The sequence below is a fragment of the Mesoplodon bidens genome (genome assembly GCF_964165515.1).
Source record: "Mesoplodon bidens genome assembly, chromosome: 3".
Lineage (NCBI taxonomy): Eukaryota > Metazoa > Chordata > Mammalia > Artiodactyla > Ziphiidae > Mesoplodon > Mesoplodon bidens.
Genome location: NC_138178.1, coordinates 63003503 through 63073104, shown reverse-complemented (window position 1 = coordinate 63073104; position 69602 = coordinate 63003503). Strand labels below are relative to the sequence as shown.

General features: G+C 54.5%; 2 protein-coding genes across 7 annotated transcripts; one reads left to right on the top strand and one right to left on the bottom strand.

Moving 5' to 3' along the window:
- Positions 1–23948: 23948 nt before the first annotated feature.
- STRA6 (signaling receptor and transporter of retinol STRA6) lies at positions 23949–52970 on the top strand (the record flags this gene model as incomplete). 5 transcript variants are annotated; one of them, XM_081229834.1, is made up of 19 exons in its annotated part: positions 23949–23993; positions 30586–30716; positions 35828–35894; positions 36198–36283; positions 37842–37981; positions 38577–38600; positions 38784–38950; positions 40306–40428; positions 42655–42722; positions 42889–42965; positions 43238–43299; positions 44238–44400; positions 48239–48314; positions 49351–49484; positions 50613–50730; positions 50820–50921; positions 51568–51731; positions 52000–52149; positions 52801–52970. In XM_081229834.1, 19 exons carry the CDS (start codon positions 23988–23990, stop codon positions 52968–52970), a joined length of 2028 nt encoding a protein of 675 aa, XP_081085960.1. The 5 variants fall into 5 exon arrangements, with proteins under 5 accessions (XP_081085960.1, XP_081085959.1, XP_081085958.1 ...); XM_081229833.1 differs by lacking the exon at positions 23949–23993 and adding an exon at positions 30409–30454 and having other exon boundaries at positions 30584–30716; XM_081229832.1 differs by lacking the exon at positions 23949–23993 and having other exon boundaries at positions 30601–30716; positions 37869–37981.
- Positions 52971–56010: 3040 nt separating this feature from the next.
- ISLR (immunoglobulin superfamily containing leucine rich repeat) lies at positions 56011–59154 on the bottom strand. 2 transcript variants are annotated; one of them, XM_081229828.1, is made up of 2 exons: positions 58888–59154; positions 56011–58062 (listed from the first exon to the last, which is right to left on the bottom strand). In XM_081229828.1, exon 2 carries the CDS (start codon positions 58052–58054, stop codon positions 56768–56770), a length of 1287 nt encoding a protein of 428 aa, XP_081085954.1. In that variant the 5' UTR covers positions 58055–58062; positions 58888–59154; the 3' UTR covers positions 56011–56767. The 2 variants fall into 2 exon arrangements, with proteins under 2 accessions (XP_081085954.1, XP_081085953.1); XM_081229827.1 differs by lacking the exon at positions 58888–59154 and adding an exon at positions 58260–58391.
- Positions 59155–69602: the final 10448 nt, after the last annotated feature.

The following is a 69602-nucleotide window of genomic DNA, read 5'->3' as shown; positions in this document are numbered from 1 at the left end:
TTCCTGCTCTGGGTACCCCAAACAGCCCATCAACCAAGATTCACCAGTGGTCCTGTGTGCCCAGTCACATGCTGACCACACTTCAGGAAAGGTGGAGACCCAGACACTGCCTGCAAGGAAGTTGCAGCTTGGTTGGAAAAACAGCTATTTCTGTTAGTGAACCTGCCGGCATCCTGCCTCTTTGGATGCTTATAGCCTTCTGTTTGTTTAATAGTAATAAACACAAAGTTCAGGAGAATGATTTCCTCTTGGAGGGTGTGTGGGAAGATGGGGGAGAGAACGGGAAATGTGGTATTGTAACGTTGTCCCCTTAGATTGGGTGGTCAGTTAAGAGGTGTTCATTATATTATTTTTTTATTTTTTATTTTTATTTTTATTTTTTTTGCGGTACGCGGGCCCCTCACCGCTGCGGCCTCTCCCGTTGCGGAGCACAGGCTCCGGACGTGCAGGCTCAGCGGCCATGGCTCACGGGCCCAGCCGCTCCGCAGCATGTGGGATCCTCCCAGACCGGGGCACGAACCCGTGTCCCCTGCATTGGCAGACGGACTCTCAACCACTGCGCCACCAGGGAAGCCCCATTATATTATTGAAAATAAATGATAAATAACTAAAAGGGCTATGTACGGTCAACAATTGTTCTAGAGTACGGACCAAAGATTATGACTGATCCAATTCTGAGCTCCACAAGAAATTATTACATAAATAACGACTCTTTTTTTTTTTTTTTTTTTTGAGCACTTACCACATGCCGGGCATGGTTCTGCCACCATGAGATGCAAGAATGAGGAGTGACTGGCCCTTGGCATGGGGGTGGGGTCTGCTCCATGGGGAGACGAGGTGTGAACTGGCCTCAAAGGATGATCAATACGGGGTGGGGTTGAGAGATGTCTGGAAGACCCCTGTGGCCTGCCCCATTCTTCTGCCAGCTGCTTTAGACACCATACGTAGGGTTCTTCCCATTTTCCTTGGTTTGGGGGCCAAGAGCAGGCCCACCCTGGCAGTAGAAAAGCTGAGGACTCACCTTTGATTAGAACTGAAAGGTCACCAGCCAAGGTCACCCAGATGGTTGGGGATGCACGCTGTGAGTCCCACTTCCAGGTTTCTACCCTCCCAGGCCTGGGCCGACACTGTCACAATGGAGCATGCGTGGAGAAGACCTCAGTGGGTGGTTCCGCAGCCTCCCTAGAGTGCCTCCCCCTTCCACACAGTCCCGAACGCTTTGGCAGCAAGTCGTGGTGGCGGGAGGGGACCAGAACTACTCCAGCGCCTACAGGGCTGGCTCAGTTCAGGGCCCTGCAGCAGGGCTGGGAGAGGCCAGCAGGTCTCTTAGGGAGCAAACACTAAGGAGGCACTTGGCTCTCAGGGCTATGTGAGTATTCCTGCCACCGCACCTCCTTAAATCCTGCACCCTAACTGCCTTGCCTGCCCAGCCCTGCAGCTCCCTACTGGCCTCTGAGCTTTCTACAGCTGCAGCTCTCAGCCCGTCGGCCTTCCTGCCTGGGAAGAAGATAATGCAATTGGGCACTGGTTCCAGGCCGTCTGGCTCCAGAGCCCTAGTGAGCCCTGAGCCCTGCACACTCAGCAGCCAACGGAAAGAGGGCCTTCCCACCGCCTCACTCGCTGGCTGCCCGGCTCCCTGGACCAAGGCCCCCTGGGACACTCACTCCTGTGCTACACTAACCTTCCCTCAAGAACTGCTTACTCCTCACCAGTGAGACGGCCATCAGCCTGGGGACTGGATGTGGCTCTCCTACCTAACTACCCCCCTCCCGCGCGCGCGCTGTTCTACCTGCCTCATTGCCCTTTCCCAGTAAGGGGAACTCCGCCTCCCCCAGCCAAGGGAAATGAACCTGCTCCCCAAATGTCCAGAAGACCTTCTGCTCCCCTGCCCAGGGCACCAGCCCCAAGCTTTGATGACTCAAGGAGATTCCACTGTTAGGGGAAGCAGGTAATGATTGATCTCACAGCTAATAAGTAACCCTACCCAACCCCTTCCCTCAGGAGAGAACACTTGGTGCTGCATCATTCGATAGGGCCAGGGGTTAAACACAGCCATTAGGGAGCCCACAGTCACTGCGCACTGGATCTGAGGCTGGCTCTTGGGGAAGGAGGGGTTCCTGCTTCTTCCGCTGGCTTTGCACTGGGCTTGCTGGGCAGCGGGGAAGAGCCTCCCCCTCCGCCTCCCCCATTCTTTCACCACCACTTCCCCACCCCCATCACTTTCTCTCCATTTCTTTTGGGCAGTTGAATTGGGCTTCTGGGAAAGGGAAGGTATAGATGAGGTGGAAATTTAGTGTGATTTTTGTAGTAAATAGCAGCCAATAGCTGTGTGATCTTGGTTCACATACTAACCCTCTCTGAGCTTTGGTTCCCTTCTTTATACAGTGGGGAAACCAGGCAGCCATGAGGACTGAAGGAGACAATGCAGGTCAAGCCCTTAGTGTTGATACTCATTTAAGTTCTCCAGAAATGTTCGCTCTTTTCCCTGCTAAACAACCTTGGACTTGGCAGGTTGTCCCCAGAAGAAATGGACCAGAAAAGTGAGAAATGTCTGCAGGTTGCAGTCTCCCCCCACCGCCTGAGCCTTCACCCCCACCTCAAATATCCCAGCCTCCCTCTTCTCTTCCCCAGACTCACTCTGTTCCCAGCTTCCAAGACCATGCCCACAGCCACCTTTCTCCAGGCAGCCCCCTCGCCAGAAATCTCTTCTCCCTTCCTATCTAAATCCAATTTATCCTCAGGGTCCAGCTCAAGACATTTCATCCAGGAAGCCTTCCTGACCCCCCTTCTCTCCTGCTCTGAACAGTCCTCTGTCCACGGTAACACCTGCCTGTGCCTGTGTTTGTGAGTTCACTCCCAATAGGAAATAAACCTGAGGTCAAGCGCCTGCCCCTCCCCGAGTTATTGGCATTGTCAGTCAAGGCAGTTCCTTTATTTTTTTAAATTTTTATTAAATTTTTTTTTTGCAGTACGCGGACCTCTCATTGTTGTGGCCTCTCCCGTTGCGGAGCACAGGCTCTGGACGCGCAGGCTCAGCGGCCATGGCTCACGGGCCCAGCCGCTCCGCGGCATGTGGGATCCTCCCGGACCGGGGCATGAACCCGTGTCCCCTGCATCGGCAGGCGGACTCTCAACCACTGCGCCACCAGGGAAGCCCAAGGCAGTTCCTTTAGAGGGTCTCTACGCTCCAAATGCCACTTCCCCTCAGCACCAGCAGTGTATACAGCAGATGCTCACTCATTGGCTGAAGGATGGCAGACTCCAGGAGGGCCCACTCCTCTGATTACAGTGATGAATCCACAGCCCGCTAGGTCAAGGTCATCAGGGGCTGCTCTGACCTCACATCAGCTGAGGCTCAACCTGGGAGTTTCTGCAGAGAGATGTGGGGGTGAGTAGGGGAGGACTGGCTCTGCCGTGTGCTTCAATTTCATTTCCCACTGGGGCCCCTGGGGGCCAGTTCACACCCTACCCCTTAAGGCACTGGGCAGAGTTTGAGCTTAAGTCACTGCAGCCAGAGCTCTGCTGGGGGCACCCGGAAGCCCCTCTCTCTGTGGTTCCCTCCAGCCTGTCCTCCTTCCTGCCCTTAGTCCCACCCACACCAAAGAAGCAGCCCAAGGACAGGGCCACCGGCTTCCTCTGAGAGTGTTCCAACTGGGGAGCAGGTGAGTGTGGCAGGAGGGTCCTCTCCCGTCACCTGTGGTGCTGGGCGGCTCCCATTTGAACCGTACATCCATTCTCCCTCTTCTCCACCCTGCGCTGTGCCCAGAAGGCTGACCCATGTGGCCACTTCAGTGGGTTCTGGTTGAGTTGGGTTTACGGGAGGGCCATCAGAGAGCTAGGAAGATCCTCCTGGCTGGTTCTCTGGGTTGGCTGGTCCCTCTCCCCAGGGCCACCCTGCCTGGCAGGCAGCACTCTCCATACAGCTGACCCTCCAGGTCATCGTTCCCCCTCTTGCCTGTTCAGGTCTAAGAGTCAGTGACGACTCTTCTCACTTACTAGCCCCCAGGGGACTACACTGTCCCTCTTGTTCTTCCTAAACATGACCCTCAACTTTGCAAATAGCCCCTCTAATAAATACCCCTCAAATGACCGAATTTGAATGCCTTCTTTTTCCTACAAGGCCATCAACTGATGCACCTGCTGCGTGAGCCCCTCTTTGTGGGCCTGAGCGCTCATCTGATAAATACCTTGGTATTGCCACCAGTCTCATCACCTCCACATCTTCACACCCTGCTAACGATGAGTGAGCTCTTACTTTGTGCCAGGCGCTGTGCCCAGAGTTTACCTCACTGTCTCATTTCATCCTCTCATTCACAGCCCCAGGACTTATTGTTTTTACTCCATGTTAAAGAAGAGGAAACAGATGCTCTGAGAAATGAAGGGACTTGTCCAAATTTTGAAGCAACAGAGTTAGGATTCGAATGCAGATCTGCTTGCTCCAAAGCCTGTGGTCATAACCACCAAAGCATATTGCTTTTTCCTTTACTCCCAGGGCAAGGGGTCACATCTCTCCATCCTTCACTCCTAAAACTGGGACAACACGTAAAAGGTCAAGTTCAGAGATGAGAACACCTGACCTCTTGAATGGGGCTAAAGAGCTGCTCTGTGACAGTGCTGTCCACAGACACCAATAGTCAAAGGAGAGAGAGGTGGAGCATCCTGGAGGCTCACTGGGCACGGCTGGGCCAGGTCCCTGTAAACCAGGGCAGAAGTTGGGGGTGTCCAGAGGAGGCCATTCTATCCAGCACAAATGGGTGGCAGTGTTGTTTGGTGGAGTCCTGGTGCTTGGGGGCTATGCCTGGGATCAAGCTCCCAGTTCCAGCTAAGCCTCTTCAATGCAGCTTGTCTGCTCTCTGGGTGGTGGATCCTGGAGGCACTGGGCGGCTGCCCTCTGACCTTCCTCTGGTGCCCTACTATGCAGAGGTGACCTGGATCTGCTCAGTCAGTGGCTGCTGGGCCTAATGCGTGTGCCTCCATCATGGCGTACTTGATAGTCCCAAACTTGTCACTGTGCCTCGTTTCTGTCCCTCAGGACTGACCGACCAGCCTGGCCCAGCACCATCACACTGGGCAGCAAAAAACACCATCAACCAGCTTGGAATCCGCCAAGCGAGGCTTTAACTGTGGCTCCTCCAGCTCCAGCAGCAAGCATTTGCACAAGTCCTTTGACCAGCTGGGGCCTCAATTCCTCATCTGCAAAGCAGCAAGGAATATCTACCTTGCAGGGGTGCGGTGAGGATCAGGTGAGAGAATGGATGCCTGGCACATGGCAGGTGGCCCAGAAAACCGAGCTTCCCCCATGTTTATGCCAGTTTGTGCCAATCTGGAGCCCCTGCGGCCCCAGCTGTGCAACGGGAGACTTGGGGGTGATTGTTATGGATATGCTGTTCTCCTTGTTGGCTGTCACCGCATCCCTTAGCTCAGCAGGCATGCTTATTGATCACGCATTGAAGGAGTCCTCTCAGCATTGGTAACCAGAGCTCTCGTTTGGGGCAGCCCAGGTCCCATCATCGCACCATGAATCACTTTGCTAAAGAAGCAACGTGGCTTTTGGGCATTTTTCTTTTGCAGAATCAATAACTCGTTAACAAAGGACTGAATAAAGGGGTAAGCAGGGAAGGCGACCTGCCATTCCCTTCCATCAGGAGGGGGCGGAAGAGGGACCCTGCCAAGGTCGAGGGGTCCACTCAGGGCAGAGAGGCCTTGGGGGGGCAGTAGGTTCAACCAGTTCCCTCACCCCAACTCTTCTGACCCGCAAGTCTGACCAAGTTCCTCCTCTGCTTTGATAAACACTTCAGTAGGCCCCACTGCTCTCAGGAGAGACGCTGACTCTCTCAGGAGCCTCATGGTCGGCTCGCCCCAGCCCCTCCAGCCTCATTGCTGTCGATCCCTGCCTCACACCCACGCTCCAGCCACACTACACGTCTGCAGTCCCCTGAAAGGGCTCTGGTCTCTCCAGCCTCCTGGCCTTCACCTAAGCTCTGCCTGGACTGTCCTCCCTCTACCAGCCTGAATAATTCATCGTGTTTCTTCAAGACACAAATGGAACAACCTCCAGCAAATCTTCCCTGAAACCTTCCCCCACTGCCTCCACTTCCACCCAGGGGCATCAGATCCATAGCCCCTGGGCCTCCCCCTGGCCTGGCTCATGACCCACTATTGACTTTTCGGGGAGAGGGTCTGTCTCCTCTGAGGGTAGAGACTGTGCCTGGTGGTGCCTTGTCCCCAAGGCCCAGGCTGTTGCCTGGTACAGAATTGGTGTCAGGTGGGTGCTCATTGAATGAGTGAGGGATGACGTTAGCATCAGATACTTTCCTCCTCCCTGCTAGTTCCCCAGATGCCCCCACTTCAGCCTGGGACAGTGATGCCTGCTCCCCAAATAGCCCTCTCTCTTCCAGAGAACAAGCCCTCAGGGGCCTTCTTCCCCTACTCGGGCATGAATATTTGGTGTGAACCTCATAAGAAGAGCTAACAATTAACAAGCGCTTGTTATGTACCAGGCACTATTCTATGCATTTTACATTTGTTAACTCGGTGCTCACAACTGCGTGTGACGTAGGTACAACTGTAACCCCCTTTTACAGATGGGAAAACAGAGACAGTACCAGGAGCTGAACAGCCAAGCTTAGACCCAGGCCATGTGGCTGTAGAACCTGCATTTGTCATCACAGCCCTCTCCCTTAATGAGGTGCTTGTGGGGAGTTTGGGGGTGGGGGGACAGCCCAGAGCACCCCACTCCCAGGATGGGGCCTCAGGGCCCACTCTGCAGCTGGAATGAGCCAGCAGGTCCGAGGAATTCCGGTTACAAGAAACTGCATATTCAGGCTTTACCTGCTGGGATCCCTTGATTCCCTCCCTCTCATTCCCTCCTCAGCACCAGCCCCTCGTCCACACCGGCCGCCCACCGTCTCTACCAGAGAGCAGAGCCTCTGGCCCTAATCTCATTTGTGGCCATGAAATCGCATTTGCAGCGTATTAATGCAGCATGGAGCTGGCCCAGCCCTGCCTGTCTTCCTGGAGGAGAGGAGCCTGGAAAGCATTCTTGTGGGGAGGCGCGTCCCGGAACACCCACCGACAAAAAGCAATTATGCTTTAAGAGGAAGATTAAAATAATATCCTCCGCAACAATCCCCACCCGAGGGCCTCAGCTCCACCCAGCCTCCACCACCTCCTGACAGTGATTCAAGGGAGGCTTCCTGCTGGGGGGCGGGGGTGGCAGACTCAGTTCTCTCTCTCTGAGGAAGATGTGCCCCCAAGGCCTGGCCCCTCACCTGCCCCCGCATTCACCACCCTTTACCTCCCTGAATTCCCCAAAGAAACTATGCCCTCTCAAGCCTCTGGGCCTTTGCCTAGGCTGTTCCCTCTGCCTGGAATGTAACCCCCCAACCCTTGTTTATCTGGCAGGCTGCCATTCACTCCGCATAATAATCATAGGTTAAGTTTTTGAGCATTTAGTGTGTTCTTTAAATTTACTACATATTCAATTCAACAATTCTGTCAGGGGACTATTGTCATTATTCTCATTTTATAGGTGAAGAAAGAGGGCCACAGAGAAGAAGTCCCATAGCTGGAAGGTGGCGGAGCAGGAATTTAAAGGAGAACATTCACCCTTTCGCCCAGGGTAAGCCCAGCTGCTTCCCCTCCTGTACCCATGAATGCAGTGGTCTCACTGTGGTGTCTTATCTCCCTGAGGACTCTGAGAGGCCAGGCCTGGAGGAGCATTGGGGTTTAACAAATAATTCTTGGGTGGGTCTCGACACACCTCCCTGCAGGGATAGAAGGGGTGCGGATGTGTGTCCCATTCCTGTCCCCGAAGCTGTATCCTTCCAGTGGTGCCTTCCAGTTTATCCGTATTGGAATTGGAATCTATTTGGAATCCCCTCTCCTCCAGGAAGGGCTCCTGGACTGCATGCGGTCAGGTTAGCATATCATTTAATCTTCATAATCACACTGCAAAGTAGGCATCATTATCCCCATATTACAGAGGAGAAAACAGAGGGTCAGAGAAGTGAAGTGACTTGATCAGGAACACTAAGTATGAGGCAGAGCAGGGATCTGAATTCATGCCTGAATCCAGCGTCGTCGATGTTTATCCACAGCATCTTCTTGGCAGTGACTCACTCTCACTCCTCAGATAGGGTGGGTAAGGGCTTAATTCTGTGCTGGGGCTATTTATGCAACACTTTTTTCTAAGTGGCATCAGCCAACTCCAGTAGGCCAGGGGGTTTGCCTGGGGACTCTGAGTCACTGACAGCCCCAACCCCATCCCCAGTCCTGCTCCCAAACCACCCGGCACAACAATGAGCAATTGCTGTTAGGGTCAGCTTAACACTGAGTAATCTGTCTGGGCTGGACTTGGTGTGAGATGGGGCCACCAGCAAGAAATCTGTTGCCCCAAATGCTTGCCCATGAGCCTGTCATGTTGCCTAGAAAGCCCACTGAAGAATGATCTCCCTGGGAAAGAACACTACAAGTCATTCCCTCCTCTGTGCTGATTACTGTATCAGAAAAAGCAAAATATATGGTGGGGACCTGGATTCTAGCCTGGCTTTGCTACTGAGTCAATAGGAAGCCATGAGTAAATGGTTTACTTCCCAAGGGCTCAGTTTCTTGCTCTAGAAAATGGACATTATCAAGGCTAAACTGCCCACCTCCCAAGACCCATGCAGTGCTCTAATGGGCTTTGTAGCCTGGCTCCAAGCAGCCTGGGCAAATGGTATAGCAAAGGGCTCAGAGCCTGGGAGCCTCCATTCCCTCGGCATCCCCTGCAACTCCTCATCCCACAAACATGCTCTCTCCACTCCATCCTTTCTCCCTGCTTACTGTTCCTTCACACACCTCATGCTCCCACACCTTTGCTTACCCTGTTCTCTCCGCTTGAAAACGACTCCCCTCAGTCCCTACTGGAATCGCACCCATTCTTTGAGGCAGGGATCAGATGTTCCCCATTTGTGAGGTGGGTTTTAATGAACCAAGCAATTTTCCACCCTCTTCCTCACCTGACCCTCACAACCTCCATGTCAGTGGGTACTGCTCTGCCCACTGTACAGATGAGGAACTTGAGGCCCAGGGAAGTAAGTGATTTGTTCAAAGTCATACAGCTCTTATACAACTGCAAAATGGAGTCCTAAATCAAGGTCTTTTGATTCCCAGTCAGAACTGGCTTTCCTACGGCAGACTGAGTCCTTGATGACCACCCAGCTCATGCCCATCGCTTCCTCCCCAAGCTCCAGCAGCCCTCACAGTGAGCTTTTTAAGTCATGGTCTTCCAACTCCTATTTCCTCTCCCCACCTAGCCTGGTGGCTCCCCAAGGGCTGGGAGATCAGCTACCTTGTTTACTGCTGGGGGAGTGGATGGATGAATGGTTGGATGGACAGATGATCACTGTGGGCCAAGGGAGGTTGGACCATTGGACCCAAGGGCAGGCTGTCAGATCCAGGTAGAGAAAGGATACCCCTGACTCATCCTCCATCCATCCTGCTGGCCTCAGCTGCGCCTGAGCCCAGGGACTCTGCAGAACCAGCCGGGGACCCAGGCTGGGGTGTCTCAGCTGACGGGCCAACCCCTCACCAGGGCCATGGCAGGCCAACAGGGTACTGTCAGCTTTCTTTCCCTGCTGCCCTCCCCCATCCGCTGTTTTATTAGAGACCAGTTATTTATTTACTTTTTTTTAAAAATATATTTATTTATTTATGGCTGCGTTGGGTCTTCGCTGCTGTGCATGGGCTTTCTCTAGTTACGGTGAGCAGGGGCTACTTTTCGTTGAGGTGCATGGGCTTCTCATTGCGGTGGCTTCTCTTGTTGCAGAGCACGGCCTCTAGGCACACGGGCTTCAGTAGTTGTGGCTTGCAGGCTCTAGAGCGCAGGCTTAGTAGTTGTGGTGCATGAGCTTAGTTGCTCCGCGGGCATGTGGGATCTTCCCGGCCCAGGGATTGAACCCATGTCCCCTGCATTGGCAGGCGGATTCTTAACCACTGTGCCACGAGGGAAGTCCTAGAGACCAGTTATTAAAGACTGGTTTCACATGGGGTTTTAATTTAACCTCATACATCACACATGCCATATCCCCAAAGCTTCTTTCTCCTCTGCTAGAGGCTGCACTTGGAGGGTTTGTACAGAGATAAAGCCAGGAGGGTCCCAAGGAGGTATGGGTCTGTGTGTGGGAGGGGGTGTGCCTCATGTATGTCCGTCAATGAGTTGGTGTGAATCTATCATTGTGATGTGGGGAGTGGGTCTCTGCATGTCCAGGATGTGGTAGGTTTGTGTATATCCAACATGTGTGTGTCCTTGTGTGTCTGCACGTCTGTGAGAGTGGCTGTGTTCCCGAGTGTCTGTTGGGGCAACATCTACTTTCCAAGGGTGTGAGCGAGGGAGAAGAGAGAAAGATGACCCTAAAAGGCATGACAACTGGACCCTCCTGCCCCTCCTCCCTCCTTTCACATGAAGGTAATTTCTGGAGGTGAGAAGGCCCCCCTGCCACCCCACCCCCACCCCAGAGCCCCTCAGCTGCTGGGCCTGGGCTGGCTGGGAGGACATCAGAGCTGGGTACCCCCTTCCTCTCCATTTCCCCTTCACCACACACATATCACACATTCTCTCTCTCACACACACACACACACACACACACACACACAGAGGGCCTCCAGGAGGTGTGAGTGAGCGGCAGCCCCTGGCTGGGGTGGGGGAAGGCAGTGATGGGGGAGGGGCAGCGGGGCCATCTGGTATGCTCAGATACAACAATCTGCTAATGGAGTTTCTTCCCAGACCAGCGCTCAGGCTGACCCAGCCTTCTCTACCCTGAAAACTGGTACCCGGGTCCCAGAGACAGTGGGCTTCACAAGTTCCCAACACCCTTCCCATGGGAGGCCAGCTAGGCAAGCAGGAGCTACCCTCTTTTCTAGATGCAGAAACTGAGGCCCAGACGCATCTGCTTTGCCTAGTACAGACATCCCAACTCATTACTAGAAGAGCATTTATTAAACCCTGCCTGCAGGTCATGGCTAACCGTATACCAGCTCATTTAATTTTCCCAGCAACAGAGGGCATAGGAATTGTCCTCCCCCACTTTACAGATGTGAAAATGGAGGCTGAGGGAAGTAATATAACCTGCACAAGGTCACACAGCTACTAAATAAATGTTAGAGACTGATCTGAACCCAGATCCACCTGACCCCACTGTACCTGCCTCTCACTGCAAGTTGGCTGAACCCCAAACTCTCCTATAACCCACCCGTCTAAGCTCTAGGCACCGACTCCAAAGGCATATATAGAGACTTGGAAATCAGGCAGGCGGGGTGAAGAGACTGGCTCAGGCAAGGACATAAATATGGGACCCCCCCCAACTTACATATTTTCAGGTCATATCCACTATGTCCAGGGACTTTTGAGGCCCTTCAGAGGCCCGTGTGGGCAGAAAGTCTTTCAGGGCCACCCAGGAGCAAGAAGGGCCAGCAGGTAGCTTGCAGGGTCATCGTGGTACAAATAGCCAAGGGCCTTTCTCTTCCTGAGGAGGGTCTGGCCACCTCCCTCACCGCCCCTCCCCCCCTCCCTTGGGCCAGCCCTGGCCAGCCCCGCCTCTCCTGCCAGCCTTAGCTCTCCTCGGCGACTGGTGATGGGTCTACACCCCTCCCTGCATGGGTGACAGCGCTCTCTGGGAACGTCTTGACAGTGCCTTTGTTCCCCAGAAATAAAAGAAAATCGAGCTACAAAGGGAAACCTCAGGTAGCTTTTAACGGAGCTCAGCCGCCTGGGGCAGAGTGTGTTTAAGCTGGAGGCAGTTGTCACAGGAGCAGAAGGGGGAGCCGCCCTCAGTCCTCTCCCACCCCCTCCCCCCTTGATTGAGTTTACACAAGGAAAAGGCTCTTCCAAATAGCAGCAAAGGAGAAAAATCAATGAGAATTGATAGAGAAATGTAAAGCAGCCGTGTGTGTGTGTATGTGTGCGTGTGTGTGTTAGGCACAGCAGAAGTATTCTGCCTGGACCCAGGCTGACCTGCTCTGGGGCCCAGGCCAGGGGAGTGGGGGCTGGGAGTCACCCCCGGGCACGTGCCTGTGGAGGGGTGCTGGTGGCTGGGGGAGGGGCAGCAGCCGAGTCTCTCACTCGAGTTAAGAGAGAGATTAATATATTCAATCCACTCGGGGTAATTGAGGGAACAATTGGAGTGTTTTTCTAAAGCCCGTAAAACTGCCTCATTTGCAAGGAGCTGACCTGCTCACATCCTCGGTAGGTGATGGAGCACAGGAAGGGAGGGGGAAGGGTGACATTGGGGCCCCAATACTGAGGGACTGGGGCATTAGCTTGGGAGGGGGTCAGCAGTCCTGATCTAACCTGTTCTCACCTTTCGCACCTTGTTAGTAGCAGTCCAAGCCTCTGTTTCCCCACCTGTGAAATGGGCTGTGGGCATCCCCCTCCACCATGAGATTGGATACAGGAGGGAAGCCGACACTGACCCTGAAGGTCTGGCACTGAGGTGTAGGGGCGTGCGCAAAGAAGTACCCAGCTCCCCCGCCAGGCCAGCTCCCCACCCCCACCCCAGATGAACCGGGCAGGAATGTTAATGAAATCCAACAGTGTGTGCGCCTTTAGACCGTTCGCATCTCCAGGGAAACAGAAATAGTATATACAATAGTGCGCAATAAAAGGCAGAATGAATTGAAAAGCAGAGCAGGAAGGGGAAGAGAGTGAGGGCCTGGAGTGCGCTGGCCCGAAGGCAGAAAGACACCTGGGGATGGAAGTGTGCGGGTCTGGAGATCTAGCCAGAACTGGGACCCGAAGAGGATGGAGAGAATCAGAGAGGGGGTTGGGGGAGGGGAGGAAGGAAGGAACAAAGGCACACAGACGCAGAGACAGAGTTTCGGGGACCGCAGGCAGCAGGGACGCCAGGAGAGCCACTGACTGCTCGTTCCCCTCCACTCCTTTTTATGAACCCCCCCCTGCCTGTTGGTGCCAAAGCCACAATCAGAATCCACAGGATTAGAGCCAGGTGCTCAGCATTTGGTGATTGCTTTATTAGCTTTTTCTTCTTTTTTTTTCCCCCTCCAGGGCAAAAAAAAAAAAAAAAATGTTTTAAATGGAAAGAATTAAAAAAAAAAAAGACCCTTGAAAGCATCATTTAAAAGGCTCCTCGGGAACAGAATCATTTCCTTGAAACAAAACTGCGATTGTTTGCAAGAGGTAAATGCAGGGGAGGGAGCCCACCTCGCCCTCTCCTTCCCCTCCCCCCACCCCTTCCGCGTGGGAGGAAGCTTCAGGGCCTAGCAAGAAGGAGCCCCCAGGATGGCTCACAGAGCTACCAGCAAGGAATTTTAAAGTTCATGTTTCCCGAAATTTCTTGACTGGGAATTTCCAGTCCACAGTTTCCCTCGTAAAGGGCGCTGCCCTGCAGGAGTTTGTCCTTATGCCTTCAGGATCTCTTAGAGAGGTGAGTGAGGTAGAGGAGGGATTGCGGCCCCTGAGGGCCCTGCGGCTCCCAGCCCAAAGCTGTTGTGGCCTCCCCTGCCCCGTAATTCCCCAGGAGGCCTCATATGCCCTTAAAAGAGTTGAGCGGGAGTCACCCCCAAGGGTTCAGCAGCCAGATTTGGCCTGCACCTTGCTGTTTCCCTCATCCTTGGGGACCTACTCTGCCCGGCACTGGACAGGCCACCCTCATTCTGGTCAGATAAACTCTCTCTTGCCCTGGGGAGAAAGGGCCTTGGGGGTGCTGGGGTGGCACAGCCCTGTGGTCTCAAACCTGCCAAGAGGCGAAGGACGCAACATCAAGGGACAGGATGAGTCTGGTGGAGCTCCGCCCAGAAAGGAAGCCAGTAGAGGACACTGCAGCTGGCAGGAAACCTGGAGCTGATTCCCTCCCATGCACAGTAAACTTCCCACTCCAGCCACTGCCTGCACGGCCCAGTCCCCCAACTCGTGGGTCAGGGCCCGAGGGAATGATCTCTACCCTGGAGTCTGTTAGTACCTGCTGGAAATACTCATGGGGGATAAGCCCGCACTACCAGCAACCCCCACTCCCTCCCCACCCCCGCCACCTCCCTATCTCCCCACACACATAACAGGAAACGTGAGTACTGAAGAAGGGAAGATGTTAGCTCAGGGGAATTCATTGTCCCAGCAGAGTCTCCAGGATTTCTGGAATGCTATGACCATGGCTGAGAAGCAAAGTGATTCAAAGTCAGTCACTGAAGCTTCACACTGAGCCCTGCCTCCTGTTCCCTACTCACTCTTGATCACTGCATTAATAATCCCCCTGCCCTCTGCCCCCCGGCTCCACACTTACCCCATCTCTCAACCCATAACTATCATCAGTTCTGGCTTAAAAAACGGACACACAAGTTGGAGAGCAACTTGTGAGCTTACAATAAAGTTTGAAATTGAATAGATTCAATGGTTGAAATGCCTGACCAGACAGGACCGAGGCTAGTTTGGAAGGGACAAAATCAATGCAGGGAAGGCTTCCTGTACGAGGTGGCCTTGAGGCTATCCATTGGCATCTAGAACCTAGAAATCCATTCCTGGCCTTGAACTGAATATTGGTGAAGTTGGTCTACACTCAAGAATGCAGTTCCCTCCTCTCCATCTGTCCCGCTCACCGCCTTTTCCCCTCACCAGCCCCACCCGCCCCAAGATTGCTTTTTCCTCCTCTTCAGTTGAGAATCAAAGAGAGCTGGGTTAAGTCCTCCGTCCTGGGCTTCATTTTCCCTATCTGCAAGGAGGGGAGGGAGGATGGTTTTAAAGATCCCTGTGGTTCTAGGCCACATCCACTTCCCCAGGGAGCTGGCCACAGGCCTGGAGGACAGCCTGCGGCCCCACCCCACGCTGAGAGCCTGGTCATGGTGCTGTCCTACCAGCTGTGCCTTTGAGCCTCCAAAGACACCAGAAAGGTGCCCCCTGCTTCCTCAGGCTGAACTGCTGGATGAGTTTGCCTGAGCTGAAAGAAACAGCCCCTCCATTCTCTGAAGGGCCCCTCTCCGTTGTCTGTTCCCCGCTGGCTTCCTGGCCCTGTTGTCAGGGCTGTGATGGCTGACCCCACCCCCAGGAGGGAAGCGATTTTCCTCTCCCTTGAAAGCCATTTTCTTGTCTTGGTAGAAGCAGACATCTGACACTTTAAGAGGGAGAACGGCAGGGAAATGACAGAAATTAGAGCTGCCTCGGGTGGCTCAGCCATCTCACAGTCCCCCTTCCCTGCAGCAGTCCCACCCTCCCTCACAGGCATTCAGAGCTGCAGCCTGCAAAGAACTGTCCACGTGGCCCCTGGCTCAGGTGGCCAGGGCATGCTGGGACATCATAGACAGCAGGGGACTACTTCTCCCTGAGCTCTGAGCTTCGTGCGTATCTAGTCCTGTAACAAACTGTAGAACATGTCGGAACCCAGGTATCATCCATCTCACTCACAAGCTCACCGCTGTACCTTCAGCACCCAGCACAGAGCTGGGCATACAATAGGTGGTCAAAAGTATTTGTTGATCGACTGACTAATGAATGAATAAACAGGGGCCAAAGTAGTCCACGTAACAGACTGAGACCTGGGCAAGAGAAGTCGGTGCCTGGTCCCTGGTCCATCCTTCCAGTTCTCCTGGCACATTCTGCCAGATTACTCTGCCTAAACCAGGGGTCAGATTGTCCTTCTCATGCACAAACCCCTCTGGTGGTCCCCTATTGCCTCCTGAATTGAATATCCACCTAGCTCTTTTGTCACTGTTCCTGATTCCTTCCACTTTCTCCCATCCATCAGCCGTCTTCCAGCCCAACTCAGCCCACCACAGTGGGCTCCACTTCAGCCCAGACCAATGCGCTGTGGGGTGGAGGTGCTGCAGGAGAGCCAGGCACCTTTGGCTGTAAACTTTTGGTTTCAACCTCAGCTCCTTCTGCTGCCAGCCAAACCCTTTCCTTTTCAGCCAGCTCATTCTGGTCCCTGCTCCGTGGAATATGCTCCTCAAAGTCCAGAATTGCCATTCCTAAATCTTACCCACCTGCATGGGATCTGATAGAGTCAGCACTTAACAAATGTTGGATGGATGAATGAACGGATGAATGAGGGAATGAATGAATGAAAGATTCACCTCAAATGACATCTCTTCTGAAAAGCCTTTCCTAGGCTCCAAAATCAGGCCCACACACTTCCTCACCGGAGCTCTCCTTCCAGCACATAACTTTTGGGACCATATGATGCCCACAATACGCCAGACTGTTTTCAAGCCAGGTGGCACCTTGAACCTGGGGTTTGACCTAGCTTTGGATTCCGTGCACTATTGTGCACTAAGGTCCCCAGGAAATGTTGTTGGCATTAAATGGAATCAAGCATCCTTGGGGATGATCCTCAGTTTCTCTACCTGTGAAATGGGCTGCTTGCTCTACCAGTGTCTACCTGTGAGGCTCTGGCCAGGGTCCTTCTGCTCAACGACATCAGTGACAGCAGAGCAGGCAGGGATGGGGTCCCCATCATTCACCTGCAACTGCACCCCAGCCCCAGAGCCGGCCTGCCGGGGCCTCTCAGCTGACAGCCGCAGGGCGTATCTGCCCTCCTCGTTAAACCCCACGCTCAAGACCTCGAACTCCAGGTCCAAAGTCTCTTCGTCGGCCTTCAGCCTCTGGGTCAGCAGGGATGCAGGGACCCAGGGTTCAGGCCCCCTGAAGGCCATGCCCATGTCAGGGACTGAGCCCCGGGCTGAGCGCTGCCCCTCCCAGCCACGTCCCTGCCTGGGCCCAGTCTGAAAGCCTACATGCTGGGCGCTCAGGGCCACACCCCCACGTTTCTCTGTTTGTTTGAGGAGAACCCAGGTAACAAGCCAGGAAGCTGGGCCTGTCCCAGGGAAAAAAGGCAGCAATGGATGCCCCCCATTTAGCTTGCGTTCATTCAGCAGGTATTTATTGAGCGTCTACTTTGTGCCAGGCACTATTTTAGGCATCTAGAATATAGCAGTGAGCCAAAGATTCCTGCCCTCCTGAAGCTTATCTTCTAGTGGGAGAGGGGGGTGGGGACAGATAAAAGTAAACACTAAATATAGAAAGTAAGTTAACTATGATGTCTGCTAGATGATGATAAGTTCTATGGAAAAATTAGAGCAGGGTCAGGGGTAAGGAGAACCGGTGTGGGGAGCACACAGGTATGGGGTAATCAGGGCTTCCCATTTCCAGGAGAGCCTATCTCCACATGCCTGTTCATTCCCTAGAGTTCTTGAGTTGGGGGAGTGTCTGTTCCCTGGGAACATACCCTTGGCACCTGCTTCTAGAACTAGTTTGCTTACCTTCTGAATCAAAACGCAGAATATGGGGCACAGCTTCACTTTACAGAGAGCCCAGAGCTTGTCGCACCAAAGAATTGTCAAGCTGGAACCTATCCTTCCTGATCTTGGGTCTTGCTGATATCCAGCGGGAGAGGGTGGATTCTGGACACTCCTCAGGAAGAGCCATCTCTACCATCACCACTATACCACCATCATTATTCTCATCATTAGCCAATATCATCACCATCATTTGTGATACTCTTCATTGAGCAGCTACCGGGTACCAGGCACTCTATATGGCTCTGTGAGATAGATATAATCATCCTCATCTTACAGATGCAGAATCTGAAGCTGAGAGAATCTCAGATAACGTAGCTAGTAAGAAACAGAGCTGAGATCTGAACCTAGAGATTCTAAACCTATCTACATTTTCCCCTACTAAATGTGGCCTGGGACTGGCTCAAAGATTTAAATTCAAACTATTAGGGACGGGGGCTTCCCTGGTGGCGCAGTGGTTGAGAGTCCGCCTGCTGATGCAGGGGACACAGGTTCATGCCCCCGTGTGGGAAGACCCCACATGCCGCGGAGCGGCTGGGTCCGTGGGCCATGGCCGCTGAGCCTGCGCGTCCGGAGCCTGTGCTCCGCAACGGGAGAGGCCACAACAGTGAGAGGCCCGTGTACCGCAAAAAAAAAAAAAAAAAAAAAACAACTATTAGGGACTTCTGTACCTTCATTATGAGTCTAAAGAGTAGATTTATGGACAGCATAGATTTTACTCAAAAGAGTTCATTTGAAGTCGCCTTGACTGGAAGGCATCATTTTCAAAAAGTAAGAGATAACCAGTCTAAAGATGGTCTGGCCAGCCCAGATAAGGGTCCTGATATATGTGGCAGGCTCCCTCTGCAATGATTAAAATTCAGTTTCTTCAGGTCCCTCAAGGAGAAACTGAGGCAGAGAGGGTTTATAAGACCAGAGTTCTAGTCACCTGACTTGCAGGTGATCTTGGGCAGATTCCTTTCCCTTTCTGAGTATCAGTGGACCCACCTGTATGATGGGTAGGAGTTGGATGGATAAGTCTTTGCAGATAAGTTCTGGCGGTTTAAAATTCTGTAAGTCATGTCGGAAAAGGCCACAGTCTGGCCATTTTGGGAAGAGGGTGGCTGGCAAAGGTTACCTGGAAACCTTTGCTTCCACAGCTGGGCCTGGCCAACCAGCCTGGGTCTGGAAGCCATGGTTTGCCTCTGCTAGGTCTAAAGTCTTGGAGACTCAGTGATTCGGTAGAAGTAGCTCTCTTCTCTTGCATGTTTTTTTTTTATTTTTTTATTTTTTTATTAGTTTCTGCTTTATAACAAAGTGAATCAGTTCTCTTGCATGTTTGAAGTGACCCTCAGAGATGTTACAAGACGGGAGCCAGTCTCTTCCGCCCTCGGGCAGACCTCTGTGCACTACAGCCAGACCCACGCCCCTGCAAGCAGGCCCCATGCACACCACCGTTCAGGGTTTATCCTGAGCCCCTTCCTCAACGCTTCCCTCTTTCCCCCTTCCTCCCTTCTTTCCCTCCCTCCAGCTTTCTGCAGAGGATCTGAGGTGACTGTGCCAGCAGCCACAGCATGGTTTGAGGGCCCTCTGCATCTGATGACCCACCCCTCCCACTTCTAGCCTCCCCTCCCTTACTCAGTCTCTGGGCAGAGCTCATGTTTTGGTGTGTATGTTTGGTTATTTTTTTCTTTTTAATTCTGGTAAAATATACACAAGATAAAACCGACCATCTTAACCATTTTTAAGTGCGCAAATTTGGTAGTGTTAAGTATATTTACATTGTCGTGCAACCAAGCTCCAGAGCTCTTATCATCATCTTGTAATACTGAAACTCTACACCATTACACAACATCGCTCCATTGCCTCGGGCAACCACCATTCTACCTTCTCTTTGTGAATGAGGTTACTCTAGGCACCTCATATAAGTGGAATCACATGGTATTTGTCCTTTGGTGACTGGCTTATTTCACTCAGCATAATGTCCTGGGGAAGGCTCACTTTTGCCCCAAGCCAGGCCAGCCCCGTCTCTCCTCCCTGCCTTTGCTGGTGCTCTGTCCTCTGCCCAAACTGCCCAGCCCCACCTGATGTCATGCCACTCCTCCTCCAGTCTGGCTAAAAGCCTCCTCCTCTGGAGTCAGGCTGGTGACTCCACCCGATTGCCACACACTGCACACACCTCAAACTTGCCCACGCTCAACTGCAGGTGCCTTCAGGAATCACGTCTGTGTGCCCAGGACAGGGCTGGGCAAGAGATAGGTGTCTGGGGGACCTCTAACGCCTTCTAGAAAGAAAGGGAGGGAGGGAGAAGTGATCAACAAGCCCAACCCAGCTTTTGCTTGTGCATAAAAGAATAAGGAATAGTTCTTTAGGCTATTTCATCTCGAGTCCGTTTGTGAGAAGGGAAGACCATTTTGGGTTTTTGACTCGCACTTGGACTCAGAGATGCATCCTGGTGTCTCAGTGGGCAGGCTGGTGCCCAGGAGGGAGGGCAGCGGCGCCGGGGGGTAAGCGGCAGGGCAGGAGGCAGTGTTCTGATGCTCAGGCTTCTCTGGGCCTGGCCTCAGTTCCGCCGAGGAAGTCTCTGGACACCTCAGTGAATTTTAGCAGGTCAGGACTGGATAGTTTCCCCGTGTTATAGATGGAGACACTGAGCCCGGGATAGTAGAGCAGGACCAGATCCCAACTCCCTTCCCAGGGTTCTCTCCACTCCCAGCTGCCTCTCTGATTCAGCCTCCTGTGGTTTTTCAAAAGGTTTGAACTCCAGGAAGAGTCCCGACTCCCACAGAAGGAGCCAAGGAGGGGCAGAGTGTGAGGTGAAGACAGGAGGCGACAGTGCCGCCTTCCAGGCCGCCTTCCGCAGTCCCAGCATGAAAGGACTTCATGGGGCCCTCAAGTCTTCTTTCTTCTCCAGAAGAATGACCACTCAGAGGCTGCTGGCTTTGTCTGGAAGAGCCCGGGCCTGTAATTAGCCTGCCCCAGAGAGCCCCCTTCCTGCTTCCCACAATAGCTCCTTTCAGCCTCCCCTGCTGACAGCCCCCATGGCTCCTGTGGGCCCTCAGACCCTCATCCCCAAAGGCCCACCTCCAACTGCCCCTCCCTCACCCGCCACCTCTGCTCAGAGCTGAGTCCTCATGGCAGGGACATCTGTGAGTTCACTGGATCCTCCCAAGGTCTGGGAGCTGGGACTATTAACCTCAGATGGGGTTACACATGGCGAAACAGGCACAGAGAGATCAGGTGGGTGAGTGAAGGGATGGACCTGGACCTCAGATTCCTGATGCCCAGGCCAGTGGGATCAAGCGATCATCACTGCTGCACACTGGGATTTCAGCCCCCAGCTCCCCTCCAGTAGCCTCCCCTCCTCCACAGTGGAACTGCCCGAGGTCCACACCCCACTCCCTTCAAATCCACAGTGCCAGAGGCTCATGGGATGATAGAACAGACTCCAACTAGCAAAGTGAAACGTAGCAGCCAGTCTCTCCCCACTGCACAGATGAGAAAACTGAGGCCCAGAGCTGGAAAGGGCCTTGTTTGTGGTCACTCAGCTAGTAAGTGGCAAATGCAAAATTAGAAGCCTGGTTTCTTCCCTCCATTGACTGTGGGTTAGGACTGGGGCCTGGCTACCTTGAAACTCTCCCTTCTGAGTGGCAACTGATCCAGCCCCCATGCCTCCGGCCCCACCAGGTCGCGTACCCTTCCCCTCCCGGTCTTTTGCTCCAGGCTCCAGCATGGAACACTGCCAGGAGAGTCTTGGGTCATCCCTGAAGCCCTCTGGCTCTGGCCTTCAGCCGAGCCTGAGCTAGGGCCATACCCATGATCCCTGGGCTCTCCCCAACAGCCTCCTCTGCCAGCTTTGGCTCAGAAAGAATGAAGTTCCCGGGGTCGCAGGAGGGCGAGGGTGCTAGCCTCTCTGGCAGCATCAACGGCACTGACTTTTGACTTTTCTGTGCCCAGTTGCCCAGCTGCTCCACTGGCTCCAAGGACTCAAACCCCTGAGAGGGCATCCAGCCTGCTTGGGGGCCAGAGCATGTAAGTGGGGGAGAGAGGAGGCAGGAGCGCTGGCAAGGGGCAGCACCAAGTCAGCACACAACATGACCCAAGAAAAGGTACTGCCTAAAACCTTTAGGAAGAGAGATGCACCTCACAGTCAGGCTCAGAGAGGGAGACGGAGAAACAATACAAGAGCAGGAGAGAGAAACAGAAAGGGAAAGACAGGAAGGGCAGAGAGAGACAGAGATTGACAGTGAAAGAATGAGGCAGAGACAGAGTTAGAATGAGAGATAGAAAGATAGCAGACAGGCAGACTGAGGCGGACAGAGAGAGACGATAATAGGGATGAAAAGAGGCACTAATGGACAGGGACAGACAGGCAGACAGAAGGACAGAGAGGTAGAAAGAAAGAAAGAAGCCAAATAGGAGATACTGACAGACCCACCAGTGGGCAGAGGTTCTGCTGTGTTTTCATCAGAGTGCTGAGAGGTGTGTCCCAGGCCTACCACTTAACCAACTCTGGGGGCCTTCATCCAGTCCTCGGACTGGGCCCCAGAGGGTGTCCCCTAGCCACAGAATGGAGCAGCATTAAAGCTCTGGGAAAGGAATTTTTCTGGGGAAAGAACCATGAACTCTGTGTGTGCATGTGGGTGGGGTGGGGTGGGGGGGGGGATCTCGGGCAAAACTCCTAGCTCAGTCACTGCCCCTGACACATCATGTGGCCTCTCTGGTCCTCAGTTTCCTCTGGATGTGAGGGTGAGTAGGGGTAGAGCAGGGGTCTCTGAGGTCTCCTCCAGCCCTAAGATCTGGTCTTAGCTCAGACTCCTCCGTCTTTGCAGCTCACTTACTGCTCTATCCTATTTAACTCATGACCTTCATCTCATAGTCCAAGATGGCTGCTTGAGAGCCAGCCATCACAAGCACATTTCAACCAATTAGAAGGAGGAAAGACTAAAGAAAACACCTGTCTTTTAAAGAACACCTCTTTGGAAGTTATGCTCAACATTTCTTTTTCCATCTTATTGGCTAATACTTAGACTCAGGGCTGCATCTAGCTTCAAGGGAGGCTGTGGAATGTGCAATACTAGGTAGGAGACAGAATGTATTTCACACAGTTCAGTGATGCCATCACAGCTCCTCACAGCAGCTTCAACACAGCCTTACAATGTTTTCCTTTTGCTTACTGAAGATAGATAGATAGATAGATAGATAGATAGATAGATAGATAGATAGATAATAGATAGTTTTTACTGGTGCAAATCTCCCTTCATTTCCCCAAACTCATCCCTCCTCTGAGTGTGATCACTGAGAACAGTTTGCTGTGTGTCTTCTAGATTCATTTTTAATGTATTTACACACACACACACACGTATACCTAGTTTAAAGGAACATAGGTGTGTATTATTCTGCAACTTGCATTCTTGGTTATTGTTACATGGCATTATGTCTTGGAGGTTCTGCCGTGCCAGTCCACAAGGAGGTACCTGATTCTTTGTGACAGCTGAATAGTGCCTTACCATATAGACTTATCAAAGCTTATTGATGGATATCAGGCTTGTCAAATTTTTACATTACTAGCAGCCTTGGTTATCTTCTCTGCATATATATGCAAGTGGTACTTGAGGGTAGATTCCTAAAAATGGGCCAAAGTTTAATTCTCTCCTAGTGTCGTGGGTTTAACTCTTTCTATGAAAATCCTTCTTCTCCATGGGGAAAATAGCAGTCAGCTCAGAGACCCCTTCCATCTTGGTTTGGACTGCTCCCTCTCCCTTCCTCCCTCCCTCCCACTGAGCAAGCACAGCCCTGGCACCATCCTCCCTGTGCCCTCTGTTCTGGGGTCTTTACCATCACTGGAAGCCAATCTCACATCTTTTTTTTTTTTTTTTTTTTTTTTGCGGTACACGGGGCTCTCACTGTTGTGGCCTCTCCCGTTGCGGAGCACAGGCTCTGGACGCGCAGGCTCAGCGGCCATGGCTCACGGGCCCAACCACTCAGCGGCATGTGGGATCTTCCCAGACCGGGGCACGAACCTGTGTCCCCTGCATCGGCAGGCGGACTCTCAACCACTGCGCCACCAGGGAAGCTCCAATCTCACATCTTAATGCTGCCTGGCTTCCCCACCCTTTTGTTGACTGTACACCCTTTCTCCTTTGAGGAGGAAGAAGACACCTCCCCTGGTATCCTTCTCTTGGGAATTTAGGGCCCTTCTTCTGGTCCCTACCTTTATCCCTTCCCTCCCTGACTACCATAGCACCATGTTTTAGCACCTTTTGAGCCCTTTCTTCCTTCTCATTTACCCCCCTGCAGGGCACCCCTGCTAGGAGGGGGAGGGAAGAGCATGGTGAATCTGAACTAATCACCTCCCCTTCCAAGTTCTGGGAAGGTGATGGGACAACTGTCCCTGCAGACTTGGGGGTTGTAGGAAGGTGCTTGGGGTGAGTAGCAGGCCCCAGAACCCCAGACTTCTTCTAGAGACAGACTGGGCTATGAGGAGTTGAAGAGAAAGCTCTCTGGGAGAGCTTTTTGGCTCTCCCCCTGGAATGGATCATACCTGAAATTTGAGCCCCAAAGCCCCATGAAAGTGTGACAAATTCCCCCGTTTCCATGGTCAGGGACCTCAGCCCAGTTGGGCAGCAGCAGGCTGCTGATCGGGTTATTAAAAGCTTAGCTGGTGGTTCCCCTCCGGCTTGGTGCAATTCATCAGGCAATGGCTCCCCGGGAGTGATGGATGGTGACAAATGAAGGTAGGTAGGGGGTTCCTTAGCCCATCCTGGGCCACAGCTGGGGAAACTCAGCCATTAAAGCCCTGTACAGGCTTCTCCACTGAGGTGACTCTGAGGGCCAAGGAGATCAAGTTTCGGGCAAATGGTTTGGGGGTTGGAGAGTCTCCGCCAAAGACAAGCTGCCCTGTGTGTTGTGTGGGGCCCCAGCTGGGCTGTGGCCCTGAGCTGGTGAGGTGGGGGTGGAGTGGGCTTCTCTGATGCTGGAATCACAGGCGGGAGGCCTGTGGGGGTGGGAGGAGGGGCAGGGCCAGAGCTGGTGGGAAGGAGGGAGCTGCCTTCCTGGGAGGAGGAGATCAAACACCTTTTAAAGCAGGTGCTGGGGACTCTGCTCAGGGCCGAGAGCTGAGACTGCACAAGCCATCCCTCCGGGATCCCAGCCAAAGCTGGTGCTGGCTCTCAGAGGAGGAGGCCCCAGGGGGTGGGGAGCACCTTACCTGCCTGGAGGCACAGGACTCCCCAGGGTGACCACTAAGGAGAAGGAAGAGATACAGAAGGGAGAGGTCAAGAGAACGCCTGGTGGAGGTGGGGCTGGAGCCAAGCCTTGCGGGCCAGGTAGGATCGGTACAGGTGAGGGAGCAAGGAAAAGGCACGGCGGGGAGGGAGTACGACAGAGCACAAACAAGGGTGTAGGGCAGGAAGGGGGCAGGAATGGTAGGGTTGAGCAATTCTGAGGGATGAGTTTGGAGACCTGGAGATGGCTGTACTTGGGGGACCCTGGGGAGCTAGTACGAGCTCCAAAAGGCAGGGAGACATCAGAAGAGTTGTGTCTGAGTAGGGTCTGCTGGTGGGCAAGAGATTGATGGAGAGCCCTGTCCTGTGGTCAGCAGGGAACAAGGAGAGAGAACTCAGGGGATCTGCTCAGGAGTCGGTGTCCTCAGTGAGGAAGGAGGGCAGCACAAAGCCCACATCTCAAGACCAGACCATGGTGGTACCATCATCCCAGGGAGGACGTGCTGGGAAGGGAGAATCCAGGTCTCTAATAGCTGGGGGCATCTTCATGGCCTTTTTGGCCAGTCCTCCTCTGAAGGCGTCTTGATGTTACCAGCCTATTCTTGATTGCCTCCTCTGGTGGGGGGCTCACTGCTCTGTGAGACAAAGAAAGTTACCTTTGTCCTGAGCTGAAACCTGCCTCCTCTGAGTCAGTTCTAGCTGGCACTCTGGGAGGGGAAGAACACACTGCTCCCCTGGAACAGTTGGCTACCCTCCTTCTCCTCACCAGTGTCCACACTCATACCAGAACAGTCTGGCTTACATCTCTCATGCTATGATGATGTTATTGGTGAGGGGGGCAGGAGAATTCTAAGCAAGGCATGTCTTAGATGCTTCTGATGCTCCCACACGGCAAGGGAGGTAGGAGGTAGAGAGCCATCCACACTTTCCTGTCGTGAGCTTAGCAGCCAACAGCACTGCCTTCCAGCCAGTGAATGGGGTCAGGCTGGGTCTGGAGCCAGGGTTAGGTGCCTGTGTGTGCCGGGGGCAGTTCTATATGTGTGTATGTGAGTGTGCTGTGTAGATGGGGGCAGACTCAGAGCTCACTGGTCCACATGGGGTTGAACCCACCTTGGCTGCTTATCCATGGGTTCATGGTGGGCTGGGCTGCACAGGCAGGCACATGGGCCACCCCCCACTCCTGGACTGAGGCAACCCTTGGCCATTCTCTGCTGTGCTGCTGGGGATTGGGGTGTTGCTGAGGCTCTGGGTGTTACTGAGGTTTGGGTGCTGTAGAACTTCTGGGGGGTGCAGTTGGACTCAGAGAGCCAAAAGCTGGGATGGGAGGGTGGTGAGCAATGAGGGGTCTCTGGGCCTTTTGCAACTGCTTACCATGGTTTTGACCATCTTGCCCCTACCAGTGCTTGATTTGCCAGAGTTTGAGTGTCCTTGAAATGTGGGCCGAGGTTCTGAGGTGTTACAGAGGTTCTGGGGGCTCATGGTGGGTGATACTGAAGTTCTGGGAGTTCTTGTGGTGTTACTCAAATTCTGGGGATATTGCTGAGATTCTGGAGGTGCTCTGGAGGATCTGGGAGTCCTTGGGGGTGTTTCTGAGGCTCTTCCTCACTCCTTCAGGCCCACTGTCAGCTCCTTTTAAGCTTAGCACTTTACCCTTTGAGGATTTTGATAACCACAGGCTGCTGAAGGCACGCCCGTGGGCCTCTGTTCCTGGACGCCAAAATTCCTCAGATTTAATCAACTTGAACAAAAACATGGGAAGGAAGGAAGCCCTGTCCCGAGGGCTTCGTGGTCCAACTCCAGCCCAAGGGGAGCTACGTGCCAGGCCCAGATGGCAGATGGCCTTCGTCTGCTCAGAGCCTAGAGGCTTTTTGCGACCCCCCTCTCGGAGTGAGCAGGACTTAGCCACCCCCCAATCTGTGCTCAGCTAGGAGCACTGCTGGCATGGGCTGCTCCCTGGGTGTTGGTGTCAGCCTCATCTGAATGTGCCCATGTGGGCTCACGAGGGCACAGCCAGGCAGCCCTGAGCCCTGCCCTGCTCTCTCCTTGCCTCTCAGACTCCCCTTCTCAACTCTCCTATGACACTTACACCTCATTCTTGCTGCCATTGCTGACTCGGTCTGAACTCAGGGCCCTGCTCCAGGCCCCCTCCTCCAGGAAGCCTTCAAGACTGCTCAGTCCACCTCCTTATTCTTCCTCCTGTCTTCTCCCTTCCCTGAGTTTTTACTGTCTGTCTTCCAAGTAACTCCACCGGCCAGCTCCTCCTCTCCTGCAGGTCTCTGACTTTTTTGGATACGAGTCCCCCTATAATGGGTAGGCCCAACTCCAGAGGGTAGGCCCTGGATCTGCCGCCAGGCCTTTGGAGAAGTTCTTCAGGAGCACATCATTACCATCTTTCTCCTCTCAATACTTTTCCTTGCCAGCTTGTAGTCTGGCTAGGTGGCATCCTTCCTTCCTGAAGGTTACCTCAGAGGTAACCTTCCATTTCACAGATGTGAGCTCTCCTAGCTTCAAGCTGAGGAGGTACTTTGGGCTCAAGGAGTGGGGTCCCCTTCCCAGCCTGAGCTATGCAGCCACCTAGTAGCCATGGATCTTTGACCCAGCCTGCCTCCCTGCCCCCATCAGAGTGTATAGGGGAGCGGGGGGCCAGGAGGGTGGGTGGAAGACAATGGGGGACGCCTGGGCAGTCACAGCTGCTCTCTGTAGCTTTGACCTTCTTACTACAACCAGTGCCTGGTGTGCTGGCTCCACATTCCTGGGCCGTGAAGTCATTGAGGGCAGGGAGTGGGGGCCTTGGGGAGAGGAGAGCCCACAATCAAAGAATCTCCTGGCTGGATAACCTATCCCTCCTGGGAGAGAGGCAGGGCTGAGACTCAGAGAAGCCAAGGGAATCACTCAAGGTCACACAGCCAGTTCCAGGGCTCAAACCCAGGTAGGCTGCCTCCCCAACCAGGGCATTTCTCCCTGCCATATAGAAACCCAGCTCTTTCCTTCTGGACCTGCTTCCTCCCATTTCAGCCTGGCCCTGACTAGAGGTACTGAACAAAAGACTGCCCTCTGTCCGCTGTGCTTGTACCTGGGGAGAGAGCGGAAGCTCACACTTTCTCACCTCTGCTTAGGGCCTCCCTGAAGGTGGCCTCTGCATCTCCCCAGTAAGGAGGGAGGTGGCCCCATGGGCCCTGGGCTAGCCCGGGGGGATGCGGGAGGCGCTGTCTCCACTTGAGGTCTCTTTGGGGGCAGAGCAGGGTTTGGGTCGGGGAAGAGTGCAGTGGGGAAGGGACTGTGCCTGGACTTAGCTTGGGCCCCTCCCTGCCGGCCTCGCTGTAGCCCCTGAGGCTGATAGAGTCTCCTCCAGGCAGCCTGAATGTCTTTCCTCAGCGCCCATTTGGGTACCGCCCCCCTTCATTCAGGGGTCTGCTCAAATATCACCTTCTCAACTGTGCCTGTCCTCACCACCCTGCCTAAAATAGCCAACTCCTGTCTGTCTGTCTCTCCTCTCGTATCCCACTGTATTTTCCCTCTCAGCACACGTGACACGTGTTTTGTCCCCCCCTGCCCCCCCACTACACACGAGGTTCCCTGGGGCACAGGACTTTATCTATCTTGCTCGCTGCTATATTCTCAGCGTGGAGAACCTTGCCTGGCACATAATCGGCATGCAGTCAACATCTGTGGAATAAATGAGGGAATGAACAAACCAGACTGAGGAGGCAGACTCAGGCTCCCTGCAGGGTAGAAAGCAGTTTCGGACAGGGATTTATCCAGCTATGAACTTCTCTACCTTGTAGAGGGAGTGAGCTCCCTGGCACAGACTGGACTCCAACTGTTGGAGGAATCATGAGGGGGATTTAAAATCAGATAGTGAGTTGCTCCCTAAGCTATGGGTCTAGGACTCCTGAGCAGTGAAGGGAATGCAGGGCTCTGGTGTTGGGGCAGAGGGCTCTGGAAACCTGGCTGGAGAAACAGCAGCCTGCGCGGGACAGGCCCACGGAGGAGCGAGGTCACCAGAACAAGCAATGGCGTTGCCAAACCCAGTTTAGAAAGTCCCTGGGGCCCCAGTGCTGGGTACTGTGCATCAGGGGAAGGAGGCATGAGGAAGAGAAGAGGTGGAACTCTGTGCTCAGGGGATCCTAGCCAGGCCTGATCCCTGGGATCCAATGGGCAGTGTGGGCTCCTGCATTGCATCAAACAAAGTTCAGGTTCAGCTCTGAGTCAGCAGATGCTGACATCTCTGTGGGGTGGCAGAGGGGAGGCCAGAGCCCTCTTCCTGGAAGAGGGGTCATTTGGGAAGGAGGGGGAGGAACCAAAGCCAAAAGAGTCCTCAGGCCCTAATTCTGGAAGGCCTTGTGAGCCTGGCTACAGAACTTGGATGGGGAGCTTTTAGGATTTCAAGCTCTGTCCTTCTGAGCATCCCTCATGCTGTTCCCTCTGTCAGGAACACGCTTCCCTCCACTACCCACCCCACCCACCAACTCCACCCTCTGCGCAGCTGACTTTTCCCTGCCCTCGGATCTCCACTGAAAGGTTTCTTCAAGACACACACCGCACCACCCCCGCCCCCCATTCTTTCGACCAAATTCAGTTTCCTGGGGTGTACATCAGGGCACTCTGTGCCTTCCCTTTGTAACCCTCAGATTGGAGGTCATTTACCTACTTGGCTGTGTCCCCCTGGACTGTAGACTCTCCCATCCCAGGACCCCAAACAGTGCTGGCACTTAGTAGGTGTTCAATGAATTTATGTTAAAATCATAAATGGATGAACGTCCTTTTGAAAAGCTTGTTGAATGAATGCCTTAGCTGGGTAGGGCCATGGCCCAGGCACCCTATGGGGTATTGGAAGGACAGGGACCCTCAAAGTTTCAGGGGGCCTGACTCCCACCCAGGGATAGGGGGCCTGAGAACTGCTCTCTGCCTTGTCTGCATCTTGCCATACCTCCACCCCCGGTTGGGGGCCAGGAAGGGGAGAGGACCCTCCATCTCCTGCCCAGGCCCTGCCTTCCTCACCCTCACTCTCACCCCACACTCCGGGAGGAACAGGAGGCAGGCAGGGTTCTTGCCTACCCGTGGATCTGGTTCGTGTTTAAAGGACTAATTTCTGCCTTGTGGGGGTGAGTTATCTCCTTGTGAAATCAAGTTGGAGAAACAAAAAGATTTTACCAGTGAGACACATGTTCCTCCAGGAGAAGGAACGGACGGGCTCCCTCCCCTCCTTCTGGCCCTGGCCCAGCAGTCTCCCTGGGTTGCTGGAATGCCTGACTTGTCTGTAGGGCCCTGCAGATGTGTGGGAGATTTGGGGCAGGCACTGAAGGCAGGTATGTGCTTGCAGTCAGGTGCCGGCCCTCTTGGCCGCACTCCTCCCAGGCTCAAGCCGCCAATGGAGCCGGACCTCCACCTCCGGAAGGGGGTCTTGTGAGGACCACAGTGTGTTCCCATCACTGAGGCCCAAGGGGGCCAGCGAGGGGCAGGCTGAGGCTGGGGGATGGTCTCGAGGGAGCCTGAACAAAGAGGGGGGATTGGGCTGGACCCCTGAGAGCGGAAGGGGCTGGGAGCCCAGCTGGGAGGGGCCGGCAGACTGTGCTGAGCCCGCCCGCTGCCCGCCTACCCTTTCATCTCCGCAGCTCCTTCCTCCCTGGTCCTTCCTTGAGTGTGTGTCTGTGGGTCCATCTGGGGGGGCTTGAGGAGGGGGAAGGAAGGGGGTGCTCTCTGTGGGCAGCTTGGATTGGACAAAACTTCTTTGAAAATGGTGCTTTGAGTCAAAACCTACCGGTGGCCAGTCATAGAGAGAGACAGACGGGTGCTCCAGCAAAAGCCCAAGGACCCTGAGGGGGCACCATCCCCAAGGGATAAATACCTCCTGCAGGACCTCGCGAGACTGGGCGGGAAGGGACAGGAGGGGACAGGAGAAGCCCTTCCCCTTCCCCTGTGCCAGCCGGCCCAGGCCCTCACTCCCAGGAGGGCTTTTCCCAGAGAGCTAAAAGCAAGAAAGTAACCTTTAGGATTAAAGAGAAACGTTTCTTTGTTTGAGTTTTCTTTCTTTTATTTTTTCCCCCCTAAGCCTCTTTTCACATCTGTAGTGGCTTTTTTCCCTCTGGTTTGGGGGTCAGAGGAAAAGGGCCAGAGAATGTCTACCCAGGCAGCAGGGAACCAGACCTCGTCCGGGGCCACAGACGACGATGACTCCTACGGCAGCTGGTACATCGACGAGCCCCAGGGTGGCCAGGAACTCGAGCCGGAAGGGTGAGTCGGAACCCCTGGCCCTGTCGGCCAGTGCATGGGGTGTGGCAGAGGTTACTGATGGGGGGCGTGGGGAAGACCCTGAGCGAGGGCTGCTAAGAGGGGCTCTGCCACTCATTTGCTGTGTGAACCCTTGGCAAGTTACAGCCTCTCTGGGCTTTAGTCTCCTCGCCTGTCAGGTGAGAACAGCCCTTGCGCTGGTGTTAAGAAACTTGAGGTGGAGGACCTGGGCCAGGCTAGTCACGTAAAAAGCACCTGTGTGGTGTGTTTGTTTTTTTTTTGGGGGGGGGGTACGCGGGCCTCTCACTGTTGTGGCCTCTCCCGTTGCGGAGCACAGGCTCCGGCCGTGGCTCACGGGCCCAGCCGCTCCGCGGCATGTGGGATCTTCCCGGACCAGGGCACAAACCCGTGTCCCCTGCATCGGCAGGCGGACTCTCAACCACTGCGCCACCAGGGAAGCCCGTGTTTGTTTTTTTGACTTTATTTTATTTTATTTTTGGGGGCTGTGCCATGCGGCTTGTGGGATCTTAGTTCCCTGACCAGGGATTGAACCCCGGCCCTGGCAGTGAGAGCACTGAGTCCTAACCACTGGACCGCCAGGGAATTCCCTGTGGTGTGTTTAAAAAACAGATTCCTGGGCCCCATCCTTGCAAACTCAGATCCAGCTGGGCTGCGGTGGCTCCCTGGGTGACTCTGGCCTGTAACCAGGGTGGAGAGTCCTGGGTGAGTGGTTGAGGGAGTCGGGCCTGCCTTCAAGGTGTTACTGGCCAGTGTGGTGACCATCTGGGGTATGCTGTTAGCAAGCGTCAGGTTCTCTGGGCAGGCCTGGGGCAGGGGGAGGTCTGAGGAAACATGCTGTCCCAGTTGGCTTTGGCTGGTCTGAGGCTCCGTGAAGATGAGGAGGCCTTGTTCTCTTCAGCAGGATTGCTCAGGCCAGCCCAGGAGAGGGAGGCGGCCTCAGCCCAGCCCAGTGTGGCCTGAGGACTCGGCCCACAGCCGCCTCTGCCCAGATCCCTTCTATCTTTGTTTAGTCTGGGTACCCTGGCGGAGGAGCTGGGCCTCCTGGTGCCCCCATGCTGCCAAGGACGCCTTGCCTGCATGGGCCCCAGAGCCCAGTTCTCCCCTTGTTGTCCCTGGCCCCGGCCCCATCCCCTACCTCCCTTCTCTGTCTGAAGGTTTGGGGAACTAGAAAGGTGAGGCTGGGGGTTGCTGAGCCAGATGTGTGCACATCTGTTCTCCATCAACAACCAAAACCAGAGAAGGGAAAAATGCTCGTGTGCCTCCCCAGGGGCCAGGGCTGTGGCCTGGCCAGTCTGGGGTCACCCGGCAGGGATGGAGGCCCCACCCAGGCCTGGGGGAAGGAGATATTGTTTGGAGAACTCGGGGTTCTGACCACCTGGAAAGCAGCCCCGCTGTCAGCAAAAGTGTGCCCTCTTCCCCTGCCCTGGCTGACCCCGAAAGCCCAGGGCTCCCCAGGTTCCTGCTGTGTATGTGTGAGGTGGGAGAAGCAGCAGAATGGAGATGGGCCCAGGAGCCCCAAGAGGACACAGAATCTGACCTGAGTTAAGGCCCTAATTTGAAGCTGTGTCCTTAGCCACTTCAGGGCCCAGGCATTGGCTGGGGCCAGGTGCCTACAGCCAGCTCTGTGGCTCAGGTATTTAGATATGGCCTTAGAATAAAGTTGGGTGCATGGCAGGGACTAGATGATGAGGAGTACTACCCCTAAGGTGGGTGTCATCTAGAATTTGTAGCTCCCTTCTCCCACTGCAGATAAGAATGAAGAGCTTTGTTTGAATCTACTTACTTGGCCAAATCAAGTCGAACTTCCTGCCAAAGGTGGGAGTGGGAAGCTGGGATCCCAGGGCAATCCCAAGGAGGCAAACTTGGACTCACTTCTCCCTCTGTGTGAGTCAGACACCCTGGCGAGGTGGTGCACCAAAGCTTTGAGGAGCTCTGGACAGTGGTCCCCCCTGTGCCTCAGTGCGCCCCAGCAGGCTGGAGTCGAGGTTGTGGGCACTGGTGACAGTGTCTGGGATGGACTCAATCTCCTGGTCACATTTATCCAAGTGCCCCCTGGGTGCCAGGACCTGGTTGGAGAGGTTGGGGGCGGGGGTGAGTCTTATGGCAATGGGATGCTCTGTCTGGGGTCTTCTGTGGACATAGGATTGATGTGTATAAGCCGAGCTGGCTCTTTCCTGCCCCCAGAGGCTCCTCTGGTCAGGTTATGGGCCCTACTTGCCATGTGCTCATGTGTCATCCACCCATACCATCAATACCGAGCTTCCCAGCCAGAGCCTGGGGATACAAATACATCTGTGGCAGCCATCCAGGATGTCAGTCACCTCCCCACCACTTCAAAGGGCTGCCTGGAAGGCAAAATTGGGAGACTTCCTTCATGGCCTTCCCTCCCACCAAGAGAGGTCAACGCCAGGGTGATCTGCAGGCTCTTCTGCTGTGGAAGCAGGGAGAGGGTCAGGCAGCAGGGCTCCAGGCCCCCCGGGGACCACAGGCCCACAGACCCCCGCCCCAGACAGCCAGCCTTTCCCTCTCACCCACACAGATGTGTTCTGCCCTCCCCTCTGGATGGGGCCCTTTGCAACCTCTCACTCAGAGCCAAACTTCTAGAAACAGTTGCCTTGCTTCTTCTCTGTCTCAGTGTCCTCACCATACTGCAGTCCGGCCTCTGTCCCCGAGTGCCCATCACCACCTCTGAATTGCCCAGGACCAAGCCTCAGCTTCCTTGGGTTCCATTTGACTCTGTCCTCACTCTTCGTCTTGGAATTAAGGCCCAGAACCCTACAGTCATCCCAGACACTCCCCTTCTCTCTGCTCCTCTACATTAAGGCATGTAAAGTCTTCCACCTAAATACCTCGGAGATACTGCCTGACATTTATGCTGAACCATTTGAAAATGCTGATACTCAACTGTTTTTGATGGAAAGAAATGGCAGTTTCATAGGGTTCAACTTAATACCTTCCTCCACGTACTCCTTGCCTCTCGCATCCTGGTCACATGCGGCTGCTGAAGTCAGACTACCTCAGTTCGAATTCTGGCTCTGGTGCTTTACTAGCTCTGTGATTTGGGCAAGATACCTAGCCTCTCTGAGGCTTGTTCTCCATATCTACGCAAGGGGGATACTAATAGCACCCACCTCTTAGGTAATTCACTGAGTTAATACATAGAAAGTGCCTGGCACTTACTCAATGCTTAGTAAATACTAGTTACTGTTGTTGGTGTTATTCAAATCTAGCCACAGAAATCTCCTAAAATCCAGAAAGGTGTCCTGCTCAAATGCCCTCAGTGGCTCCCTAGTGCCTCCCATGCCTGCTATTACAGGCTCTCAGCCTGCCCTCTGTGCTGTAATCAAGCTGAAATCCTTGCCTGGCCCCAGCCACACTGTCTACTGCCTGTCACTCCACTTTCTCATGCTCTTTCCTCTACATGGAGCTCCCTTGCCCCTTATTTGCCTAAAGAGATGCCACCATCTTTCAAACTCAAATACCACCCCCTCTGAGGCCTTGCCCCAAATTTCTCTCCCTTTTCTGCATCCTTTAGCATCTGCTTGTGCCCCTTCAAAGATCAAGCTCCCACCCTCCCTGACATAGCGTTCTCTGTGTCTGTGCCATCCTGCCTGTCCCACAGCACAAAACATGGGTCCACAAGCTGTCAGCCAAACATTTGCTAAACCAAATTTCTGTCGCTCAGACCTCAAACATTTGAGGGTCCATGAGCCTCAGCCAAACTGAGCTAAGTAAAGCGTAGATGGGGGGCCCCAGGTGGTACAGAAAGGGCCAGAGATGTCTCCTAGACAGGGCCCTGGAGGGGTCCATGGGGGTGAGGGTGGCTCCTGGTCTGGGGTGAGTGGGAAATGGTCAGGCTGCTCCAGGGACAGTTTGCAGAGCCCCTGCCCTGGCTGGGCCTGGTGGGGGGCGCAGGATTGAGTAGAACCTTGTCAGGTGATGAGATGCAGGCTGAGAGGGCCTGGAGTGGTGGTTCTGAACTCTTGGGGCTGGTGAGGGGCCCTGCCTCACCCAAACCCCACCCCACATACTCGAGTAAAATGCCTCAGAGTTGCAAGTGGGGAGTGTGAGGCCTGAGTTCAGACAGCAGGAACCTGATCCCCTACATGGCACCTACTCTCCTGCTTTGGGAAGAGGCTGGCTCTGCCCTGGCCAAGAAATTGCACAAAACACACGTCTTCTGTCCCTCCACCCCAAGGACAAGCCCATGTGACCGGGTTCTTTCCTGTTTCTCACTCTCTGGGATTTCCAAGCTCAGGGTGTTCCACCACAGAGTACTCAGGCTCACCCTTGGGATCCCTCTTTTCCACACAGCAGGAAGGAGCCAGCTGGGTGGGTGAACCCTGCCTGCGGCAGGGAGGGTGCAGCTGCAGGGCTTCCTCTGATGCCTCACCCACCAGAACTTGGTGGCCTTGCCCACACTGGTTACCTCCTTCTGGTGCTTCCAGGCTCCAACTGGGCAAACCCAGAGGTCTACCCCTCCCCCAGGAACCCAGTCCTATCAGCTCTCCCAGGTTCACATCCAGCCCTGAGCTCAGGGCTCCTACCTGATACCTTTCTCTGCCACGTGACTCAGCCCTTAATAAAACAGGTAAAGAAGAGACATAAATCCTGGAAGACCAAGGTAGATCATTCCAGTCAGAGACACAGACCAAACTTGGATTCCAGTGAGTGAAGGATAAATCATAGGACCAATTGCTGATTGCCGGACCCAGGCAGTATGCTCAGCCACAGTTCTGAGGAGAGATCTGAGGCCTGGAGCAGTCAGGGAGGCTTCCTGGAGGAGGGAGGAATGAAGTGGGCCTTGATGGATAGAAAGGCCAAGCTGGCCCATTCTGTTTCTCCCATGTCTTCCCCTGGGAGCCCCCTGTCTCCTTCAGCCCTGTAACCTCAGAGCTGGGCATGGGACTGGCACACTGCAGGGTCATGAGAGGCCCAGAATGGCCCTGAGAAGGTGAACTGTCTAGGAGAGATCAGAGGGTCAAGGGAGGTGGTGGGTGGAGCCCCAGTATAGACAGCCTGGAACCCCAGACTGGACTGCACACCTGGGGTTTCCCTACCTCGGCCTGACCCAGCCTTCACTCACTCTGCAGGCTGGTGCCCTCCTGCCACCCCAGCGTGCCACCCGGCCTCTACCACGCCTGCCTGGTCGTGCTGTCGGTGAGTCCCAACTGGCTTGCCGCCTACTGCCAGCCTGAACAGGGGGATGTGTGTTCTTTGCTGGCGCTGGTGAAGGGAGACACGGGGAGCCCAAATATGGGAGTGGGTGCCGGGAGTTCTCCCAGGGTGGGGACCCAAACCAGGATGCAGACCAACCTTTCAAACTTTTGTCACCTCCTAGCCAGTCCCCAGTTGCTGAAGGACTGTGCACTGTGGGGTAGGGGGTCCTGGGACTGAGTGCTCTGACTCAGCCTCTCAGGGAAGGCCTGGGCACCTGAGCCCTCCTCTGTGCTCTCCTTTCAGATCCTCGCGTTGCTGCTGCTGGCCATGCTGGTGAAGCGCCGCCAGCTCTGGCCCCACTGTGGGCACGGCAGGCCTGGGCTCCCCAGGTTGGTGCCTTGGCCTGGGCACCCCCGCTCAGGGGGCCCAGCTGACAGGGCCACTCTGGGAGGGTGGTGGCTTGTTAGGTACCTAGAAGCCAGCTCTGGCCTCCGGGACACCCCAAACTCTCTCAGTGCGGGGGGTCTCCCCATCCTCACCCAGATCTCCAGGCTTAGTTGGGACCCCCTGAGGGAAGGGGAGGGACCAACTCAGGGGCACCCACTCCTGTTCCAGACCCCAGGGAGACCGAGCCCAAGAGGGCCCAGCTCTAGGACACACCCCCTCAGGCAGCCCATGGTCTCGACAGGCTATGATCACTCCACGCCGTCTTTTTTTTTTTTTTAATATTTTGGCTGTGTTGAGTCTTCGTTGCGGTGCGCGGGCTTTCTCTAGTTGCGGCGAGCGGGGGCTACTCTTCATTGCGGGGCCCGGGCTTCTCGTTGCCGTGGTGTCTCTTGCTGCGGAGCATGGGCTCTAGGCGCACGGGCTTCAGTAGCTGTGGCTCGCGGGCTCTAGAGCACAAGCTCAGTAGTAGTGGCTCACGGGCTTAGTTGCTCTGCGACATGTGGGATCTTCCTGGACCAGGGATCGAACCTGTGTCCCCTGCATTGGCAGGCAGATTCTTAACCACTGTGCCACCAGGGAAGCCCCACTCCATGCCATCTTGACCCTCATTTCCCTGAGGGTGTTACCTGGACCCTGATGCTTCAAGGCAGATTTATGAGGGATTGCCCTCCAGTCCCTCTGGCTGAAAATTTCTCCCCGTCTCCTTCAGCCATGCAACCCCAGAGCCTGGGACGGGGATGACCCTGAGGAGACAAGACTGGGCAGACTTGTGTGGGAGAGACCAAAGGCCTGGGGGAGGTGGTAGGTGGAGCCCCAGTGTAGACAGCCTTGCACCCCAGGCCTGGGCTGCACACTGAGGTGGGGCCTGCCATGTTGGTTTTGTGAGGAACTAGCCTGGGGTTTCTGCCACACTGGCTGGCCCAGGAAAGAGCGTGCCCTGCCTGGGGGAGGGCTGAGGGAGACCGAAGCAGGATGGAGCCCTCAGGGCATGAAGGCAAGCTGGAGCACAGAAGCAGAGGGTCTGAGTGGCTTGCCCTGAGCCCAGAGGGGTGATGCCTGGGACAGCTATGCCCGCTGTCTGCCCTCTGCCCCAGGGCCACTCCCAGGCCAGGGTGGCGGCTGTTGCATAAGGATGTTGTGACTCTCCAGCTCTCTGAAGGTCAGCCAGCCCAGACAGACCGATTAGTGTGGAGGTGGCTGTTTCCTGAAGCTTCCAGAGTGGGTGGAGGGAGCAGTTCTCAGGCTTGTTCCTTCTGTGTCTGCCTGTTGCAGGGGGTGGGGCAGGGGATGTTCCTGAGTCACTTTGCCACAGGGCCCAGATCTGGTTACATAGGAGGCACTACACAGACATCTGTGGAATGAATACATGAAGGGACCTCAGTTTCCCCATCTGGAAAGTGGAACTGACTCCACCTCCCCGGTTTATGGAACTCGGTGTGTGGCAATGGGCATGCAGGGCCTGAGCGACTCCCCCCTGTCCTGCCCCTGCCTCTGCACCAGCCCTGTGGATTTCTTGGCTGGGGACAGGCCCCGGACCGTGCCTGCTGCCATCTTCACGGTCCTCTTCAGCTCCCTGTGTTTGCTGCTCCCCACTGAGGACCCACTGCCTTTCCTGACTCTCACCTTACCACCCGGCCAAGGTACCCAGAACAGCTGAGGCCCTGGGCTGGATTGATGGGAGGGGGCAGGTGGGAATCCAGAGCACTGGGGCTCCCCATTCCAGTCATGAGCCATAGACCAGAAGACGCTGTCCCGTTACCCTCCCCGACTGTCCCACCACAGTGCCTGAAACCTCTATTGCTCTGTCCTGAGTCAATACTGCCCTCTCTGCTCTTGTGCAAATCCCACCCTCGGGAGGGAGGGAGCACAGTCTGAGTCCCCCAGACAGCCCAGTCCCGTGTGAGCGTGCAGAAGGGTGGGGAGGGGTGTGGGGAGGGGTCCTGGAGACTTGAGCTGGGCTCAAGGAGGTGATGGTAAAATGGACAGCTGCCATCCAGAGGAGCCACCGCCCTGCAACATGACCTCCTTAGATCATCCGATCCTCACAGCAACTCCACAAAATGCAGATATTCGCCCCATTTTACAGTGGCAGATGCTGAGGGTCAGAGAAGGGAATAGTAATAAAATAGTAGCCTAATTTATTGAGTACTAACTCAGGCACTGGGCTAAAGCACTGTACACATACCTTCTCATTTTATCTTTGCTAATGTACTATATATTATTTCCATTTTACAGACGGGGAAACTGAGACTCCAAGAGGTAACTTGCCCAAGATCACAGAGCTGATACTAGTCAGAGCCTGGATTTGCATGCAGGGCTCTTGCCCACGGAATCAGCTGAGGGGCTGGGAAGAGGGAGACAGGAGAGAAGCTTGGGTGGGTTGGACCCAGGCCCCACATCTGCCCCTCCATCCTGTGTCTCTCTGCCTGTCTTGCCTTCCAGGGCCGTGGAAGATACTGGCTCTGCTCTATTACCCTGCCCTCTACTATCCCCTGGCTGTCTGTGCCACGGTCAGGCATGGAGCTGCACACCTGCTCGGCAGTGTGCTGTCCTGGGCTCATCTGGGGGTCCAGGTCTGGCAAAGGGCAGAGTGTCCGGTGTCACCCAAGGTAACCACTGACTCACGACGGCCTGGGCGGTGGGGCATGGAGGAGCTGCTTAAACCAGTGTGGCTCCTTTCCTCTCTGTCCTGCTTCCCTGTTGCACAGGATTCCACGCCTTTACACACGTGCTCATTCCAAGCTCCGCCCCTCTGTGGGAGAGGCTGGGGACCAAGCAGCCTGGCCTGCCCTCAGGAGCTTCCAGTCTGGGAGGGGAAAGGAGGGGTGGAAGGGGCAGAGAAGGAGGGAGAGGAAGCCTGAAATCCCCCCATTATTGATCTCCCAGACTTCCCTTGGCCAGGCTGGAGTGGGAGTGAAGAGAGCTGGAGGACGCAAGTGCTGAGCTGGGGGATGGTCTCAGAGGGCTAAAAAGAGAATTCCAGAACCTCAGAACCTGGTTCACTGGAGCTGGCTGGGGTGTGAAGCTGACCAGTCCAGAGCCCAAAGGGTGGGGGTGTGGCCTACAGAGTCAGACAACCCAGGTTTGAATCCAGCTTTATCCCTTCCTTCCTTTGTTCATTCCACAAACATATCTGAGCATATACTCTGCACCAGGGACATTTCCAGGCGCTGGAATACAGCTGTGAACAAGACAGATGAAGTCCCTGACATCCCAAGAGCTGCCATTCTAGAAAGGGACATACAGTCAAACAAACAAATATACGAAATGATGCCAGGTGGTGCTAGGTGTTTTGAGGACACCTTATCACATTTCTGAGACTCAGGTTCCCCCCCACCCTGCCTTGCCCCCATAAATGAAGTTGATAACACGAATCCCTCAGGGTAGAGTTGAAGATTAGGTGGTTTCCGTGAGAGCAGGGACTTTGTTGGTCTTTTTCACCAGCCAGGACCTGGCACATACTAAGCTCTCAATAAAAACATATTGAATTAACAAATAGATGAATACATATTCAACCCTAGGAGGGCCTCAACCCCAGGAGGCAGATCATGTACTTCCCAGATGCCCAGGTTGCAAACTGTAATAGAAAAAATCAGGCCTGTGTCAAAGCACCAGGAACATAGGGACATAGAAGGTGGATGTCCCCCGTTTCAGGCCCCATCCCAGCCCCCTGGGGTGGGTAGGAGGGGATTACAAAACATACTCCCTTTGGCTCCTGTAAGGGACCTGGGAGTCCAGGGGCCTGGGAGAGGGGCAAGCAACTCTGCAGGGCCTGAGAAGGGGAAGTAGAAGTTGGTGCCAAGTGGCCCTGGATGGGGGGTAGTGAAAGAACCAGAAGCCTTCCCATGCACCCTAGACCACCCTCAGGGCCCCCTGTGAGCTGGGAAGGGAAATGGACCCTGGTCTTCGGTTGGGGGAAGGAGACAGAAGGTAGGTGTGTCTAGGTGTTTGTCTGTCCATCCAGATCTACAGGTACTACTCCCTGTTGGCCTCTCTGCCTCTCCTTCTGGGCCTCGGATTCCTGAGCCTTTGGTACCCGGTGCAGCTGGTGAAAAGCTTCAGTCATGGGGCAGCAGCGGGTTCCAAGGTAAAGGGGCAGGGCTGGGGTGGGCTCATACTCAGCACCCAAGACACCCTGGACTTGCCCATATCTATTGTTCCCCTACATGTGGTCATGGCCGGTGTGGAGCCTAGAACATAATAGGTGCTCAGAAAATGTTTGCTGAGTCACAGAGGGACTGGTTGGTCCTCCCTCCGCAGGCAAAGGCCAGGCCAGGCCCTCGGCTGGCACCCAGGATGCCTGGGGCTCCAAAGTTTGCACAGTGGGAACTCAACAAAGGAGAAGTGGGCCAGAAGACAGGGAAGCCATAGCTCTGTTTCTGAAACACTGAGGATCCTGCTGGAGAAATGAGACAGGCCAGGAGCCTTGCACCTAGTAGGAGCTCTGCAGATGCTGACATGATTCAGGAAGCACCCAGGGCAGAACTGCATTATGAATCAACCTTAGGTTGGATAATATTAGATAAAGGGGAGTGCTGGGAGAACTAAGGCAGGCTGAGGGGGCTTCCTGGAGGAGACAGACATAGCATGGACTAAAGGACAGGGAGGATCTGGAGTGGGGAGAGAATAAGGAGAAAGTATTACAGGCATAGGAAAGAGCATGAGTGAAGGGGCAGAGATGGGTTGCATCTGTTTCATTCATTCATGATTTGCAGCACTGGACAGGTCTTAGCACATAACAGACACTCAGCAAATATTTCTGAAGTTTTGGTAAGTGGGTAGGTGGGTGTGTGGATGAATATATCATGGCAAGAGAGAATTCTTACAAGATATGGCAATCTTATTTGAGATTAGGTAGACCTAAGCACCCGCCCTGTGCCAGGCCCTAGGCTGGGTTTATGGACTTAGCCGAGTGACTTGTGTCGGACCTCCAGGACTCCCAGTGTGCTAGGGGAGATGGATGCAGCAACATATATTTACAGTGCACTGTGAGAAGTGCAACCAGGGCTCATCCAGCTGACCTGGGAGCATGGGTGGAGGCGGGGCCCAGTGCTCTTCCTGGCGAGAGAGGAGGAAGAGGGAGACTGCTCCGCAGAGGCCCTTGAGAAAGGTTAAAGACACAGATGCAAAAGGCTGATTGCTCTGCAGATGTGGAGGGTGAAGGAAAGGCTTGAAGGGTGGCATCTAGGACAGACAGCAGGTGGGTGGTGGCGCCAGTTGCTGACATACACAATGCTGGATGAGAGCAGGTGTGCGGGGGACAATGTGTAGTTGTAGGTGTGTGGCGCTGAGGGGTCTGGCGGCGAGCTGGACTGTGGGCCTGGAGCTCAGGAGAGGGGCTAGGACTGAAGCCAGAGAAGGAGTGAGGTCCCCATGGAGGGATGAAGAGTGAAGGGAGAAGAGGCTGGTGGGCTCAGCATCCCCGGGGTGACCCTGGGTCCCCCACAAGCCCACCTGACTCTGAGTTTCGCTCTCACAGGGTAGCAGTAGTGTCCTCAGTACTTGTCACTACTGCCCTCCAGATGCTCAGAAGAGGGGAGCAGCTCCCCAGGATACACAGCACCTTGTCCAGGCCCTTCCCTTCTCTTCCAGGGATCTTCTCGGCCTCTCCTTCCATTGCATGCCTTTCCTCTTGGGAAGTCTTAGGAGAAATAAAATCCTCTTTGGCCCTTGGTCAAAGAGTTTTAAGCCTCAAAGGACACACAGTCAAGCTTTGAGCTGACCCACACCTGCCCTGGATCCCAGGGTTGCCATGGCAACAGGTGACAATGGCCTATATTTGCCTAATCGTCAGGGTCAAGGGGCTCACTGCATCTTACTGTGGGCCTCTGCCACTTGGCAGGGAGTTTAAGGCCTGGAATGTGGCTTAGACAAATCAGGTCACCCTTGTGATCTCCCTGGAGTAGGAGAGGGCTGGGGGGATCTGACCTGAAATGGCCCTATCCCGTGTCCTGGTCACGGATGTGCTCGTGGGACATAAGTTCCCTTTTGCTTCAGGCTTAGCTACTAGAGGCCAGAGGGCCAGGAGGAAAGCAGTGATGTGATGTGACTGAGTAAAGCTGGAGAGAGTTGGAGATAGACCTTAGGAAGAACTTCCCTGCATTGAGAGTTCTTAGATAGGAGACTGATTAGTCTTTTATTTACGGAGGAGGAAAGGGCAGCTCTGGGGGGCATGGACCTCATCCCCACGGGATGGCCCTTCTCTGTACTCCACCAAAGCCAAGAGGTTTGTACATGCACCTACCCTGAGCCAGGGCCCTAGGGATGGCTCGAGACAGGTCCCATCTGCTTGTCCATTTGTCTGTCGCCACAGGGGCTGCAGAACAGCTACTCTGAAGAATATCTGAGGACCCTCCTTTGCCAGAAGAAGCTGAAAAGCAGGTGAGGTCCTAGGGCCAGGGGACAGGCCTGGGCAGCCAGGCTTGTTTGGGAGGCTGGCACTGGGCAGCATGGTGGGGCAGAGATGAGGAATGAACCAAACCCTGCGGCCCAGGCTCAGGGCAGGGGCTTCTCCTGAGAGCTCCCTCCTGCCTGGGTCTTTCTGCAGCTCCCACACGTCCAAGCAGGGCTTCCTGTCCCGGGCCTGGATCTACTTCAGACACTACATCTACACTCCACAGCGAGGTATGGCGTGGGGAGCTGAGGTCAAGAGTGACAGGTGACCTCACCCCTATTTTGCGTAGAACAACTGCAGTAGAAGGTCCGCTCCTTTCCCCAAAACTCTTGTCATCAGGAAGAACAACCCCAGCTTGGGACAAGGGGAAGCCCCTGGCCTGGCCTTGGTGGTCCAGGGTCCTGTGAGCCCTGGCCCTTTTCCTAGGCCTCTTGGGAGGGATGGGGCTCCCGGGGCTGGATGGTGCTGGGGTTCACCACACCCCTCCTTTTGGGGACTGCAGGATTCCGACTCCCCCTGAAGCTGGTGCTTTCAGTCACCCTGACAGGGACGGCCATCTACCAGGTATGTCCTGCCTCTGTAGTGCCATTTGCCTCTGGACCCCTGCTCCCAACCCCCGAGCCTGAGATGGCTCAGGCCCTCAGCTCAGCTCTCCAAAAGCCCCGCCCCAAATCCTGTCCAGCTGCTTCTGGCCATCTTGGGAATGCTGGCCTACCCAGAAGAGAGGGGATGGGAACTCTTGTTGGGCTCACATAGGGTCAGAGCACGAGTTTTGGAGTCACATAAATGTGGATTTAAATCCTAGCTCCTTTATTTACCTCCTGAGTGACCTTGGGCAAGTTACTCAACATCCCTGAAACAATTAGCTTAGCTGTGAAATGGAAGAAATAGAATTACTTCCTTTTTAGTTGGGAAGATTTAGTGAGATAATACATGTTTGATAGATCCCCACCACCACTACCCACCCCTCAGGAAAAAAAAAAAATCAAAAACCCTGGAAGGTAGGTATGATTTTTCTCCATTTTACAGATGGAGGAAATTGAGGCTGAGAGATGAACTTGACTTGGCCAAGTTCCTACAGTTAATATCTCAGGGTAGCCAAAATTTGAATCCAGGTCTGTCCATCTTCAGCGCCTGTGCTCATTTATAGGACACTTTGCTTTCTCCAACATGGAAAAATTGGAAATTTTATATTCTGAAGTTTAGATAGATAGATGATTGATAGGCAGTCAGAGATAGGCACATATACTTGTGCTGCTTGAAAGCATATCTGAGGCCTATGAGGCTAAAGTCGTATCTGTTGGTAATGTGCTGATTAGATGCACAAGGATGCTGCTCTAAGGGACAGATAAGAACACTGTGAAGGGTGGTGGGCATGTGGCTGCAGCCCGTGTGCTGCCAGAGTTTCTTCCCTGAAGTCTCAGAAAACACTTTTCCTGGGATGGGAGTGCCTGGTGTGAGCACAGCCAGGCCCTGCCGCCCTGATTTGGAGGTTCTTCCAGGTGGCCCTGCTGCTTCTGGTGGGCGTGGTACCCACCATCCAGAAGGTGAGGGCAGGGATCACCACGGACGTCTCCTACCTGCTGGCTGGCTTTGGGATCGTGCTCTCAGAGGACAGGCAGGAGGTGGTGGAGCTGGTGAAGCATTACCTGTGGGCTGTGGAAGGTGAGGCCTCTCGGGAGCCCCTGAGGGCCAGCAGTGGGGACCTCAGCTGGGATACCTGAGCTCTGTCGCAGGTGCTGCGGACATGCGGGGTGTCCTTGGGCATGTCCCTTCCTCTTTCTGCGTCTTGGCTGCTTCATCTCCAAATTGGGGTGGTTGGAGCTTCCAGTTCCAAGTCTCTGAGACCTTAAGGTCACCTGTGCTAAAGGCCCCTGTTAGCTTGTGTGGTGTCTCCCACCCCTACCCCTAGTGACTTTGCCCAGCTCTGCAGGTGCGGAGATGGGGGAGGGTGTGGTATGTGTGAGCTAAGGGGACAGTCCCAGGCCTTTGCTGCGGGTGGGGAAGGGGAAAAGGAGGCAGTGAAGTGGGACAGTGTGCCAGGATTCTGAGCTATTCCTCATGGCAGGTGGGTGGGTTCAGGCAGGGCGGATGCTTTCTCTTCCCCAGTCCCTGTCCTCCAGGCACTTCCTTTCTCCTTCCTTCCCTTGACAATGAGCTCCTGGGCCCCGGAACTATACTAGTCTCCCCTTCTGTGGTCTGATGCCTCCTTATCCCTTAGCCCTGTTTCCCACCTACGCCACCTCCACAGCCCTGTGGAGGAGACTGAGAAGTATCCTTACTTGACACACGGGGAAGGAATCACCTGAGGTTGTACAGCCAGACAGACGGGAGCCAAGAGAAGAGCACAATCTCCTGATGCCCAGGCTGGGGCTCTCCATCACCTTGAGACAAAGCCTGGTGGTTAGGTGTCATGGGGCCTGCACCCTCTGCTGGCTTGGGAGTGCCTGGCAAAGGCACCCTGGCTCTTGAGGAGTAACATGTGATGGTCAGAGTCTAGGCTGCCAGTATTGCAGGTGGAGGTGTGATTGCTCTGCAGCTCTTTCTTTCCATTACCATCAGGGAGGGAGTAGGAGTGGGCAGAGGTGTGTGCAGTGACTGCTTCCTTCCCCGACCACCACTCCCACCACTTTCCTGAGTGTGTCTGCTCCCTGGAACTGTGGCCAAAGCCCATAAGATAGACAGGTGACAAGTTCCGGATGGGCTGAAAATGACATCTCCAGGGAGATTTTCCAAGTTGGCTGCAACCTGGGCCACAGGCAGGAGCAGACATGGCCCACATCAGTCCACATCCAAGCTCACACCTTGCTCACAGCAGCCCTGTTTGGTCAGCATCATTGATCTCATCTCACAGAGCAGCAAATCAAAAGGCAGAGGGAGGGCTTCCCTGGTGGCGCAGTGGTTGAGAGTCCGCCTGCCAATGCAGGGGACAAGGGTTCGTCGGTCTGGGAGGATCCCGTATGCCTCGGAGCGGCTGGGCCCGTGAGCCATGGCCGCTGGGCCTGCGCGTCCGGAGCCTGTGCTCTGCAGCGGAAGAGGCCACAACAGTGAGAGGCCCGCGTACCGCAAAAAAAATAAAAAATAAAAAAAGGCAGAGGGAGGAAGTGACGTGTCCAGGACGATGGATTTGGTTTCTACTCAACACATCTGACACTTCTAGTCACATGCTGCAGTTTCCAAGCCCAAATGCTCCCACTTTGGATCTCCTTGGATGCAGGGGTCAAACAGATCAGTGTTCAACCTTCTAGTTCACAGACAAGGAAAACTGAGGCCCAAGAGGATTAGAGATATGCCACAAGCACTCAGCAAGCCAGGGATGGAACTGAGATTAGATCTGAGCTTGGGGACTCTTTGGTCTGTTCTTAGCCTAAGAAGCGAATGTCTTCTGAGCTTCGAGAGCCTGTTTTAGGGCTACCCACCTGGCACCTGGACTATAAGCCTGGCATCATTCACAGAAAGCTCACACTCTGAGGCAGACTAGATTAGAATTCCTGCTCCATCACTTACCAGCTGTGTGACCCGGGCAAGCCACTTTACTCCTTTGGACCTCCATCTTTCTACCTGCAAATTGGGTGCTGAAGCTCTAAAGGCAACCTCGTCCTAGAGCTGCTTGATTGAGTAGGGGAGACAGTCTGATCCACAAAATCAGGGCCCAGAAGGGGGAAGATGCAGAGTCCCAGAGGAGGCAAAGTGCAGGAAGATTTTATGGTACCAGGATTAGGAGGGACCCAAGTTTGGACACATTTGAGGTTGAGAGGAGCAAGAGGTAGACAAATGGAGACCAACGGCCAGGCTGGGGCTAAGGGGGCTGGCTAACCCTTCACCCCAATTAACCTATTCACTCACCTGGGCAGGCTCAGCAGGCAGGCTCCTCACCTCCTGGCAGAAACAGTCCAGAATGTACCTTCGCTGGCACTGTGTTGGCTCTAGGAGGGCAGCTGGAGCAGGGCAGAGCTGCGCAGACCCAGGGCTTTCTCCTAGCCTTACCTTTCAGAAAAGTGCCCCCTTCTGCCCCTGGAGGAGTGAGCCAGGGACAGGCAGATTGGCCCCGGGTTTCTGTAGCGGTCATCCTCAGTACTGGCTGTGCCTGAGAATCACCTGGTAACTTGTAAGAAATCCCAAGGCTCAAGCCAGACTTCAGAAACCTTGAGAGTGGGGCCCAGCCTCTGTGACTGGACAAGCCCTCCCCACGATTCTGATGCCAGCCTGAGTCTGAGAACCACTGTAGCAGGAGCTCTACGCATGTCGGTTGGCTGATTGATTTCAATCAGTTGCTGTTCGAAATAGATCATTAAGACTCTGTCTTTGGGAAAAAACAAAAAAACAAAAAAAACCCAGTTCAGTGGTTCTTAACCCTGACTGCACGTCGGAATTACTGGGGTTGCTTTCCCAAAAGCTACGGCCTGGGTCCTATGCCCAGAAATTCTGATTTAATTGGTCTGGGGTACAGCCGGGGCCATGGGAATTTGAACAACTCCAGGTGATCCTAATATGCTGTCATTGCTGAGACCCACATCTCCAGAACCTGTGGCTACAAGGACCTAGTGCTTGCCTGTCCCGTGCGTGTTTGCTCCCCTCCTGAGTCTCTGATGGGAACCAGGAACACTTCCCCTGGCTGACTAATGAGATCAGAGTGCAGACACCCTGGGCTCATTCTGGGTCTGCTTGGAAATGGCTGCACCACTTGCTCTGTCACTTCCTAGGAGTGTGGCTGGCAGGTCAGGCCCTCTCTCTGAGTTTCAGCTTCTTTGTTGGTCCCATGTCTCCCTGTGCCTCTCCTGTGGGGTTGCTATGAGGGTGTTGAGTAAGACTGGATGTGGATATAGGGTGGAAGGGTTGTAGCCCTGCATCCCTGCTATGCTAAATGCCAGGCTTGTTCACAACACCATGCATTCTCCCTCAGCTGCTGGTGATACAGGGAACTCATGATCTGTGCAGATGGACAGGGTGGGTGGCGACCTGGGGAGGAGATGGGTAGCAGTGGTCACATCCCTCATTCTGATGGACTCAGGCCACACTGACAGGCGCTCACATCTTCACAAAGGCCATTGACGCAGGCCCTGATGGGGTTTTATGGCTCACAACATGCTGGGAGATGGGCAGCCCAGCAGTGTGCCTGGCATGGGCAAGCTGAGGCTGGGAGATGAAATGACCCATGAAGTCCACACAGCCAGGAAGCCATGGAGCTGAAGGCAGATGCCACATTGGATGGAGTCTCTCACGGGGGGTCACACAGCAATGGAAGCAGCAAGACCAGGGTGAGGGCCAGGTCTGCAGCCTCAGAGCCGGCCTTTCTCTGTCTTGGCCACCAGATGTCACCTGGCAGTATTGGCCAAGCAAGGTCATCGACTTATACTGGATCTGAGAACAGGGGATGTGACAAGAGGCCTCTGCTCAGAGTGGGGCGTGGGGCAGGGATAACTTCCACCCAGGTACCACCCTGGCAGCAGTTCGGGGTCTCCCAGGCCCTGACTTCCCACTTTGCTCCCTTTCCACCTTCCAGTTTGCTACATCTCGGCCTTGGTTCTGTCTTGCTTTCTCACCTTCCTCATGCTGACCCGCTCGCTGGTGACACACAGGTGAGTGACAGGCTCTGACTCTGCCCGGTGCAGACGTGGGGAAGGGGTCAGAGCCCTGTGGGCCTGCAGGACCCCTGACCCAGGAGGCCTGTGGGGAAAAGCTTGGGGCTGGAGGGAGGGAGAGTCCCTGCAGGACCAGGCTGTTACTGAGCTCAGCTGCCCAGCTGCCCTGTGGTGGGTGGAGAAGTTGGGGCATCCCTGTCTGGTTGGAGAAACATCTGCGACTGATGGACGGCTGATGAAGGGCTGGCGTGGGGCCACCTGGGAAAGCTGGCATGCTACCTGGGAATGGAGATGAGGGAGGAAGGGTGCCACAGGCGGCAGGAACTGTGTGGGCAAGAACAAGTGTGAAGTGTGGGTGAGGAGTGGACTGGCTGGCGCTGGGGCGCCAGAGAGATTATTGTGGGACATGGAATGCCAAGCCGCCTACCTTGCCCTTTCATGGTGAATGGTAAGGAGCACTGAGGAAATGTGGGCAGAGAGGGAGAGAGGCTTCTAGTTGGGAGTAGAGTGGGTGGGGAGGGGAGGGCCAGGGACTTGGCAGGGAGCTGGTCTGTGTGCTGTACATTTATCAGGCCTCAGGGTTCCTGCCCCAGGATCTTTTCTCACAGGTTTGGCTCTACTTAGGCTGGCATATCGAGGCCCTCAAGCCTCTGCCAGCCTGGAACCTTGCCTCCTGCCCTGACGGCCGAGCTGCAAATCACTTTCCATCCCTACTGTTGTGTCCCATGTTCCTGACCTGGCTCAGGTTGAGCCTTCTGCCTTAATTTGTCTCCCTTGATCCCTGCCCCGCCCCCCACCAGCTTAGTCTTATTCATCCTTTAAGATGCAACTCAGACATCACCTCCTCCGGGAAGCCCTCCCTGATCTCCCAGGCTGGGTTAGTAGCTCCTCTTGGCTCCCACAGCTCTGGGCTTCCCTGCCCATGGCCGTGGGTTGTATTAGACTGGGAGTTCAGCCAGAGGCTGTCCCAGAGCAGGAAATTAGGGAGCGTGTGTGCTCCCTGAGATCTCTGGCTTCCTCACTCCCACCCCAGGGCCAACCTGCAAGCTCTGCACCGAGGGGGCGCCCTGGACCTGGGCCCCCGGCCCCCGAGCCCTCGCCCCTCCCGCCAGACCATATTTTGTTGGATGAGCTTCACTGCCTACCAGACTGCTTTTACCTGCCTTGGTGAGCACCCCCTTGCCCACTCCACCTGACCTCGGCAGGCCCCACTGGCCTGAGTGGGGGAGGGGAGGGTACTCAGCAGGTCTTGGCTGCCTCTGGGGGTGCCTCTGCCTGTGCTGGAGCTGGCTCTGGGGCAAAAGCAAGAGGAGGGACCCACCTTGCCTTCCCTGCCCTCAGGGAGTCCACACAGGTGGGGTGGGGGTGTAGGTGCAGGGGCCCTTGGTAAAAGGATACCTGTCACATGAGGATGGCTCCTGGGTGCCACCAGGGGTTTACACAGAAGGTGACCCAGGGCTGGAAAGTTCGAGGAGGCATATTCCTGCTTCTGTAAGGGAGGGCAATATCATGACGGGCTGTCTCAGGAGGTCATCCCTGTCACTGGGAGTATTCAAGCATGGTTGTGGCCATGGTTGGGGGCTGCAAGGAGGGCCCTGCTCTGAGAGAACTGGACTAGATTAACTTCAAGGACCCCTCCAAGCTCCGAGTTTCTGATTCTCCCCTTGGGCACTGCAGTGAATAAAGTCCTTGCAAATGTGAGGGGGCTGGGGCCATTGTTGCCAAAGCAAGGGCCTGATTTCTCCCTCTGCTGCTGGTTCCTTCAGTTCTCACCTTGCTGGCGGAGGTGGAAAAAGATTATAAAGGGGTAGACGAATCACTAGCACTAAAAGTCATAATTCCTCGTACAGGTAAACTTTATGCCTCTGAAACCCGTTTGTACATATCCCATGTAAACAATTAGCCAATTGTTTCAACAGGCAACTTTCAGGTACCTACCATGTGCCAGGCTTTGGCCAGTAGGAATGCAAACATTAATTTCAAATACTGTCTTGTCCTCAAGGACTCAGGAGCACCTGGGGGAAAATAACATTTGCAAAGCACTCTGTGGTTTTCAAAGAGTTGCCACAGATACTGTCTCATTGGATCCTCACAACAGCCCTCCTGGGTAGGGGCTGCTTATCCCCTTTTTACAGAGGAAGAAACCAAGGCTCAGAGCTGTGCTCAAGGTGGCACAGCTAAGCAGCAGCAGAGCAGGTGTCTGAAACCAGGTCTGCCCAGTTCCAAAGCCTTGGACTCCTGGGAGTGGCAAGGGTGGGCTGATGCCTTTCCCTGTTCTCCTCCCCATGCTGGCAGGGCTGCTGCTGCAGCAGATCCTCTTCTTCCTGGGGACCTTGGCCCTTGCCTTCCTGGTGTTCATGCCCGTGCTCCACGGCAGGAACCTTCTGCTCCTCCGATCCCTGAAGTCCTCATGGTGAGTGAGGCAAGGGGCTGAGGGCTCTGGGACTGCTTCCCCGAGGACCACTAATAGTGACACCCGCCCCATCCCCTCACCCCCCACAGGCCCTTCTGGCTGACCTTGACCCTGGCTGTGACCCTGCAGAACATGGCAGCCCACTGGGTCTTCCTAGACACTCACCATGGACGCCCAGAGCTGACCAACCGGTGAGGTTGCTCCCGGGCTTGCGCCTCCCTTAGGCCCTCAGCTGCTTCTTCGGTGTCTTTGTTTTTGTGCCCTTCTCCCTCGTCTGCCATTTTTCCCCTTTCTCTAATGGGGAGCCCAGTGAGCAGTAAAAAGAGCTTGCCTTAAAAGGGGTCAGTGACCCAGCTTAGTCCAAAATACCTCTCTGTTTACCTGTCACAGGGCCAGAAATACCCCCATGAGCCTTTCCTGTTTGGGGGATCAATACCGCTCTCCCCTTTGCAGGAAGGAGGTTAACAGAAATATTATTTCTGTGCTAGGCTGTGGGACGACCTTGGCCCCAGGAGAGACTTAGAGTCGGTGGACAAGGGACCCAGAGGAGGGAGGTGGGGAAACCAGGGTCATAGAAAGATCCAGGTGGACCTGGACTTAAACCCCACTGACTAGCCAGACAGCCTTAGCGAAGTCACCCAGTCTCTCTGGGCCTCTGTCTCCCAGATGGGTGGGATGAGTGAGCTGGGTTAGGACAGCAGACCCAGCCCAGAAGATGGGTACACAGAGGTGTACTCAACGAATACACGGCAGTTGTGGTCATCTAGGTCTGACACTGACCCTGAGGAAGGGACTCTGTGTGAGGACCTGCCTCAGCTCTCTTCTCCCTGACCCCAGACGAGCACTCTATGCAGCCACCTTCCTTCTCTTCCCCATCAACGTGCTGGTGGGTGCCATGATGGCCGCCTGGCGAGTGCTGCTCTCTGCCCTCTACAATGCTGTCCACCTTGGCCAGATGGACCTCAGCCTGCTGCCACCTAGAGCCGCCACTTTCGACCCCGGTAAGGTTACTGGGTAGGAGCTGGGGGCAGGGGATGCTCAGGCTGCCTAAGCAGTGCGGGAGGGTCTGCCCTGACCTAGTCTCTACAGAGGATGTCTGTAACCCCAAGCTGTGGCTATGTGTAACGGGCCATGTGCAGTGCACGTGCAACATGCTTAGGTGCCCACGTGATCGCATGCAGGGTGTGCAGGGCACTCCCTCTGTCTGTGTTAGGTGCCGGCCTGGCGCCCCCCGCCCCGCACTAGCACTGCCATTCCCCACCCATCCAGGCTACCACACATACTGCAACTTCTTGAAGATGGAGGCCAGCCAGTCACATCCAGCCTTGACAGCCTTCTGTGCCCTGCTCCTGCGAACTCGGAGGCCCCAGCCCCGCACGGTCCCCCGGGATGGCCTCAGACTGGGGGAGGAAGAGGAAGGTGAGCCTTTCCACTGGGAATGGGGGGAATTGAGCCCACCCGGCTTCTCCCAGGAAGGAGGCACGCCCCCTCTCCAGCAATGCAAGGGAGAGAGGGCTAGGAAAATGCCCACTTCCTCTCTGGGCTGCCTGTGGGAGAGAAGAAGTGAGAATTCTCCTGGTCCGTCTCAGGGTAATTTTTCCCATAATACTAACACACACACACTTTCTGTCACGTGTGTGCACACACACGCACTCCTCACGTGGAGAATGAGACAGCTGTCTCAGAGCTAAGGGGCTCTGTCACCCCTACCACCCCAGGCCACCCCCTGCCTCTCCTAAGCAGTACGTCCTCCCCCGCCCTGCTGCCTGGGAAGTGTGTAGTAGGGAGGGGGACCCTTGTCCCAGCCCTGCCTCCAGTCCCTTCCACAGAGCTCATCCTTTCCCTCTTCTGCTGGCCACCCAGAGGATGACACCCTGAGCCTTAACAAACACACTTGTGCACTGCACACTCTCCTGGCTTCCCACCCTGTGAAGGTGCACCTGGAGCCCCAGTCTCGGCCTCCCTCACCCTACATACACAAGGGGTTTTCAGACTCTGCTCAGGTCTTGGTGCTGGGGGTGGGGCTTGGCCGGGTGTGTGTTGAGTGACTCACGGAAGGTCTCTTTTCAGGGATGCAGCTGCTGCAGACCAAGGACCGGGTGGCCAAGGGATCAGGGCCCAGGGTAGGCCGAGGCAGGGCCCGCTGGGGTCTGGCATACACGCTGCTGCACAACCCAGCCCTGCAGGCCTTCCGGAAGACAGCCCTATCAGATGCCCGGGCCAACGGTGCCCAGCCCTGAAGGTGGGGAAGGCTACCCCGCCGTGTTCTTGCCTGTGCTGGAGCACTTCCCATCCTCCCAGCCCACTCCCTCCCCAGCTCTCCCAGCCTCATCACTCCAACCGTGGCAGCCTCTCTGCTTGGCACCAGCTCTGCCAGCAGGTCCCGGGGGTTCAGGGCCAGCCGGGGGTTGCTTTGCTTTGGTGGGAGTCTGCCAGCGCTGTGAGCCTCAAGCCTTGGGAAGGCTCTGGTCTGCCCCTTTGATCTTGGGAAGCCAGCCAGGGCTCTGGAGAAAGCAATCGGTGGTTTAGGCCCTTGGTCCAGAAGCCTCCCGATGCTGGCTCTGCTGCCAGCCTTCAGGCTTCACGGAAGCCTTCTCCTGATCGGGGCTGGTGATGCAGGCCGGGACAACCTAGGATTCCAGCTGGGCCCACTCAGCCTTGGAACACACCACTGTGACCAGACACAGCGCTTCCTCTCTCCTGCAGCTTTCCCCGCTCCTCCTGGGGGGCCCCGTGGCCTGCAAGGCAGCCCAGGAGGAAGCCATGGGCTCCTACCTGGCAGCAGTCACGGCTCAAACCAGGCCCCACAGTGAGCTGGCCACACTTGAGAGCCTGATATTTTTGTAGCTGGTATGCCTTTAGATATTATGAAAGAGGTTAGTGTGCTCCCTGTAATAAACTTGTCCCTAAGAAACAGTCTTCCTGAAGGGGAGGAGTACGTGGGGAAAACCGCCCGGCATCTCAGTCAATCAACACTGTGTTTATGGGGCTTGGGTGGGGTTGGGGTACTCTGGTCAGTGCTGGGCTGGGCACTGGGTGGGGGGCAGAATGGGAACCATGGCCACATCCCTTGAGGTGGTGGAGAGACTGGGGACCTATGGTGCCACCCCTGAGCTGTGTGAGCATTGGCTTTGGAAGTAAGACTGATTCTGGGTCTTCGAGAATGAGCAGGATTTGGGGAGGAGGAGAGATTTCAAGAGATGGGGAGACAATATGAATAAAGGTATGGAGGTAGGAGGAGACTAGTACGCAGAAGGGAGGGCAGCTGAGGGGGTCCCTCCCCCTACTGGGGACGGAGGTGCGGGCATGTATAAGTGAGGGTTTGGGGGCCACTGTGGGGCTGGGGCTACCGAGGGTGGGGCAGATGTGGCCACCCCACACACCTGGATCAGTGGGGCCTCCAGAAATATCTGCACAATTACACCACATTCCTGCACCCAAACGACAGCCTCAAACTCGCAGGAAGCCAGGCAGGGCCAGGGAGCATCAACCCACCTTCGAGGATGCCCAGGAAGAGGGCAAAGAGGGCAGGGTCTGATCCCACTGCAGCCCACTGAAAAATGTCTTCCTAGCCCTGTGTTAGTGATTGACGGGGTCTCAGGAATGAGAAGGCAGACTGGGTCTCTGCCGTTAATATGGAAACAGAGTCATAATAAAGTGTAATCAGGCTGGGACACTGGACACTCAGGACTGTGTGAACCAGAGGAGGGGGCCTAGTCCATTTTGGGGGGAGGGTGAGGGAAAGGCACCCAGGAAGGCTTTCTGGAGGAGGTGGTACCTCAGCCGACTCTCAAAAGCTGACTTAGCCAAGTGAGGAACAGGAGAAGGGTGTCCAGACTGATGGAACAGTATAAGTAAACGTACAGAGGATGAGACATCACAGACTGTTAAAGGAACAATTAATTAGCCATTCCAAGAGAGAGCCAGTCAGAGGGGCCACAAACATCTGGCTGGGGAACTCGGGCTTCACCTTGAGGGCATGGGGGGCCATGGATGACTTTAAAACAAGCGAGTACCTAGTTCATTCAGAGCACAAATGTTCCCCAGCTGCCCCCGACTCAGGTCTTAGGCCCACATCCTACTCCAAGAAGCCAAGCGTGCTCATCTGTGAATGGAGCCAGAGATGTCAAGGGGTCCAAGCTGGGTTAGGATTATCAAGCCTTAGATAATCAGAGTCAGTGGGTCAGAGTCAATGAGTTACCATATCCTAGCCCGTCCTTTGTTTTCTGAGGAAACTGAAGTCCAGAGATGGGCAGTGACTTACCCAAAGTGGCACAGCACAGGGGACTCGGCACCATCCTGCTGCTTTCCATCTGAGGTGCAGTCATCCTTGACATGTGCTCTGGTGACAACAGCTCAGCAGGAGCTGCAAGCTGACCAGGGGGGCTGGGGAGGTGCTGTGTGTGGAAGGAGGAGGAAGCGGGGCTGGCCAGCCGCCAAGGCTCACAACTGCTACCCCACGTTCCTTGGCCTCCCTGCCTCCACTTTGCTGGACTCAGCAGTTCTGGGGGCTCTAGTCAGAGGCTTCAGAGCCTCTCTCATGGGGTCTTGTCCCTATGCATAGCACCATTTGATCGGAAAAGGGGCCGAGATGAAGGCAGTAGGGAGACGCATCTCTGACCCAGCACAGGTTCTACGGTCTCCAGGTTCTGACCCCATCCTAAGAGACCCACAGGTTGCTGCCAGGCCCTCCACCCCCCAAGTCAGTTCCTGATCCCCCTGCTCTGTGAGGAAAAGACTTTCCTCCAGGAATACTATTTCCTCTTTCTGGAAATGTGGGAGGAATTACCATTCATTTCCTCTGGCTTCTCCTTCAAATATGTTCTCTTGTCCTCAGTCTCTCTGGGTCTTTCTCTTTCCCTCTCACCCCATCCTACACCCCCTCTCTCCTCCCTTCTCTCTCTCCTCCATCTTGCCTTGCCCATCCCCGCTTTCCTCACTGTTCCCTAACATCTCTTCCAGGAGCAGGAATGGGAAGAGAGGCCACAACCCAGGCACTTGATTTCCCCCATGCCCCCTCCAAAACACCTCTTTCGGGCCACTGCTCAGGGACCCCAGTGAAGCCTTTGCAATGGTTGTCAGGCTCATGCCCCCATTTGTGCCGTGGGCTAGGTGGGGGGTGGAGGAGAACATCTGCAGCTCAACCCAGACCTGAGCCCACCACCGGGCCACCCCTCCCTGCCTCACAGGCCCCGGAACATGTGGACAGGAAGGCTGGCTGTCCTTCCAGTCCTATCCTCCACCGGGGGCCCCCTAGATCCAGACAAAACACCAGGCAGATGCAGGGGAGCATCAGAAATGTTGTTTATTTCTCTGCCGCCCCCAGGCTGCCTGGTCTCTCTGGAGGGGCAGGCTACAGATGCATACCTGGAGAGGAAGGCAGGGCAGGTGTCCAGGATGGAGGGGCACACTGAAGGGAGGAAGGGTGAGGAGATGAATGACATTCTGGGTACTCCAGGCCTGTCTGAGATGAGGGCAGAGCCTCCCAAGCCCCCAAGTCGTCAGAGAACACCTAAGGTCAGCAGGAGCTCAAGCAGGTCAGAGAGCCTCAAAGCCACGCCAGCCACTTCCGCTACATCCTACTCTACATCTCCTGTGCCCTGTCTGCTTCCGCCTACCTCCCTGCCAAGCCCCAAGCCCCAAGCCCCACCCATAGCCTTCGGCAGCTTGTCAGTCCCAGTGGCCAGAATTCCACCAGTGAGTCCCCCCGGGTTGGTTAGGGCACCGCCCTGTCAGCACGCTGCCCCGAGAAGGAAGCACGGGCATTGTGGTTAGCAGCAATGAGCACCGTAGACGGTGAGTTACGGGATCAAATTCTGTCCTAGTCACTAGCTTTGAGCAAGTCTAGAAGTTGGGGCGGTGAGTGTTCCAGAAGAGATGAGAAAGGGAGGTAGGAAGATGGGAAGTCCCCGATGCAGGCTTCGAGAGTTGCCGAGCCCAGACCCCTACAGCACTTGTAAGGGACGCCTGCAGAGTCAAAGGGCAGGAGTCAGCGAGGCCTTGGGCCTGCTCCAGCCCAGCCTGGGTGGGGGTGGGGCTAGAAGGCAGTGAGGAAGAGGAGGAGGAGGCTCTGGCCCAGCAGAAGCAGCCCTGGGGGCTGCTTCCCAGAGACCCCTCCTCCTGCTGCTGCAGCCTCGGGGCCCCCAGTACGGCTGAGGTAGATGATGACGACGTTGTCCTCAGGACCCGACGGCTGCACCTCATTGTCAACAGTGTAGCAGCCCTTACCCTCGGCCGCTTTTCCATGGAACCTGCGCCCCAGTGCATCCTCGCCACCCTCGCCTGGTGTGGCCAGTGCCACGTTCACCGAGCTCTCCGCACTGCCCAGCTCGTTGGTGGCCAGGCAACTATAGGTGCCCTCCTCCAGCTTGCCAAAGTCGGGGATGAGCAGGCTGCCATTGGCAAAGGCCTGAAAGCGCGGCCGGCTGCTGGCTGCCAGGACACCGGGCAGGGCACGTCCATCGGCACCCACGTTGGGGCTGGCAATCTCCACGGTGCCGCCGGGCGTCTGGATGTGCCAGTGAACCTGGGGGGCTGGCTGCCCGTCCACGTCGCAGTGGAGCGCCAGCACGAAGCCAGGACGCAGCTCGGCGCCGTCCTGACTGGGCTGGTAAGTGAGCTGCACCGAGGGTGCCGAGCAAGGCAGCGGCAGCAGGCGGTTCAGCCGTGTGCCCTTGAGCACATGCGGTGAAGTGCAGGTGATGTTATCCTGCTCTGGGATGGACACAGCAGTGGTCAGGGCCCACGTCTTGAACCACACGATGCCGCAGGTACAGTCGAAGGGGTTATCGTTGATCTGCAGGTGGGACAGCGCAGTGAGCGGTGTGAAGGTGCCCTCTGCCAGCGTGTGCAAGCGGTTGTGATTGAGCTGCAGTGAGCGCAGGGCACGAAGGCTGCGGAAGGCGTCGCGGGGGATGAAGGTCAGCTCATTGCTATCCATCTTGAGCAACTGGAGGGCGCTGAGGTTGTTCAGGTCGCTCCAGGCAAAGTCAGAGATGAGGTTGTGGCTGAGGTCCAGGCTCTTGAGTTGGCCCAGAGGGGCCAGGGCACCAGCGGCCACCCTGCGGATCTCATTGTGCGCCAGCCACAGCGACTGCAGCAGGGGCACCTCCCTGAAGGCGCCCTCTGGTAAGCTCGGCAGCCGGTTGGCCGACAGGCTTAACGTGGTCACGTTGGCTGGGAAGCCGGGTGGCACGGCCTCCAGGTCACGGTAGGCACAGTCGGCGATCTGGAAGCCGTACTTTTCCCCACAGTCGCAGGACTCGGGACAGGCCTGCACCAGGCCCACAAGGAACACCCAGCACAGCAGACGCAGCTCCTGCATCCTACCTCCTGCAGAGAAGGACATGCCACCAAGGTGACCCCGAGGACACGCAGAAGGCACTCGTCCCTCTCAGCACCCTGACCCAGAGCTCTTCCCCATCAGAAGGACCTGCCAGCATCTTCCAGCTAAGCCCCAGCACCACCTAGCCCACCACCCCCATTCTACAGGAGGGGAAACTGAGGCCCAAAGAAGGTCCAGGACTTGCCCGAGGTCATGCAGTCAGGAGCGGGTGAAGACCGGACGGAAGAGGACCCCAGCTCCTTCTCTGAGCAGAGAGCTCTCCCTGCATCGGCCAGCTCCGAGCTGACTTTATGGCTCCTGTTTTCCAGCCACCTCCTCCCCCCAGCACTCGGCAGAACCTCCCTCCTGCCCTCCCACATCCTGGCCGCAGTCCCTCCCACTAGAGCCCCCCATAGGTATGCTTTGCCCCGGGCCTAGACAAGGCCCCTTGTGCAGTGCACACCACCCCCATCCGCCCCACCCACCGCTCTCCCGTTCCTACCGGCCCGTGACCACAGCAGACACCAGACCCTTTCTACAGAATCACACCCTTGGCCTATTCGGTTCAAACTACGCCAGGCAGCTGCCTAAATAGACCCCTGCCAGGACCTCTCAGCTGGCTTGGGTGAGGCCAGTGGCTCAACCCAAATACTGCTGAGATTTCCGGGGCTGCGGTTGTTAGAGGGACTGAGGCCCCCTGGACAGATCCAAGCAAGGGATTGTCCCAAGCACCCCAAACCAACAGGAAAGTGCCCAGGGGAGCCCAGCCCCTGTGCCCGGCAGGCTGCCCTCTCTTCCCACTGGCCCTTGGAGCCCTCTTCCAGCTGGCTTACCTTCAAACTACTCTTTCTTAGTCAAGCAGAGCCTCTTCTAAGATGGGACCAAAAAAGCAACAAAGGAAGAGTTAGCCCTGGACAGTCTGCAGGGCCAAGGGAAGATGAAGATGCTGGAGGAAGGGGCAGCCTGGTCCCTGCCCCACCTTCAGTCTGCACACCTGGGCCTGCCCTTTCCTTATCCGGACAGGGTGCCTGAGACCGTCTGCTGAGAGGAGGCTACAGGAAGGGAGCCCAGGCAGCCCGTATACTTCCTCCTTCCAGCAAAACAACTGCTTCTCTGTAGCAACAAGGACCCGTGTTTCATAAGTGACACCAGAAACTTGAGGGGGAAAAGATGCCAAATTTCTTGATTTTTTTTTTTCTCTCTCTCACTCACTTTTAGCAGCTTCAACTTCCTTAAAGACACAGCGCTAGCTGGACAAGACCCAAGAAAAGATGTGGCCAGAAGGATTTTTATGGGGGAAGGGTGAGAAACTGAATCCCGTGGAAGGTGGGAGACTTCTAATCTCACTTTGAACAAGAAAAAAATGTGCGGGGGTGGGGGGCATTCTCCAAGCTGAGACCGTGTGAGAGATTGTGTGTACACTTGTGTGTGCATGTCTGAGTGTGGGTGTGACATCTCTATGTGCAGATGAGTTTGTATGTGTGTTTGTGTGGATGTGGGTGTGAGACCATGTATGGGTGAATTTGTGTGTTTGGAAATGTTTGGGTGTGTGTATTTGTGTAGGTGTGAGGCTGAGTCTTTGTGTGTCTCTGTGTTTGTGTGGGTGTATGTGAGTCTGTATATTTGGGCGTGTGTGTGTGTGCATGTTTATGTGTAGAAGTGAGTGTGCATATCTGTGACTGTGTGTCTGTGTGGGTGGTGGGTGTGTTCCAGTGAAAAGCTGAGGCCAAAGTGTATAAAACACCCACGATGCTCCAAAGCCTCAGTAAGAAGCCAAAACGTTAGAGCTGTTTTTGTAAGAAAACACATCCTCCTGGCCCGCCCGTGTCAGGCCTGCCTGCTGGCTCTGAGGCTGGGCTGCCCTAAACACATGTAGTCCCGGGAGGTCCCCAGGCTCCAAGGCTCCAGCCCTGGCTCCCCACTGGGCTGGAAGGGGTGGGCGGGAGGCAGGGGTGTGGCTGGGCTCCAAGCGGGTAAAAGAAAGCTCCGGACAGGAACCAGCTGGGCTTCAGTTTCCAGACTGGGATTCTGAGACACTCAGGCTCACAGAGATGGTTCCATCACCCAGGACTATCCACCTGGCAGCCAGATGAGGTTGAAGGACATCGCTCCTTTTGGAATAGTCTCTCTGTGGCCTCCCAAGTGCCTGAAACCCCACCTTAGGTGCTGCCTGTCTGGGGACGCAGCGTCGCTCCCTGGGCTCTGCTGTTCTCCAGGGGGAGGATACTTGCGTCCAGTTCTTTTTTTTTTTTTAATTTTATATTTTATACAGCAGGTTCTTATTAGTTACCCATTTTACACATATTAGTGTATATATGTCAATCCCAATCTCCCAATTCATCACACCACCACCACCACCCCCCTTTCCCCCCTTGGTGTCCATACGTTTGCTCTCTACATCCGTGCCTCTATTTCTGTCCTGCAAACCGGTTCATCTGTACCATTTTTCTAGATTCCACATATGTGCATTAATGTACGATATTTATTTTTCTCTTTTTGACTTATTTCACTCTGTATGACGGTCTCTAACTCCATTCATGTCTCTACAAATGACCCAGTTTTGTTCCTTTTTATGGCTGAGTAATATTCCATAGTATATATGTACCACATCTTCTTTATCCATTCCTCTGTTGATGGGCATTTAGGTTGCTTCCATGACCTGGCTATTGTAAATAGTGCTGCAATGAACACTGGGGTGCATGTACCTTTTTGAATTATGGTTTTCTCTGGGTATATGTCCAGTAATGGGATTGCTGGGTCATATGGTAATTCTAGTTGTAGTTTTTTAAGGAACCTCCATACTGTTCTCCATAGTGGCTGTATCAATTTACATTCCCACCAACAGTGCAAGAGTGTTCCCTTTTCTCCACACCCTCTCCAGATTTATTGTTCGTAGATTTTCTGATGTGCATCCAGTTCTTGTTTCATGTGTATATATTGTATTTCTCTGACGTTAATAACAGCTTTTTTTTTTTTAAAGCTTCCTTCTATCTGCATTGTTGGTTTCTTCAAGTTGCATTTTTTTTTCTGTTAGCTTACTTATTTGGAACTGTCTTTCCTATTAGAGATTTTCTCAGTTAATTCACTTGACATAACTTTATTCTCATGTGTTTAATAGGAGACCCCTCTACTAGAGAGGAAGCCTGTTCAAGGCAGACACCTTGTCTTCCCTGTTGTTGTTTACCCCTGGCACAGAAAGGATGCTCAGTAAATACCCCTTGACTCAATGAATGGGTGAGTTGGGTGGGCATCAGCTGCCAGAAATGAAAGCACTTTGGAGGTCACCTTCTCCACCCCCTCATTTTACAGACAAGGACCCTGGGCCCAGACCGGTTTCCTCAGAACAGGACATGTTAAGAATATTTCATACAATGTGGGAGACCCACCCTCTGTTGGGTGAGTGAGCATGTTACCAGACTTCCTGGGGGTCCTTTCACCCCCATTTCCCATCATCAAAGATCTTGATGGCAGCCCAACACTAGGCTGCCCTTGGAATCCCATGCAGAACAGCCGGGGGTGGAGGCAGGGGGGAACGGGGTGGTGCTATGGCAGGAGAAGCAAGAGGGACCTGCCCACCCAGGCAGAACTGAGTCTGCACACATTGGTCACTGACAGCTCTTCCCCATCTGCCCAGATCCCGTCACCTCCTGAGGGTGCAGTGTGCCCCACCTCTACCAAGAAGGACAATAGGACAAGGGCCGTCAGGGTCCAGTGGGCCTCTACCAAGAAGCATGGTGTCCTCCAAGGTGCTTCACAGTGGGCCACGCAGGGCCACTCCCTGCCGAGCCTGAGAAGCAGTGGTACAACTCAGAGGACTGGACTTACCAACTCCTAGGCAGCCACCGCCCCCACCCCCACCACCCCACTCTCCCTGCACCGTCATCCCCTCATCGACTGAAAGTTCTTCCTGAAAAGCCCATCCCACAGGAGATAATGCGAGCAGGCAAGGACACAAACCGGAGGTCGGCTCCCCTTCCTCTTCCCAGCCGGGAGCTCCCTGTGGACCTGGAGATGGGGGTCCTCGGTGAGTATGTGGATACCTTGACTGTCCCCAGATCACAGATGGAGGCCCAAAGGCCTAGGGCTAGAGAGCTTCTCTCAGACCCTAAAACCCCTCCACCATCCCTGGATCCTCAGCAGCCCTGCAACGGTGGAAGGGAGAATTAGGAGGTGGGGAGCCGGAGGAAAGGAGTCAGGTCTGGGAGCCCATCCTGCCAGCCCCATCCTGGCTCCTGTGGGCCTCAGTGTAGAGTGACCAACAGTCCCAGGATGCGGGGCTTTCAGTGTTAAAATCCAGGCAGTCCCAGGCCAACTGGGACAGTTGATCACCGTAGCAGGGGAGGTGGTGCTCACTTCTTCCCACAGAGTTTTTCTTTCTGCTCCCCCTTCCCCAGCCCCCCCGCAGAAGCCCAGCCCTTTCTCCTCCCATTCCTCCTGCCTTCCCTCCCACCAGGGTGGCCAATCCCTTTCCTGCTGCAGAGGCTCAGCCAGCCTGACTCCACCACCCCAAAGAGGCCTCACTCCAGCTGACCAGGGGGCCACGTCAGCTCTTCCTGGAAGGCAAAAAAAGATCCTGGAGAGAGAGAGAAAATAGAGTGAGAGGGACAGAGCCCAGCACAGAGGGAACTGGAGAGAAACCGAGAGACTGAGAAAAGGGAGACAGAGATGGAGGAAGAGAGAAAGAAAGCAATCACCGACAGCCAGGGTTAGACCTGAAGGTAGAGAAAGGGCGACACAGAAAAGGAGATGGAGAAAGAGGGTCCGCTGGGCCCTGAAATTGGCTCTGAGAAGAAGGAGACCGTTGGGGCTCAGATGTGTGGCCAGCTGTGGTTGGGGGCTGTTGCCATCATGCGGAGAGGGCAGGTTGGTCTCGATCCCAGCCCCACTTTCCCTCCACACAGCTTGCTGGAATAATTGGGAGGAAGCTCAGCGGCTCCTGGCGGGACTTGGTTAAGCCTGTAGGTCTCCCAGGAGGAAGAGTCTGGCCTGGGCCACTGAGAATACAGTTTCTCTGTCCTATGTGGGAGTCAGATGAGATGGTCTGATGTCCTTCAACCCTGATGTTCTAGAATTTCTAATGCCTACCTTCACATGAGGAGTCTGCGTGCACTCGTGTGTTCACGCACAATCATTTCTGTTTGCACGCACGTGAGCCTGTGCTGATTTTCCATATGTGCTTGTTGGTGCACACACACTGCGGGTATGTGGGGATGGCTCGAGCATCAGCGCGTTGTGTGGGCTCCCGAGGCTGTGGGTAGGGCCGGCAGGCCAGGCGCCATCTCCTCCCCTGCATCAGCCTCAGCCCAGAGGCCCCAGCCCGGGCAGAGCCGGCCTGGCCCCTGGCTGACCCTACCACGATGCCCTCACTCCCGTTTCCTTTCCCACCCTCCACCTTCCTCTCCACACACCCCTCCCCTTCGCTCAGATGTGAGGGCCTCTTGGCTCTTCTCCAGTCTCCGTTCTTCAGACCTTGGAAACCAGGAGGTGCCTCTCTGATCTGCCCCTGGCTACTTGTCTGGCCCCATCTCCACCCCGCTAACTGTGTCCAGCCTCACACATCACCTGCTCCCACGTTGGGGGCACTGCTCTTGCTCTTTTCTCAAACTGGACTCTGTAGGACTCACTCCCTCTAGTCTATGGAGATTTTCAAACGCCAGCTCCCCAGATAGGCCTTCCCCAACCGCCTTACATGATTAGCCTTTGTCACTCTGTCCCCTCACCCTGCTTTGTCACTCTTCCTTTTTTAATTTTTTTTGCCATGCCGCTCGGCTGGCAGGATCTTAGCTCCCCGACCAGGGATTGAACCCAGGCCATGACAGTGAAATCACCGAGTCCTAACCGCTGGAACAGCGGGGAATTCCCCGTCCCTCTTCCTAACACTTACCGCTGACATACATGTGTGTGTAATTCTTTTCCATCTCCCCAGTCTGAATATGAGCTCCACGTGGGTGGGCACTTTGTCCTGTTCACTGCGATACCCCCAGTGCCTGCCAAAGGGTCAGCCACTTAGTAGGTGCTCGGTAAATAGTGTTGAATGAATGAATGAAGAAAAAGACCTCCAGTCTCCTAGCAGGAAGCCTCTGCCCCCCGGCCCTCCTCCACCTGCCCAGGGCCTCCCCAGCCCCTCCCTTCTGTGTGGCACTGCCCTCTCTGTCACTGGACACTCTCTAGCTGGCATTTCTGGTCCCTGCCTCCTAGTACCATCCTCACTGCCCTCTCCTGACCTTTCCCTTAGTTCGCAGGGGCCGTTTTCAGCAGCAGCACTAACTGCAGCATATTTCATTGGAATTATTTTTGTTCTTCTGCCCGCCAATCCCACAATTTCCAGAAATTCAGACCTTGGCCACACATCCAGGGCACACAGCAGATTTCCAGTTTTCAGCCCCAGGCCTTCTCAAAGGCTAGGGGTGGGACTGGGGAGTGCTGTGAATGAGTGAGTCTTTGAATTAAGGTTCTAGACTGGGACCAGAGATATAAGGTCAGGATCCCAGTCCCTAAGTAGCTATGGTGCACTGGAACAGGCCAAGGCCACTTGTTAGGGGTCAACTTGAAAGGCCAGGATTAGATGCGTAGATTTAGAGGGTGGGACGGAGGTAGTTAAACACCAGGTATGAAGCAGGGTCTGGGGTCTGAAATAGTAGCAATGGTCTCTGTGCCTTGTTGGAAAGTACAGCAGGGGCAGTGGGCAGAGGACTAGAGAGTAATGCAAAGAGACAAAAGGAGAAATAGGGAGGCAAGGGCAGAGAGAGAAAAAGAAGAGAGAGGGGAGCAGGCAGGGAGGAGACGTGAGAGAACAGGGGTGGGAAAGGAAGGGCCAGCCAGGAGGAGCGTGGAGCCTCGCACTGACAGCAGAAAGCCCCCAGGACACCCACTTCTCATCAACAGGCCAGGCTGCAGCGAGGCTTCCATGCTATGCTGCTCCACACCAACCTGCAGAAAGAGGTTGCAGTCAGGGCTACAGGCTTCTCCCAACCCTGAGGGGCTTCCTAGGGTGTACAAGTGGGGAGCACCAGCTGGAGAAGGAGGGAGGAGAGGAGCTCCGGCCAAGGCTGCTGTCCACGGGGAGGCAGGGTCACAGGGCCCTGCTGACCTCGGCCCAAGGCCACCTCTCAGGGGAAGACAAGGAGACAGGAAGCCAGTCGGCCTGGGGAGGTGGCATTGGCTGCAAAGACCTCTGGGAGAGGGCCAGGCAGGACAGAATGCAGCACAGCATGGGGTGTAGGGAAGGTGTGTGAGCTGGGGATCAGGAAGACTTAAGGGAGGAACTGGGAACTTGAATACTTTTCATAACAAAGTAAAGAATGCAAATCAGGGCTTCCCTGGTGGCGCAGTGGTTAAGAATCCACCTGCCAAAGCAGGGGACACGGGTTCAAGCCCTGGTCTGGGAAGATCCCACATGCCACGGAGCAACTAAGCCTGTGCGCCACAACTACTGAGCCTGCTCTCTAGAGCCCGCGAACCACAACTACTGAAGCCCGTGTGCCACAACTACTGAAGCCCGCGGGCCTAGAGTCCGTGCTCCTCAACAAGAGAAGCCACCGCAATGAGAAGCCTGCGCACCGCAACAAAGAGTAGCCCCCGCTCTCAGTAGCTAGAGAAAACGTGCGTGCAGCAGCGAAGACCCAATGCAGCCAAAAGTTAAATAAGTGAATAAATAAATAGATTAAAAATAAATAAATAAATAAATAAAAATAAAGAGGGTTAAAGAAACATGACAATTAAATGCAATGTAACAAACAAACAAACAAAAAAGAATGCAAATCATACAACAGAAAATCAAATGGACAGAGAGGCTTAATACAAAATACTACAGTCCTCTGCCTCCCACCCTTCCCTCCTCCATCCATTCCCCAGAGGCAACAACTTGGGATGGTGTCTATTTTTAGTTCTGCTGTGGTTACACATATCGGGCCTGCCCAGAACATTTGCAGGACCTGGGGCAAGGGTACATTTGAGGGTGCACATAACATATGTCTAAATATTTAAAAGTTGTAAATCCTGCAAACTACATAATATGTTCTAGTCTCCTACCTTGACAAGTGTACCTTCATAGCCACTTGAAGGCCAAGTTCAACTTTAGCATTCTTGTGCTCCTTGGAGTCCCAGCCTAGAACTAGACAGGCAGGCAGAGGACCCCCCACCTACAGCTGTCCTATTTCTCTTCCCACCCCAGGCTCCATCCTGTATCACGAGGGGCCCTAGGGTTAGGGAAGTGAACACCGCAGCCCTCACACCCAAGTTCTGTCCACATTCCCTACCTCCCTCGAACTGACTCAGGCCTAGGGGTACACACACCCTGGTGTAGTTCTGCCTGGGGAGGAGTGGTCAGGGTGAAAAGATTTACAGAGGCCCTGGAAGCAGGCTCAGGCCGTTTCATTTGGGCAGAGAATCCCATGGCCCCAGCTCCAGAATTTGGGGTGTAGGATCTAGGTGGAAAAGTCCCCTTGAAAGGCAAGTCTCAGGTAGGAATGCCAGATAAAATACAGGACACCCAGTTAGACAACAATAATATTTTAGTATAAGTGTGGCCCCAAGATTACATGGGACATACTTATACTGAAAAAAAAAGACCCTATTTGTTATCTGAAATTCTTCTAAACCTGGCACTGTAGGGTAGAGTCAGGGCCAAGCCCTCTCAAGCATGGGGCTCAGGGCTGGGGCCCCACTGCCTGGAATGAAGTGATATTGACCTGCATAAATCTAAATTATATGCATAGAATACCTTGTCTTGATACAGAAACTTTTAGACAATATCTATGACTCTTTGCTATGCGTTGAATTGTATTCCCTCCAAAAAGATATGTTGAAGTCCCCCAGTACCTCAGAATGTGACATTTGGAAATAGGGTCTTTAAAGAAATAATCAATTTAAAATGAAGGCATTAAGGTGGGCCCTAATCCAATAAAATTGGCGTCCTTATTAAAAAAAGGGACACAGAGGAAACACCATATAAAGACACAAGGGAGGATGCCTTGTGAAGGTGAAGGCAAATATTAGAGTGATGCATCTACAAGCCAAGAAACCGCAAAAGTTACCAGCAAACCCCAGAAGCTAGGAGCCATAGAGCAGGTGTTCCCTCACGGTCTCGGAGGATCCAGCCCTGCTGACACCTTGGTCTCAGACTTCCAGCCTCCAGCACTGTGAGACAGTAAACTTCTGTTGTTTAAGCCACCTGGGTTTTGGTGCTTTGTTGTGACAGCCTTAGGAAACGAATACACTGTTCTATGGAAAATCACGTTTTAGCTCACTTATATGCTCCCATTCTTCTCTCCCCCATTCCTCCTGAGTTTTGCTAGTTAAAATAGTTTTGGTTCTTCTATTGGTTACATTTGTGCTCTAAACACTATATCTTCCTTCCTACTCTATAGAGTGGAGATACCATCTAATGCCTTCCCACTATATAAAATGAGAAATTTACCACTCCTATCTCTCCTCTTCCCCTCCCCCCATTCATCTGCCTCTCAACCTGTCTGTAATAGTCTTACGTTTTAAAAGATGATAATATTTAAATGCTGTTTTGAAGTCATAATTATGACAGTTGCATTTTGTCTTTAGATCGGCTTTAAAAGTTAAAAAAATCAATAAACCGATATTACTATGAGTATAGTCCACTGCTGAGCGAAGGAATATGTACCCAAGGATTATATTTCCTTCCCTTCCGATCCAGTGTCGTGATGCCCAGGCCACTCAAAGCGTGGCTAAGAATGCATCAAGGTCACATGTATTCAATTTCCTTAGGCTCCATCAACTACTCAAAGGCTTGCCATATTTTCATTTGCTTTATATTTGGGTGATGGCTGTTTTGTACAGCTTTTGATTTTCCTGGAGTTTCTAATTGCTTTCTTTATTCTTATTGTCAAAAGAATAATGTGCCCTCACCAAATTCTAAAAATGACCCAGCTTTGTATACGTCTCCTTGTGCTGACATTGCCTCATATTAAAAGCCCCTACTTTCCTTAATGACTCGCTTTATTGACATACGAGCTTCTTCTGTTTATTTTTGCTCTTCAAGCAGCTGGAAGCCCTTTGAAACCCTGAAGCCTTGTCAGTTATAGATCCCAGAATGAGACCGGGCTTGAGAGGGCATCTCATCAAACAGCCCATTTGAAGCTTCATGCTCCACCCCGATACTCCAACATAACATTCCCTCTGGAATACCATCAATGCTAGGGAAGTTTCTATTCCAAGGAGGCCCATCGCTTTGGAGAATTTTGAGGGTCCCCTTCTTGGAAGAACTCCAACCATCATTAGTGTTTTCTGGAGCCCTTTGCCCAGTCCCAGCTCAGTGACTGACCTCAGGAAATGCCCGGCCTCTTGGTTTATATTTGTCTTCCCCCTTCATGAGGGTCTCACATGAGAGAAATCCAACTGTCCACCCGGGAAAATGAGAGATCTTCACTGGCTCTTCTCCCTACCACTTCCCATTGGACACTTTGGTCTTTTAGCCCATGAGACCTCTTTCCCAAGCAGGAAGGCTGGTTGGAGTGGGAAAGGGGCAGAGAGGAGATGGGGGGGTGCACCTCGATTCACCAGCTCCTCTTTAGGGTGTGTGAGCCATTAGGCTGGGGGTTACCCCAAATGTCAGAGTGGGGACATTGTACTCAGAGGCAGCAACACCTACACTTGAAACCCTATCTTTTCCAGGCCGTTCCTCTGATGATTCTAGAGAAGAATCCGCCAGTTGGGGCTGGAAAGGGGTTTGAAAAAAAGTAATTAATTATACCGCTGTTTTTAACCTTTTTTTTCCCTACTTGAAAAAAATTAATTAATTATACCCCTGTTTTTAACCTTTTTTTTTCTACTTGAGGCAGGAATTACCAATGATTTTTGATTATGACCAAAAATCATATCTACCGGGTTTTTTTTTTTGTTTTTTTTTTTTGCGGTACGCGGGCCTCTCAGTGCCGCGGCCCCTCCCGCTGCGGAGCACAGGCTCCGGACGCGCAGGCTCAGCGGCCATGGCTCACGGGCCCAGCCGCTCCGTGGCATGTGGGATCTTCCCGGACAGGGGCACGAACCCGTGTCCCCTGCATCGGCAGGTGGACTCTCAACCACTGCGCCACCAGGGAAGCCCCAAAAGGTAGGTATTTTTATTGCCCATTCTAGAGAAGGGACCACTGAGGCTGAGGTTAAGGAATTTGTCAATGTCCCCTTGCTTAGGAAATAAGGGGACCAGAGTTCAAACCCACCTCTGTCTGGTTCTCAAGGAGCCCAACAGGCTGGATTGGTTGTGGCTTCAGCAGGAAAGGGGAAGATAAAAGACATGAAGGTGGAATTTGACCAAAATGCCAAGCCCCCAGAGGACCAGTGGGAGGAAGGGAGCCAGACCCAGCCTGCCCGTTGGCTTTTCTCTTGTGGATACCTAGGAGCCGGTGCAGAAGCTTGGATGTGAGCGCTACAGGATAAGAGCTGGGATTTATGAATTCAGCATCTGGTGCAGATGAGACAGATTAGAAAGGGGGAGAGAAGGGGGAGGGAGGTACAGGGAGAGTTGTTAGAAGGCTGTGTCAATCGCCCAGAGAAGAAGCAGTAGGAAGGGGGTAGCAGT